At 38.7% G+C, this 63,899-nt stretch overlaps 1 protein-coding gene across 1 annotated transcript; it reads left to right on the plus strand.

Moving 5' to 3' along the window:
• The first annotated feature begins 28,243 nt into the window (after nucleotides 1–28,243).
• TMEM106B (transmembrane protein 106B) lies at nucleotides 28,244–40,725 on the plus strand. The gene is made up of 8 exons (XM_014878508.2): nucleotides 28,244–28,340; nucleotides 31,361–31,582; nucleotides 34,250–34,313; nucleotides 35,601–35,760; nucleotides 36,566–36,706; nucleotides 36,806–36,855; nucleotides 38,369–38,422; nucleotides 39,131–40,725. Exons 2-8 carry the CDS (start codon nucleotides 31,363–31,365, stop codon nucleotides 39,267–39,269), a joined length of 828 nt encoding a protein of 275 aa, XP_014733994.1. The 5' UTR covers nucleotides 28,244–28,340; nucleotides 31,361–31,362; the 3' UTR covers nucleotides 39,270–40,725.
• Nucleotides 40,726–63,899: the final 23,174 nt, after the last annotated feature.

The raw sequence follows: 63,899 nt of genomic DNA on the forward strand, positions 1-63,899 counted from the left end.
ATGAGGGTTCCTTATGTCATTATAAAGGTTTTATTATTTTCCCCTCCCAGAAGAAGTGGGAAGCATCTATTATATTTCATAATTTAAAAAGCATAATGGACATAGTATGCACATCTCTGGAACAAATTGATGTTTAAAGTAAATTTTGTTCATGAAGAGAGGGGAGGGGACAGATGCTATGTTAACTAGCATGAAACAGTAGTTTCCCATAACTTTAGGCAGTACCATGATTCACTCATTGTAATAATACAGACCTGATCAATTCTAATTCTGTGTTCTACAGAGAAGAATTTGCTGAATGTGTTTGATTCACCTGTGAAAAACTAAGAAAAATAAATTAGCTGGTAACATTACCTATTGAGGGACCTTCTGAGTTTCTAGAACTGCATTTTTTGGTGAAGCTTAATTTTGCCTTTATTTTTTGATTTGAAGAACTGCAAGTTGCCTGAAGCAATTTCCCAAAAAGCTATCCTTCAATAATGCTGCTTAAATTATCAGCTTTTAAAATATATATATATATATATCTAAAGACATAATCTGGTTTAGTTCTATGTGCTGCATTTGCTTAAAAGGTAAATTAAAATAACATCTGCAAACTAAGCACTCAAGATTCCTAGCATAAAAGGTTATTCTGTCCCTTAAAAACAAAACCAAAGGCATTCTATTGTATTTAAGAAACAGCCTTTAGGGGGCTATAAAACGTAGAAAGTGCCAAGAATCATTTTCACTAGAAAGTCACCCTTTGGCCATGAGCAAACATATTTTTAATGAGGACAACCTGCATTGCTTCTGCTAACAAGCAATAATGAAATTAGTAGCTTTAGTATATCAAAGATGCTGCTATTTATGCCCTCCATTCATATACACCTGTTAGCAAAAGCCTTTTCATAGCTTAGCAACCAGTTTTAGTTACTTCATCCCCTCTTTTCATTGCCAGGCTTGGCCACTCAATTTTTGCAAATTATAACAGTGTGCTCTTAAGTTCTGGAATCTTAATGGTGACCACATAATGCACAGCATGCCAGTGCACCAACTTTCATCTGGCTTTCTAAACTTTCCCTCCAGCTGCTATTCAGCTCAACCATTTTGTAGTTACATAAAACTAGAGTTTACCCAACAAACTGCAAGTTGAAAATTGTTGCTGGTGTAAAGCTTTGAAAGCCCATTAATTTACAAGGAAAAAAAAAGTGGTTTGATATAAGGTTTCGATGACCAAAATAATAAGTATGAAAATCTAATTCACCACTCTTAAGAATTTGAGTGCCTCTGAAATTTGTAGTCATTTCCCCTAATTGCCCATAAGACCGTGGGTTATTTCCATGTTGGGGTTCTCATAATTCCATCCCACTCTGCTGCTTTAATCAGAAATAATGTTTACTTGTGAAAAAATGAAAAAAAGGAAAAAAGATCCTGAAGATAGGCTCTTTTTTAAGATTAGTCCAAAACCCCCTTGCTAAAACATTGAAATCTGTAAGTTAGTTACACTGCAAAGGACAGTGCTCAACTCAAGTTCTGAAGTTGATGAGACATGGCTACTATATGCCTTAAATTATTTTTTTAAGTATTCACATTCACTTTTTCAGCAGGAAGATATAATAGCAGTTTTCTGAACATCCCTCCTATATTGTTTCCCACAACATGAGGAGAATATTTCCTTATCTGCACTGTTCTGGGCATTACACCATGCAATATGCTGCTCAAAAGACATTCTGTTTAGAAACTTTAGTCCCTGGAAGTCAGGAAAAGTCAGTACTATACAGTTTTCTCAGAACCCTAACCCTGCTGTGAGGCAACATTGAAATAATTTAAAATCACGCCTTCAGTTCCCCTACAACAGGTTCCTCCTTTTTAAGTCAAACCTGTGTTTAAAATGTTGCAGACGTGTGCTATTGTCATTGGAATTCCTACAATGGCTGATACAGGTTATTCTGAGACAATAGTGGTAAACCAGAAAAAAAAACAAAAAAAAAAATTCATTACTGTGAGTCTTTGCCTATGCTAGATCACCTTTCCTTTTAGTGTCAGCTGTAGCCTTCTAGACCCCTGAGAGTAACAACAGCAAAATGAAAATGTAGTTTAAATAAACCACAGAAAATTTATCCTCTCATGGTAACACTGTGATTAAAGTATGCAATTGAATTATAGAGGCTTAGATAGCATGAAATGAGAGAAGAAATACATCAAAAATCACTGTTTCATGCAGAAAAAAAAAATCATAAAAGTGTGTAATGGTACACAGGGTAATATTTACCTGGGAATAGATGACAGAAGACTTTATGAGACAGAGCTATAAGGCATGAAGGATATAAAGTTCAATAAAAAAAGAATAAACTCAGCAATGCTTATAAAGAATAGATATACAAATATTAACCCCTAAATAACTGACACACGTATCATTTGTTATTTCAAAAATAAAGATTTTTATCTTAAATATTGCAAACACCTAAGATGACTGAAAAACAGTCTGATTTTAAATTCCTTTTGAATACTAAAATTAAATTTAATTTCTCATCTCCAAAGCTGAATTCATTATCTGCACAATTTCTTCATCTTTCAATTCATCTTTTAAGAACACATTAATAGTTTTAATAAAACTCAAAAGGAAACACATTACCATAGATTTTACTTTTTTGTTGTAAGAAATTCACCTAGTGATAACTGTTGAGATCTTATTCTTGTTTATATTTCCATCTATAGAGGTAGGCATAATTACCAAATAATATCAAAAGAAAGCACCATCTCCATCTGTGGGCTATTGTATCTAAGTGCATCTCCAAACCATTCCAAACCCCTGAACTTTCTGCCATTTCTGAGAGATGGGCTACCTATTAATGACATCTAAAACTGGTCAAGATGAAAACAGGTCAAATCCTGTTAACAGTCTTGTTTAAAAATGTGTTTTTCCAAGTTTGATTGATTAGATGATGCTATTGAAATGCATAAAGTATGTTTATAACAATTTGTATCATTGAGGTCTGAGGTCAGTCAGCATACTATTTTGCAAAATGTTAAAAGTCTTTTTAATTTATCCTAATAGTCTATTTTTAAATCTTTGAGATGGAAAATTATATCATCCTTGTTACCACATGCCTTTAATATCTCTAAAAGATGCATCACTTATTTTTAGTCAAGATATTCAGCAATTATTTTTTCTTCTTGTTTTCCTTTTTGAACTATACTAAAAGATGTCTTGAATGCACATTGTCTGTTCAAGACTAGTTTTAGTTTCCTTGAATGGTCTTTGTAAGCTGAAAACTGGGCTTTAACTGTAGCTTTCAAAGGCATTTAATTGGAAGGTCGGTCATTACATACCATACATGTCTAGACAGGAAGGTGGCACTTGTTTATCCTCAGATGAGTCAGGCCCATTAGTTAGACTGCTGTTTACTGTGCAGTCAAGGAAAAAAGAATAATTGAGTCCCACAGAAATAAACTTCCATCTTTTTGAATCCCTAGTAACAAGAAGTAATGGTGTCTCATTTCACCAACAGCTCATTCCTGCACTTACTATATTAAATTATATATTCATTCATGTTACCCGCTCTGCAGCAGTGTTGTATTAAATTATCTCCATATTTTTATTTAGCTGGGTCATTCTGTGGTTGTAACATTTCTACCTTTAAGAGATGGGATAAACAAATCCCATGTTGCAGGCTGCAAAGGAATTGCCATGGGGAGTCCCTCCCATGGCTTGGGTCAGCATCACACACTGAGGTAGGCACATTCTGCCCTCTGCACCTCATCTGCCATTAGCTACAGCAGGTGACTAGACACATCATTTAGTAGGCATTTAAGCACTTGAGATGCAGCATAATGTCCCAGTAGAATATGGTTTTGGGATGACTCCTGGAGAAGCTGAAGGCTAACAAAAAAAACCCCCAAACAAACAAAAAGTAACACAACACCAAACACCAAAATCAAACAAAAAATTAAAAAGGAACAGATTCTTTTTGACACTGTATGAAAAGAGAAATGCTTGACTCAATCAAACACATTCACTTTGTCTCTACTCTGGCACTACATACATATGAACTGTGATGAAGAAAACCAAATGGACATTCTGTTTATGCTCATGCCACGTTAGCAGCATACAAAGATGAATTCACACTTCATATCTCTCCCAAATGAATTTGAGTTTTCATTTAAATTAAGTCAGTGAGCACTGAGCTAGAGGTTGGAAAAAATAAATCTAGTCCTATTGCTCTCAGAATTGTGGTCACCCCAAAGTCATGAAATGTTGTGACTACATCCCTTTCATAACCTCTTAACCACAGCAGCACTTTCTAATTCCTGTTTTATCCGTATGCAGAGCAGCTCCTTACTGCCAGTGGGAAGTACATCACTGTTTACAATATATTCACATTTGGATTACACTAAAGCATCTTTCAAGATACTTTTGTCTTTCTACATTTGTGCCATCATATCAGCATGCTAACTTGGGTTAATAAAGCATTATTTTTAATTTCTGCTGTTTCCTGCCTGTTTGGATTCCTAATCAGACACTGTAGCTCCTTTGTGGCTATCGTGATTCTAAAAAAAATTAATAGGTAGAGACAAGGACTTGCTGCCAAAGCAGTACTGGGTTGACTAGAAAAGAAATGAGAATTTTCCAGAACTATGCAAACGGTTCATTGAGGAGGGTCTTGACGCCCAGAAAATTTCTACTCTTCAGCTTTTGTAATACAGGATTTCTCTTGTTCAAGAGCTCTCTGGAGAGGCAGTTCTCCCCCATCCCCCCAGATTGCCTTGTTTTCAGAACCTATAAGCTGGCGAATGCCCTTTTAGGCTCTGTGAAGGCCTTGATTAGTTCACAAGCTGACATAGCTCACCCATATGTTTGATTTATGTTGTCAGGGGTTAACCTGACACTACTCAGATAATTTGCATAACTTGAATTATTTAGTTTGCTAAGACCAATAATTAAAATTCCTTCTATGTTTTGGGGCATTAGGTGACCCTTCTTTTTCAACAGGCTCTCATAAAACATAATGCCTGGAAGTGTGAACCCATCATTTTCCTCACTTCAAACCTGATGTCCCAGAAGTTGCCAAAATGTTTTGAAACTGCTGTGACTGATTACAATGAATTATAAAGAGATGTGGCAATGACTGAAAGAACTCAGGTTTTTATTATTATATAAATCACCACCACTGCCAAAGTTACACTGGAGTATCTAACATCTAAGAAAAACTTTAAACTTTCTAGCAGAAAGGCTTAAGATTTGCTACACATTGAATTATTAAGCCAAATTGTAGTGCTACAATCTCACTAGACTCATTCATTCAGTTACTATTCATTATGATGAAGTAGTGCACTTAAATGACTCTTCCCACATAATTACCCTTTCCAAAACACTCTCCTGAAAAACAGGTTCTTACTCTAGCAGCTAGATCCAAACAGCAGCCTCCTGCCATTTGACAAAACCCAGAATAGACAATTGCTCTGTGAATTTACAGGAGTGATATAATTCTATATACTGCATGATTGTCTGCAGTATTTACAGCAGCTCATTTGCAAAGTAGGCCTGTAGTTGGACTTAAATCTAGAAAATCTGATAATTCCATTATCTTCTTGTATGTAACCCAACAAAAAGGTAAAGAAATACATTAGCCAGAAAAGTACTCTGCAGAGCAAAGTTCCCCACGAAAAAAAAAAATAATGTTAATATCTTTAACACCAAGACCGTTTTAACTTTTTTGCTAACCTACACATATTTTTGAGAAAAATTTCCTCAGTCTCTGGCTAGTGACTGCGGTTGGTTTCTAGTAGTCTTATATCAGACCACTGAGGAAGAGGATCCTCTCCAATCCCTGTGCTAAAGGATTCCCCTCTGGAGAAGCTGAGAGATGCTGCAGACACAAGCTTGAGGAAGAGAACTGTGAGTGCTGAGCTGCATCTGCTCCTCTATCCTTCACCACTTCTCCACAAGAGAACCACAAGCCAGAACAGCACCTCTTGCGCCAGTTCCACTGGTTCTGGCTTCCTACCTCCTTCCAAGTGAGAAATCCTGAGGCAGTGGCTGCCTCTTGGCTTCCTCTCCCTGCTCAGGAAAGGAGTGTGCCCCAGCCCTCTCCCAGCTATGGGTGCCAATGTAGGAAGTCCCATTGAAAGGAGTTCCCAGGAACTCCCTTCCTGTTGTAAGGAACTGTGATCATAGCTATATTATTAAATTCAGTACTGTTGTGCTAGCAGGTCAAAAATGCAATGAAATCATCTAGGCCATTGTATTTGGCCAGGTCAAAAAGAAATGAGCTACATAAATAGTGCCAAGAAATTAGCAGGTTAATAATTTTTTTATTAATAACTTAAAATATTAACACAATGAGGGTAGAAGTAATATTTAAAAAAATTAAGTTTGGCAGCATCCTTTAAAACAGGATGTCATCACACAGTCCCTCTGCAGGCTGTCCTCCTGGAAAGTAGAGCAGCAGAAATATCCCTTGATGGAGAGCTGGTTTATGGGCTTGAGACAAGTGAAAAAAGCAAAAAGCTTGTTAGAGATCAAAAGGCAAGTTCAGAGGCTTTGATTATTTCATTTTGGATTTTGTGATTTTTAGATGCTTATTTATAACATAAGTGGCCCAAGGAGAATTTTAATTTTTTTTAAGGTAAGCAACCAGTAATGAATTAGTTTCCCACATGGCACTTTTGCAATACCATTTTCTTTCTTAACTGTTCCTTTTTCCTTTTGTTCACTTACAACCCTTTGCAGATGAAACTATATGCCTGTCTTCTGCAGTTTAAACCTTTGTTTGTGCACTAATGAATCTAACTAGGTGTCATAGCAGGCTCTAATGAGCATCACTCGCTTTCATTTAACTCTGCAGCTTGCCATTACACACTTTAGAAGATCTGTTGGTTTATTCATAGCAATCACTAGATATTCTTTTTCATTAGGTAGATACTAGTTTTCCCTGTTGTGCCTTTCATTATTAAGGAAACTATGAAATGTTAATACTGGCCTCAAAACCTAGGGCAAAAAAAATGCCCCCAATCCTATTTGAAATGCAATCGCTTGTATTGCAAATGATCTTACAGATCTGAGCACAAACAGCTTGAATTTTTCTTCATTTATTTATGAAAGAATGAAAGAAAGAAAAATCAAGAAGGTGGCTCTGTATGACCCACTTGTCAGATTTACCTTGTTAACCGAATTTCTTGTAGTTAATTTAAGCAGCAGGACTGCAATTATAAAGGCATCCATAAACAACTATTAAGAATTGTCATATTCCCACCCAGGTTCTTAGCTCAAATTTTAAACCCAGAAATGCTTATGCTTTTCAGTTTAACTCTGAATCAGTTTTGGGAAGGTTTTTCCCTACAATCTGTTTTTGTAAATGCTTGGCTCTGATAACAAGAATATTGCAGAGTAGCCCACAGCAACCACATTTTTGACAGTATGTCAAATAGCTTCTATTAGACTTGACATTCAACTTTAAAAAAATATTTAAAATATATACTATGCAGCTCTAGGTTTAGTAGAACTGTTTAGCTCTGTTCTGATCAAACATATAATTGGTATTTAAATAAGTATCCTTCAGACAAAAAGAAAAGGCAAACCGACCATTTTCCAGAGTTTACAGAACAAGTGTCATTTTTCAGACTATTTTATCTCATATCTGCACTTGATTTAGGGTGCAGATCCTAAATGAAGATAAATGAGGTCATTATTTGTATTTAAATTTCATCATTCTGTCACTTCGTACACTGGAGATGATTCATTTAATTTGCTTGACAGTCACATCATCCTTGTATAAAATCTGCCACAGATATTTTAACCCAAAACATGTCCTAGAGCACTAATGGACTTCAACTAATTTATGTTACTTTCTAAATCCTACCAATAAACATTTGGCTAAACAGTATTTTTGGTTCATTATGGTGCTTTAGTTCTACTACATAGCCATGGTCTGAGTGCAGAAAGAATCTTAAAAGCACAGGAAACTTTTTTTTCTTTCTGTAAGACTGGTGAATCCAAAGGGTAATAATGGAAATAATCTTCAGTCCTGTTTAAAAATTCCTTATGTGTCTGAGTAGTAAGAGATGCAATCTGTCATTTCCCTCCCACCACATAGCCTGACTGGTTTAGACAGCCACAGTTATTCCTGAAACTTTTTCCTCTTCTGTGCTTGCCTGGTTGAATGTGAACACAAAGCATACTGAGTATCAGTGCCTTTTAAATAACTATAAATAATAACTTTAAATAACTATAAATAAGTATAATAAATAACCCATGCCTTCTGCTCATTGGATCACACATAAGGATTCTGCTCCAGCAAGAAGACTTGCTTAAGGAGAAGATGTAATTCCTGAAGAAGGTGCAATTCTTAGTGAAGCATCTGTTGATATATTGGATAAACACAGATGTTAAGTATGCCACTGTTTTCTCACAGTGGAAATGAGCAATAGGAAAGGACAAAGTTGTTGAAGAATTCAGTTCACAACACTTCGAATATGAAATGCAAGAATTCGTCTCTATATCTATAAAACATTCAGAAATATTTTTCAAAACTTACTTCACAAACTTCATCTGTGCACGCATGCGCACTACAGAACTACAGATAGAATTTTCTAGAAGGCATTCCCCAGAAAATTCACACTCCAAGCAGGTTTAAAAAAAATATCAGCTGGTTTCCCAGGTAGGCTAAAGATTTGAAAAGACGATAAGAAAAACCTTCTTTCCAGGTTTAGTTGGACACAATGTTTTTTCCTAATTTTTTTACATCTAATCTAAGACTACCTTTCATTCAGACCAGAGTTTAGTTCTTAGAAGTTCATAAGTTCATTTTCCAAAAAGCCTCAAACCATAAAAGCACCTTCTAACATGAGGTTGGACTGGTCTTTTGCCAACACCAGGCAAAATAAAATCTTCCCTTTACAGCCTCCTTTCCATTTTCTCTTCCTCTTTTTAAGCATGTTTTGCTTGCTGTTCAGAAATTGCTAGCCTTTAAATTTAATATGTAATCAAAAATCCAATTTCAACTCAGAGCAACACGCACAAAAAAGGAGTAAATTTGTTACAGACTAGGGAGAAAGAGGAAGGAAAATACACTTCACTGGTGAAGCCTTTGTTATTTATATAACCTTGCACAATCAATCTGTGATAAGACTCAGATCGAGCTGTGACACATCCAAGGCTGAAAAACCTAAGCTGTCTCTCAGTGGTTTTTTTTCTTTTACTGAAAAACAATTGAGAATTAGAAGGCAAGTTAGTAATTTCTGTGGTTCCTTCCTGTTTACCACCACAGAGCAGGATCTTGTTTCTCTAATATAAAATTGCTGTCAGAAGAACCCATTAATTCATTGAGTTTTCTATTAACTCCATATTGCTCTGTCTGTATTTTCTTTCCCCTCTCCCATAATAGTAGTTACCCCAATTTTTTTTTTCCTGATAACATGGTTAAAAGTTCAGGCATTTTTTCAATTATACGAAAAAAAAAAAAAAATCCCTCAAGAGCTTTGTTTATATTGTCTGTGTATATGTTTTATTAGTAAAGCCACATGCCAACAGGGTGTTATAGATTCCTACAAATTGTTCTCGGGGTAGTTTACCTTTAAAGGGAGTAGGAGAATGATCACATCTTTACTGTGATCAGTTACAAAATAAAATTAGAAGACTTATAAAGAAGATTAAAGAACAAATACTAAAAGTAATTCTCACTGTGCCACCTTGCTGACAGTACAAGTAGTTTTTAAAAACTAGGCAGCATAATTTCAAATATTGAATAAAGCTGTAAATATTAAATAATTTTAACTATTCCAGAAATTAATTCATTTCTAATTCACATTAGCATGCAAACATATAAAGGGTTTTTTTTCCCCCCAGCAACCTTTTTCACGTGTTAATTACTACTTTGCTCTTGGGCTCTTTTGTCTTCAGAATGATTGGAGTTTTGCATTTTAGGTTAAATAAGAATACCAACACTGATGTATCCTGTCAGACAGACAGGAGAAATATTCCTTCTTATATGCAGAAAACAGCATTTTGCAAGAAAGTATTATAGAAAGTCTTCTGAACAACATAGAATTCTAAAATATTTTACAAAGATAATTTTATGACGTATTTCCTACTTCCTTTTACTATGCTTTTGTCCCCACCACACCTGCCTCCTCATCTACGTTCTGTTACTCTATTTCCTCTGCACTAATAGGTAAAAGATTATCCTGCACTAGAGGATAAGAGATTATCCATTGATAGTGGATCAATGAAGAATAGTAGAAATGTGCTCTTAACAAAGATAGCTATGCTATAAACATTCTTATTTTAAAGAGAATATTGCAAAATTTTGCTGTTCTCCCAAACTGGGTGCAGAAGTCTAACATAACTACAAAACTGCCAAATTATTGCATGTCTAAATTGGTGCCATTAAAAGAAAGAGCCCCTATAGATAGAATCACACGAGCACCAACAAACCAGCCTTTGTTCTCACACAGCTGCTTCAGTGTCACCCACCCTGCCACACAGAATCCATCACAGCTCAGGAGCTGGCAATCCATCAGCATTTAAAGGTAAAATAACAAGTCTGGTAAGGGAAGGGGTGGGAGGGGAGAGATAAATCACCCCCAGGCTTACACCTGAGATCTAAGCCTACTTCTGCAGGTGCTGGTGTACCCCAGGGGGCTGACAGCTCATTAGGCTCCCTGCTCATTTAGAGAGGGGGTTCTAATAAAATAAGATTTGTTAATTTAGCTGAATTATACATTAAGATTATTATGTTTTTCAAAGGAATAAACTGGAGACCAAAAGTCACTTACTGGGCCTTCAGGAAGGAAAGGCCATACACAAGTGAAAAATAGCCTTGTAGTCCTAACATAAGTTATACTCCACCTCTGAGGAAGGAGGAAGATTTGTGCAACATAGGAGAACCTGAAAACCTCTTTCAAAAATGTGAGAATAAACAAAACCACAAAAACCCCAAACCAAAACAAAACCAAAAAACTAAAACCCAAACTATGCTAACTCAGGCCAGAGGAAAACTACAGTGAATTAGACTATGAAAATATCCCAATATTCATTTAGTTCAATTATCCTTACTATAGGTATAATAAAAGGAATAGTAGCCAGAGCATGACTTTCAAATTAATTTCAAATAAGTCTATAAAAAATATAAAAAATAATGTATTAGCATTTCAAATTTATGGAAAGAGAAATGGGCCCATTAAGAGGTCAAATCGCATTTCACCATTTCCAGTTTAGTTCAGACCAGAAGTAAACTACAGCTGATATGAAATGTTACTCACTGACCAGTGTAAAATGAGTTGTTGGTCTCTGGCCAGGCCCTAACAGACAGTTATGTACCACACAAAACCATCTGTGCTAATTGCTCCCCTGAGCCTTGATCTTGCAGATGTTGGCACCATTCTGTGCACATGGACATTGCTGACTCAAAGCCTTTCAGGTGTGGGCCTTGTATTCACAGTAACATCTCACACAGATGCAGATCAGTACCAGTGTAAGCATTTCAGTGTCAGAATACAGGCTGAGAGCCTGGGCAGAACTGTCCAAAAGGGAAAGAAGATAAAAATTAAACTATAAATTCGCCTGTTTGTGTGGGACTTCTAATTTTTAATAGGGGAGCTCTGATGAGTCTGAATCTGGCTGCATGTCAGCAGGCTGCCACTGCACTGTCCCTGTTCTGTGGATAAAATATAGAGGACATATTTTTGCTTTGAAATCAGATTATGTAAATTCTTATTTTTACCAAAAAACCCACAAACAACAAAAACCCCCCAAAAACCAACCAAGCAAAATGTATAAAAATATATATAATTGCATTACTAGAAAGGTTTCATTAAACAAGAAAAGAAACCAAAGTGAATTGCTCAATGCAAGTTTAAATGTTTCATCTCACCTCGTTCTTTCCTTTTCAAAACATGTGACAGAAGCATTTACCACTTCATTAACTCATGAAGACTGTAATAATGATGCCAGTTATCAAAGTCAGATTGGCCAATAAATGAAAACTCCACACATATGTAGGAATAATGATTAATGTCCAATGCAACGAAAAGATTGCATTGCTCTGTGCAAACCACAGGAACAAAAAAAACATTTTGTCACTGTATCTGTAGGTACGTGGGCAGATAAAAGTCCACGTAAGTCATTCTCTGGAGACTACAGCATATTGTACTGCAACTGGTCTGCTTTTGTACCTTATAGAAAGTTAGCTAGATTACACCTACTACAATCTATTGGCAAATCAGTGATTGCTAGTGCCAAAGAAAGAACATTACTACCAGATCTTCTATTTCTTTCTTTCCCTGTGCATACAGGCATCTCTTACTCAAATTACAGCAATATACCAAACAAAGACAGAGTCCTAGCACAGGGCAGGTGAAGGGTGAGGCCCCTACCCAATTTGGTGCTGTTAGCTGGATGTCAGTCTGGGGCACCAGAACTGGCAGTCACCTCCTTAGCTTGAAAAACTGACGAGTCTACCTTATAAATGTATTTTTAAAATACAGCATTGAAAATGGTTGAGTGATTCAGTGTTTATGTAAATAAATGACTGGACTTCTTTTTCCATCAGGAAGATGCATTGGCCATTTAACAAAGGAGGAAAATCTTATCCACACATCTTAGCAGCATAATTGGAAAGAGCACTTCTAGTGTATGAATCAAAGTTCCCATCACACATTTTAACTTGGTCATAATGTCACAGAGATGGTACCTTCCTGTAATTATGTAATTGTCTAGAAGATTTTTTGAAATAGAGAAAAATCTTGAAATAACCACATTAATATAGACAAATGGATGCTGAGTTAGTCACTTATTAAGAATAACAATTTATACAAGCAATGCAGATACACCAGCAAATAATGAGTTCAGGTAGTATTGATTCCCCATTTGTTCCTAAAGGGGGATAGTGCTGCACTTGATAGCTCTCTATATTCAGTGTTCACTTGCAGTGTAGGATCACAGATAGGGCTGAAATCAAGCCACAGAAAACCTGGCCATGCAAATGGTAAAGGAAAAGAAAGAAGGAACCGTATCTTTCATATGGCTAAGAAAAACCACAGCTGAAAATTATTTTTAGTATTTTGAAGTGAAACTATCTTGTGTTTTCATTATGTGGTGTTTCTGAACTTTCTGAACTGTGGAGGCCACTGTGGCTAACCTTAATGTTCCCAGAAGCAGGGCTGTGGTACAGCTGTTGATAAGAATTGACTATTATTTAGATATTCTCAGGAGGAGAATACCATGATGTCCATTCTGTAAGAGTTTCAGTTGATATTTAGTTCATCTAAGTCCATTACCTAAATAACTTCTGTTTCAGTAGGTGCAGTCAATCTCTTTCAAGCAACCAATCTCTGACTCAGACAATAGGATCTTTACATTTGCATCATTCTTCTTTGTTAGCTTCATGCTGCTTGTACTTGATAAAAGGTGAAATAACTGGTAGCAGCCAAACTGTGTAAATAAATATAGAACAAATTTGATCTGGCAGCCACATGAACATTTAATTGACATATATTGATTTACAGTTGCTAGTAGGCTTTAAAGTGTTGTCAAAGCCATAATCCAAACTCTTATCTTTACACGTGTTACACAGCATACTTTAAGGGAGCTTTTTGTTACCCAAAACCAAACAAAATCAAGTTTAAACAATTTATGGCTAGAAAGTTACAGAACAAAATGTTTATTTAGCCTTAACAGCTTGAAGAAACAAACAAAAGAAAGATAAATTCACTCAGTACATTCAATCTGAGGTATCACTGATTTTAAGCCAGCAAAACACTGAGCTGGAAGAGGATTCACAAAGGCTAACTGGTACCACTGATGGCACTGATGGGATAGTCAGATAGGGCACTGCAGAAGGACTCTCCCTCTGTTAAAGTTACCCTAACTCCAGCCAGAAGAAGTATTCTGCTATTGCTCAGCCTGCACTTGTACAGGCAGACCGCAGAGTTAGTGAATGCAAAGGGGAAGGATTGTTGTAAAGACATAAACCTGTAGACTCTTTATTATTAAAAGTTACACAAGACAGAAGAAAAAACAAAAAGAAACAAAGAAAAAAGAAAAGCAGACTTGGTCTTGCATCCTGCATGAATATCTCTAAGTTTAAAAATCACGTTTCAGATTGTGATTTCAATCTCCTTCTGCTTGCTTGGCTTCCCCTGAGATCTTCAAAGCAAACTTAAATTCTGAATTTAAAAAGTGCTTAGAATACCATCCATATCCAAAAGAAGACTTAGAGCTGTAGCAGGTGATGCTCAGGGGGCCTTCCTGGCTCTGGACATAATGTGCATTATGAAGCCTGAGTGATGCCTGGTGCTCACCAAACATCACGTGTTTGGAGCAAACTCCAAACTACTCTTCTTGGGAGTTCTTACTTATAATCCTTAGTAAGACCTAGAAATGTAATAAAATAACTTAAGCCTAAGAACAGTGTGTGCTCAGCACAGCTGGCACTCAGCTGCAGTACTGAACCTTCCACAAAATACTTTAGTAGGAACTTTACTTTAAAAATACGATTGTAAATTAGTATTTTTCACTACTGAATTATAAACGTCAGAGAGATTGATGCCATCCCAATGGGATCATAAAACATCTGTTTCCTGACCTGGACTCTAGTGAGCCAAACAATCTGGCTTCTCTTTAGTAGGTCAAAATGGAAAATAGCTGTCCTACTGAATGGAAGCAAGCTTTTTCCTGGCTGTGGTTGTTTTTGATCCCTGTTTAAACATTCTTAAATTAAACAAAACATTCAGGGTGTATTTATGTCTCTTTCTACTGAAACCTGTTTATTGATCTGTTCTGGGGAGAAATGGCACGTTTTCCCTCTGATCCCTGATGCATGAGGCACCTAATTACCAGAAGTGAGGCTAATGCCCAGACAGAGACTGGTGACAAGTGCTGTCCCTCAGGAGTCCATACTGGGACTAACACTGTTGTGTTCATCAGCAGCATGGACAGTGGGATTGAGAGCACCCTTGGCAAGCTGGCAGACAGCACAGGGCAGAGTGGTGCCATTGACATGTCTGAGGGATGGGATGGGATGGGATCCAGAGGAAGCCATCCTGGACAAGCTTGAGAAGTGGGCCCATGTGAGCCTAATGAGTTCTGCACGTGGGCCAGCACAATACCGAGGTATCAATATCAAGGATGAAGAGACTGGGAGAAGCCTTGCAGAGAAAGACTTGGGGATGCTGGTGGATGAAAAGTGGACATGACCCAGCCATATGCACTCACAGCCCAGAAAGCCAAACATGTCCTAGGCTGCACCAAAAGCAGTGTGGGCAGCAGGGCAAGGGAGAGATTCTGTCCCTCTGCTCTGCTCTGCTCCGCTCTGCTCTGCTCTGCTCTGCTCTGCTCTGCTCTGCTCTGGTGAGACCTCCCCGGCAGTGCTGCATCCAGCTCTGGGGTCCCAGCACAGGAGGAACATGGACCTGTTGGAGAGAGTCCAGAGGAGGACCAACTAAGTTGATCAGAGGGATGCAGCACCTCTCCTCCGAAGACAGGCTGAGACAGCTAGAGTCATTCAACCTGGAGAAGGCTCCAGTGAGACCTTTCAATATGTAAAGGGGCCTGTAAGAAAGATGGGGACAAATTTTTAGAAGGGCTTGTTGCAATACAACAGGGACTAATGATTTTAAACTAAATGGGAGTAGATTTAAACTAGATATAAGGAAGAAATTTGTTATTATGAGGGTGGTGAGACTGACAAAGGTTGCCTTGAGAGATGGTGGATGCCCTATCCCTAGAAATATTCGAAGTCAGGCTGGACTGGGCTCTGAGCAACCTGATGGAGTTGAAGATGTCCCTTCTTACTGCTGGGGGGGTTGCACTACAGGACCTTTAAAGGTCCATTCTATGCTAAACTATTCTATGATTCTATTATTATGAGCCTAAAATTCTATGAAGCTTGGCTTCTTTGAAAGGCCTTCTGACTTTCTGACAAAATAATCCTTTCAGTGTCAGGGAATTGTTTTCATGCATTTTTGCATATTTCCCAGTTCAAGGAAGTTGAAATAACCTTTCCCATGCATTCAGGTTTCACTCTCCAAGTTGTGACTGTAACTATTCTCAAAACAGCTGATCATATATTGAGACCTGAAATCATGTATTTGTCTTTTCTTCTAACTCTCTTACCTATCTGTAAATTTTTAGTGGTCATCAGTTACATTTTACCTACAAAATCTGTTCCATCATTTGTTTTCTTGGAGGAAAGAAGCCATTCTCACCTAAACTCCAATCAGATCAATACTAAGGTGCTAAAAACATCATCTATATATGATCACACTTAGCAGTGGAATTAGATATTTCCAAACCTTCAAAGTAAGCTACTAGATTTTTATGGGTACAAAACATGTTTCTTCCCATGAGGAAAATACAGCTTCACAGCAAACTGATTTTAAACAGATATAAAAGTTTGGTATAGTAACTCAGGGTGTAGCAACTTCAGTTTTTCTTTCCAGGTAAAAAAGCCTGATAAATTCTGCCTTCATTTCAACTATCTTTTTCCAGGCAAATACAGAAAACAAAGTCTGTCTTTGTAGTTTAGTTGTCACTTCTTCTAGCGCAGCACTGAAAAACCAAGAAACCTGCTGGGAAAGACTTTGACCCTTCCCTTCCCTTCCCTTCCCTTCCCTTCCCTTCCCTTCCCTTCCCTTCCCTTCCCTTCCCTTCCCTTCCCTTCCCTTCCCCATATGAGTGGATTTGAAATACAGGAATAAAATTTTTATTACTATATCCTTGAAAAGAAAAAGAAGGGGATGAAAATATATATACCAGGCAGTTTAAAAGTGTAACATTCTCTAAGGCAAAACTCCAGTAATTTTCTACTTAACTTTAGTATTTTTTCTATATGACACTATTCACAAGCTGATGATTTTCACACTCGATGTCAGAGAGTATTGTATGTTTGAGAGATTATAGCTAGCTCATTCTGTCTGGCCCTGTGCTGCTTAACTCTTGAGCCATATATAAGCTTTGGGGTGTCAGCTGTCACAAATCAAGTGACAAAAGTGTACATTTGGGAATACAAATGGAGACAGAAAAACAACTTTTCAGCCTGATCATATTGATGGCAAAAGCTATGTCATTCCCAGAGATCCACAAGGTGGACATGAAATAGGACATTAAATCAATGCGCTACCATAATATATGAATAGGGTTCCTATAAACACACCTGCATTTCAGGCAGACATTTCTGACTTCCCTGCTGCACTTCAAATAACTTCAGTTAACTCCAGAAAGTTTTCAAATTCTGGCGCAAATGTATGTTTATAAAATCATTATCACCACCTCTGAGAATGAGCTAAAAAGCTCAAATTACAAATTACTGATATACTGACGTCTCCATATAGACAAGTGCATCTGCCAACATGCAGCCCTTATGTCTGTGCACAGCCAAGACATGGTGTAGTTACACAGATATGAGGACATGGAGCTGGCTGTTAAGGTAAGCTAAGTCTGGTGGGCTGTAAGACCCCAGGGCTTTTTCACGTTGCTGAGTATGCTGCTTGGCCTTTCCCAGGTCCAGAAGTTTGGCTAGGCAGGTATCCCAAATGTGCACAGGCATACATCTGGCAGCATAGAGCAACCCAAGGAGACAGCAGTGGCTTCACTGGCCCCTGCACACCCGCAAGGTTACACCAAAAGCACACATAAATATGAACAAAAGTGGTGGCCTGATCATGCCTTACTTGCCAGCTAACCAGGCCCAGTACTTGCTAGCACACACACACGAGGCTTGCTGCCAGCTGGTCCAGGTCTATGGTCCCTTCAGTCACCAATTATGACCCCAGCCCCTCCAGTGCCAAGCTCACATCTTCTTACTCAACTCACTGGCTACTCCAGCTGTGCTGCTCACACACACACACACAAACATGGATGGTCCCTCTGCCAGCTGACCCCTCTCTCTCTCTCTCCAGTCACTGTCCCCTGGAACTATGGGCCCCTTCCACCTGTGGCTTCAGTGTACATGTGTCAGCACCCTGAATGCTCATCCCAGACACCAGCTAGTCTGTTGTAAAGCACACTGTTGAACAGACACATCCACATGAGAACAATAGTTTAACTGCATGATAAGCTACATTGAGGTAATCAAGCACAAAGGTTTAGCCAGGAGACTGTACTGGCCAGCAGCTTGTTTCACTCATGGCTGATTCATTTTATTCTCTCTCCTTTTTCCCACTCATTCCTCTCTGGTTCTTCACCATCTCTTCCTTTCTTTGCATTTGGCCTCCATTCTATATTTGATATAATAAATTTTGTTAATGCCCTCAATCCACCTTAGTAAGTTTTACAGAACTTCTGAAGTCTCTTCAAGTGTTCCATTAGAACACCATTAGAAGCTTGCACCTTCCCATGAGCTCTATGATATTCTTGTTTCTTGCTTTCTTTTTTCTTTCAGCAACAAATTTCTGGTTGAACCTGTTCAAGGCCATGCTTCAGGGCTTCCTTCAGTGGCCATCAGTCAGTGTCTAAACAATGTCTAAACAATCCTGTATTTCTTATTGTCTTGCTATCTCCTCTTCCTCAGTGTTGCTGTACCAATGTTTAATGCTCATCTTGCTTCTTGTTTTATAAAGTGACTAGCTGTTAGCTAGGTATCCTTGCCCACCAGAGCCCACCTATCCTCATACTGGCATGTGCTCCCTGAAGAACATTATTCTTCTCATAGGGCATGAAATTACATGAAAGAAAATCAAATCAGCAGACTGCAAAAATGTAAGCCAAGTTTTTCCATATGTTTAAATTAAATTGAGAGATAAAATTTTCTTGCTCTTCACGCTTGCTAACAGAAATGTCCAAACACTCTGCTTTGCACATAAACATTCTCAGTGACTGTGCTACATCAGTGAAATCTTCACACTTCCAAAATAAGCTGTGAACTCCTCAATTCATAAAATCTGTCCCTCAGGCATTTCGTTTTCCCCTATTTTCCAAACAACCCAATCAGTAATTATATATGGTTTTAAATATGTTCACCTCTAAGTTTTATTTTCTCATGGTCTAATTGAGGCCAATTCATGTCATCCACTCTGCTGTTTTCCTTATGCACAAGCATAAATATACATATTTCTTTGAATGTTCAGGCTACCTGTATTAAAATTCTGGTTCTAATTTCAAACAATTATCTCTTAATTGAATTATTTGTAATTAGTCAAAGGGCTATTTTTACCACTGGTAAAACCTTCCTCAGACTTCATATAAATGTCGTACGGATGTTTTTCCATTCACAACTGGCATAAAATTATTTCTGATTATTTTAGATTATTTCGCAGTTATGGTGACACTATTTAGGATATGTATACACAAGGGAAACTGGTTGTTAAAAGATTATAGGACACACAACATACTAAACATCTAGAAATGAAGTACAGAGTTAGATATTCTTAATGAATTTTGCTTTATCTGAGGCTCCAAACCTTTAACTGCAGGTTTACAATCCTGTTACTGGATCGTTTGCTAAGACACTTAAGGTCAACCAAAGTTCTGTGAAGCTCATAGCTGCAAGATAAAATGGAAATTCTCTATTTAGCACCAAATTCACATTCAAATTCATATTATTTGTGGTACCCACCACTCAAAAGAAGAAGGAAAATGTAGAGGTAAATTTTTGAAATCTAAAGCTATAGCAACAGAGAAGCAATCAATTACGAATGAATAACACTCTATCTAGAATCAGAGATCTGTGAGCACTATATAGATATTGAAATAAGCATGATTCATTGGGGAAAAAAGGAAAGAGAAAACTTGAATCTTTTAGAAACTAAAGTCAGTATTCTTCAAATCTCTACTGTGCCATTCAACAACTAAAGCTCTCTCTCCTGTATTACAGAACAAAAAATACATGGATTGTTTTATGGGGTATTATTATGTTTAGAAATGACATTGCTCTTTGTTGGAATGGAATTCTCTGCTTCCTTTAAAAATAATTAAATTAATTTGGGTATTACAGGAATGAATACATTGTCATTGTGTACTGACTTCAGACACTATTCTGTAGGAATGTATGCTTTGTAAAAAGTTCATCTAGGCTGTATTGGGTTAGTGTGGCAAGGTTTTGGTAGTGGGGGAGGCTACAGGGGTGGCTTCTGTGAGAAGCTGACAAATTTTTCCTTATGTTTGCCAGAGCCAGTGCCAGGCAGCTCCAGTACAACCTGCTGTTGGACAGGTCAAACCAATCAGTAATGATAGTATTGCTTCTGCGATAAGCAAAAGAAGTTATTGTGCAGCTGTAATTGCCACCACGGAAGAAAGGAGTGAGAATATGTGAGAAGAAAGAGCTCTGCAGACACCAAGACCAGTGCAGAAGGAGGGGCAGGCACTCCAGGTGCCAGACCTGAGATTCCTCTGCAGGACATGGTGCACACAATGCTGAAGCAGCTGTGTCCATGCAGCCCATGGAGGATCACAGGGATGCAGAGATCCACCTACAACCCAGGGAGGAGCCCCTGGAGCAGGTGGAAGCCTGAGGGGTGAACCCATGGGAGACCCATGCTGGAGCAGCCTCCTGCCAGGGACCTGCAGACCTTTGGGGAGAGGAGCCCATGCTGGAACAGTTCTCCTGGTGGGATGTGGGACCCTGTGGGGGATCCATCCTGGAGCAGGCTTCACCCCATGGAAGAAAGAGTGACCCATATGGGATGGACTCACACTGGAGAAGTTAATGGAAACTTCCTGTTGGAAGGACCCCATGGTGGGGCAGAGGAAGGACCCCTTTCCCTGAGCAGTGGCAGGAACAACATGTGATGCACTGACTATAACCTTCATTCCGTGTTTCCTTTCACTGCTAGGTGGTAGGAGGTAAAGCTTGAGAGGAGGTATAGCTGGGAAGGAGGGGGGGGGGTGGGAGGAAAGTGTTTTTAGAATTTATTTCTCATAATCCTGCTCTTGTTTTGTTAGCAATAAATTCAGTTAACATCCCCAAGTTCCATTTGTTTTGCCTGTGATGGTAATTGCTGAGAGAACTCTCCCTCTCCTTATCTCAACTCACGAACCTTCTGCTGTATTTTCTCTCCCCGGTCCAGTTGTGGAGGGGACTGATAGAATGGCTCTGGTGGGTACCTGGCATCCAGCCAGAGTCAACCCCCCCAGACAGGCTGAACTGCTTTTGCAGTCTTGATTAAATTATCAATAAAATATTTAAATGCAGTTCTCATGACAGTAATGAAAAACATTTTAATAGGATCCTATTGTGAAGAAGTGCAGAAGTGGACAAAAAATCAGACATAACAAATTATACTTATGAAGATAATCACAATGTAATTATATGATCATCTTTTCCATGACAAATTATTTTGATGGTTATGATATGTTAGAATATTAATTTCTACTTCCATCTCTTCTGTATGTATTCCACTGAAATACTGCAGAGCATATTACAACAGAAACATGAACACTGTCTCTGATAGCACTTTGGCACAATAAATATCCCAACTAAGAATTATTATCAAAGTATTTTTCTAAAGAAATAAAATGAACTTTGGAGTATAAACTTTAGCTGAACAGTTGCTTAAAACAGATTTATTTTTATTTGCCTTCACAAATTATGATGCAGGTTTTTTTTAAATAAAAAATGTTTTCTAATATAAAATCTATAAGAGATGGACAGAGGAGGAAAAAGAGCTTTTGTTTATTAAATGAAATATTAAAGCTGAAGACCACTTGAGTGTGCAAGAATGAAAAATTGTCATCGCCATTATGTGGAAGACCCCGTTAAGAAGTAAGGGAATTCAGGGTGTTCAATTTCCAAGACACAAATTTCTAAATCCCTTAGCTTCTGATTCTGGTCCAGTCGGTAATAAGTAAAAATTGTAATTGCTAGAAAGCTAAACCTCTAGAAGCATAATTAACCTCTGTGAACTGGTTGCCTCTATCTATTTTCCAATAGATAAAAATTCACATCTTTTGGCACCTTCACCTGGCAAACTTGCAGAAGAGGCTGCATGGGGCTAGACATGACTACAATGACAAAACCATTAATTACACTGGTAGTGTTTTGAACAGCACTCCCAAAATACCTGTGTTTGCAGGTTGGTTAGCTGGCAGGCTAACACAATGTGATTTTAACAGTTGACCAAACAGTCTATCATTTTGCTACAATAGGCAGGCTATCAAAGATGTCTTGACAAATGCTACCGATAAACATGATATTTACTGCTGCAATGCATACAATAAAGAACACTTAAGCTAAAATGCCAGGAACAGGCTTTAGGTTGTATGTGAAATATTTTCCTCAATGTTACTGTTCACATTTTTGCTCCTGATGCTGCACCTTCTGTTATCTCTTACTTATCTGTTGCAGGTATCATTTCTCATATTTTTTGGCTCAGAAAAGTCCTTCATGTAAGACTGATGCCATAATCAATATCTTTATATAAATAATGGAATAAAATGTGCACAGAAGGTTGCACAGATTGACTCTTGAGTCTTACACCATGTGGGAGAGTCCTAAATAAAAGATGGAGAACTCAATGCCAGATTTCTCCCAAGGTGTTTTAGAAGAACAATATGGGAAATTTTTAAGTAAAAGCAGATTTTCTTGGTGCTGATCAACTTAAATCATTGTTTAAAAAAGCAAAATCCATTTACTTATTGCATTGTGACATACTGATTTTGTTGTTAGTGTAATGAGAGACAGCCATCATCACTCATACAACTCTCCAAACACATGAAACTAGATCTTCTCAGAGGTTTATGTAACACATATATACGCCATTACTTTATACAAATATGTGTTAAAAAAATATTCATTTTAAAAGTTAAATACCTTTGAATGCTTAAAGGCCAAATATTCCATTGGTAGTTGAAGTCCTCCCCTGAGGAGCTACACAATTTAAAAAGCCTCTCAGTAATAGGTTTAGCTCTGCAGAAAGCCAATTTGAATAAAGCTAGACAAGCCATGAATTAGAAATAATAAAGATAGAATATCCTTGTTTGTACTTTCCTCCATCAGAAACTGCAGCACAGATCACATATAAATTAGATGAGCCTCAGATTAATGGGACTGTTCACAATAGTATTATTCTATGCCCACATGCCTGGCTGAAGGTGGCCACATCTGCCACCCAATGCCACTCCTCCAAGGTAAAGACAAATGGTTCTGCATGTAATTTACAAAACCCTTTTTCTGAAAGAAGCTATTACAAAGCATTAAAAGTATAATCATAAGGACATTCACCCAGTCAATCCAAAGATTTATTCTTTGTCTAGATCTATGGATGGTTGTCAGTTTTAGTTTTTCCTCATCAATATTCAGCTAATGCTTTTTCAAAAAGAAAGGTGAGAATATATAAACAGGAGAAATAGGGGCCATTTTCCCCAGAAGGCATAGGAAGCATGTCTTGCAGCAAGTGCAACAGTTCCTATACAGTTCCAGCATCAGAGTTGTGGAGGAATGGGCAAAACCCATCTTCTTACAGAATATAATCATCTCATTCGTCAACTAATGCAGAATTTAAGGTTTGTGCACATGTGATGAACAGAGCAACTGTAAAGTATTCACAGCAGAAGACCGTGGAGTGTTGCAACAATGACAGCTACTTGTAGATGTGCAATATATCAGAAACATCAGTTTATAACATCAGTTATAAAATACTGCCTATGTTTTATTCATGCTAAATAACTCAGGGCCCAGGCTGCACCATCAGAAATTACAGAGCATCAAAACTATCTGTGACAAATTACATTCAAGTATTGTGTCCAAAATATTTAGCATAGAATGCTATTAAAAGCAGCAATTCTCAAGTACAGATAATACTTTAGGAGGGAAAAAAAGGATGCTTCAAAACTGAACTTTTAAAAGTCTGAAATAAGACAGTGGAATTTGGTTTTAATACATATTAGTATAATATGTAATGTACAATAATATTAGGGGTTTGTGTTTTTTTGGTTTTGCCTGAGTGTGACTTTACCTTCAATGATGAATCTTGGCATATTTTGCAAAACTGTAATTAAGTCATTGTTGCAAACCCTTACAAATCAGTCTAGTGTATCCTGGGACTAGGGTGACATGCAAAAAAAAAAAAGTAAAAAAGCATAAATTCACTAATAATTCATGGCAGCATAAGTATTCCCTGGACTGCTTAAGGTGGAGGAGAACCCCAATCCACATAAGCAACTGTTATAGTTCTGCAAAGCCTGCTTTTCCATATATACAAAACTCCCAGTGAAGTAATGATGAACTTAAAGTAATTACAGGAAATTGTTTCTTCTTTACCACCAGCAACAGTGAAATGGACACAATCTCCCATTCTTTATACTTTAGTTGAGATGAGGATTACAGTTTTCACATTCTTTTGTTTGTTTTGTTGTTTGGGGTTTTGTTTGTTTGTTTGTTTGTTTCTCTGGACTTGGAGATTGCTTGCAGATAAAAAAGGGTTCTGTTCCCAGCTCAGCTTTCAGGTAGGATGCCATCCAATTATAGCCTGCTAGGCTATATGAAAACAAGGTTTATGCAATCTCTATCTCTGTCAGTCCCAAGTTCCAATAACCTTGAAAGCGTTATCCACCTTCAGTGGAGTTTGACAGATAATATCGTTCACAGAAATTTCATAGGAATAGATAGCCAGGCAGGAGACCAAGGAACTGAACATTTAGGAGCTAACATTAAAAAACTTTCTATCCAGTCAGCAAATTTCTGCAAATTTCCACTTCTGAGCATGGCAGTCTGCTTGTTGCTGTCAAAATGCTCTGCAGTAGATACTAGGTATATGCAGTCATAACAGAAAATATAATTCACGTAAATAATAGCCAACCCAGAAGAAACTCTGTAGAAAAACAGGCTTCATTACCTTCAATATTCACAGAATTAGTGGCTTATATTCCTAAAGGATGAAATAAATGTGGACAGCCTGAAGTTTTTTTCAGATAACCAACGTTACTGGATTGCTATTCATCTTAGGAGAAAATTAGAAGTAAATATAATTCTTCACTGGTACTTCAAGGGTCTCAGTCTCTTGCTCGCAGGAGCTGGGAGGCTGCACACTGGTGCAATCAGCTCCTTTATGGATTGCTCACTCCAGACCTTTCAAGGCCTTGACTCACTTATCATATCCCAGCCACAAAACTCAACTTGAAAGCAGATTCATTGCTTGGATTTCTTTACTGATGTACTATCAGAAGTATAAACTGCACTCCTTTAGTGATCTATGAGAACTAAGAGCTCATATTACTTGCAGCTGTCCCATAACTCAGTCCAAAGGTGATGATTTCAGCTTCTCTCCTTCTGCTATCTGAGTATTTCTGCTTCATACCCCACCTACTAGCACTAGTATTGCATACCACCCCTCTACCATATATTTTTTAACTGATTAATTTCTGTGTCTCTGCTTAAGAATGCAACCCTCATCTAGACATAATCTATTCAGTTCATGTAATATTGGATGTTGTGCATTCTGCACCTCTTTACTGCAAAATACTCTTTCACAATCACAGGAACTCTATCTTGATTATCCCAAACTCAGTGTCTCATTTCAGTAACATTTTAAGTACATATTTAAGCACTGCTTCTAAGTTTTACATCTTCTTGCCACATATTTTTATTTTTTTCCAAGACTATACAGTTGGTGTTACACTTTATATTATTGTTTATTCTGTTTTCCTTGAATTATTTTAGCTTATACCAAATAAATTATATTTAAAGTGACCTTGAGGATTTATGGCTGAGCTTGATCCTTACAGTGTTTCCATTTCTCTTTCTACAATGCTATCTTTAACATGCACTTTCAAAGTGAAAATAACACAAAGCAAACAGATAGTCAGAAATATGTCCCCTTTCATTATGACAGCTGTAAAGAGATAAAAGCCCAAAACCATTCTGTTTGTGTGAAAGCTATGGAGGAAGGGCTCTGTCAAGTAGTAAGTCTTAACCAGAAACATGTCTATTTACTGCAGTAATGGAAAACAATCTCTAAACCTTTACTGATTTCAACTGTTGCTTCTATCATGGAAGGGGAAAAAATTCTGTTCAGCAGTTCTATAATATTCTTGCCTGCATGGGGCCTTATAAGTTAGTTTGAGGGCTGGAAGTATCATATAAAAAATGCTGTAGTTTCAGGTGCAAAATTCTGATTTGATAAAAATCTCCATGCTAATTACAATATACTAGTAATATTTCTTTCCAAAAAAATTGTATTGAGAGAATTTAATTGCCAGAACTCAGTGGGATTTCCCAAAGCTACTCCAAAGCCCTTTTTTCTTGACCATTTCTGGCACATCCCCTGTTGTGTGATGATTCAGTTCAGTGTGACTGGCTGCCACTATTATTTAAAACAACGTGAAAGGCAAAGACTCAGTGTTCTGTTTGTACAGCTGAAAGCTGTGAGTATTTTTCACAGTGCATTTTGTGCTCCCTGGATCAATGTAAAGTTGAGCCAGACCCAAAAGCTAATAGCCAGTGAAATTACTAGTTAGACCTCGGCCTTCCAAATTTGGGGTTTGCTGATGTTTTAAAGTGAGATAGAAACTCCATACTAATCCTGAGCATGCCAGGCACCTGTTTAAGTTATCTGACACATACCATTTTTAGTTAAGAACTCACAAAACACCAGAGTCAATCTTGCTGTAGAGAAAGTTTTGTATGGGTACCTCAGGAACCTCGAACAGTGATAGGCAAAAGATTCAGGTGGAGATCTACCAGAAGGACATGGAACATGCCAGCTTTTGCCAATACTGCCAGGAGCTTGACCATGTCTGGCTGGATAAGTAGAGTCACGCCAGCTGTGATGCAGGACTCACCATGACTTGAACTGGATGATGAAAGCTAGAGACTACTGCAAGCCAAGACTCCTTGAACTCCCAGAAAACACCAGGAAGTTCCAAGGATAAAGAGAATAAATGGGCTGGCATTGGCCTGGTTAAAGATAAATGACGATTTTTTTTTCTTCTCTAAGCACATGCTCGGTTGGGAAAAAGTTCTTTTCTGTGCTGATCATATGCTGTTCCCACTAGCAGGTGCCGAGCACACTACAGAATGGCTGTACTGCAGATGGGCTCAGAGCTGCACCTGCTCTGGGTGGCTGCTGGAGGCAGCCTGTGTCCTCCCAGCCTCTGGAGCAGCCTGGCACCCTGCCCCAGCCTCGTGATGACTCCGAATAGTCATGAGCACCTCTCTTCCTCATTCTCTCTCTTGAACCCCGACCCTATGCTTGTCCTTGCACTGCAATACATGGTGTGAATCACAGAATTACCTCCAGCCTGATTCATTCCTGCAGCTGGGTCAAGGTTCCCAAAGCAGGCAGAGCTTCTTTATGCCTTCTTTCTGAGCTGCGTCCCCCCTGCACAGATCTCATCCCTTTGGTGCTCACGCATCCCCACAGAGTCATATCGAGCATTTCCAAAGACAGCGAGTAATGGCTTCCGTGAACTTTCCCTGAACAAGAGGCAGACTGACGAAGAGAAGCCATCAACTAACTTCTAACGCCCTTTATCTTGCTCTGGCAAATCGCTGGCAGAATTTCTCATGCCCATGCCCTGGATAAACATCCGCTGTACAGGCAACATTGTATCGTGTGCTGCGAGTGATGAAAACGCACTGCACTCGTTCCTGGCACCTCTTTTTGCTGCCACAGCTTTGCTCTCATGGGGATCTCCTTTCCCCCGGCGCACAAGGGGGCGAGGAACTCCCACCAGGGCTACCGAGGAGGGCACAGAAAACAGCGATGGTGCCTCACCACGAAAGTGAGGACAGAAGGAGAGGGCGCTCATTAGCTGCGGGCAGCAAGGCAAACCAGCAATAGGACCAGAGGACACGGGTTTAACCTGCACCGGGGGGAAGTTAGGTTGGACATTAGGAAGAATTTCTTCACAGAACGGGTGATTAGACATTGGAATGGACTGCCCTGGGAGGTGGTGGAGTCACTGTCCTTGAAGGTGTTTAAGGAAAGCCTGAACGCGGCCCCTGCTGCCTTGGTCTAGCTGACATGGTGGTTCGGTCATGAGTTGGACTCGACGATCTTAGAGGTCTTTTCCAACCTAGATGATTCTGTCAACAGGATTCTAAACCACAGCTGTCAGGGAAATCCCGAATGGAATCCCGCTGTGTCCCCTTTAGTCCCTCTGCCGCAAAGCGGAGCTGCGCGACCTCCCTATTCCCCTTTCCACTACCCTTGATTCCACTCCCGGACACGGGACCGCCCCGCACCCCTCGGGACAGCGGCTTATGTGCCAGTCCCGAGCCTTGGGCCACCGCGGCTGTGGCACGGCCCGGGCCGGGAGAACGGCGCGCAGCCGGCTCCGCCCGCGGCCGGGCGGGATGGGCCCGGCTCCGCCCCGCGGCTGCGCACACGCTCGATCCGGGGCTCAGCGCCGGCAGCTGCGTCGCTCCCGGAGCCTCCGGTTCTGCCCCTGTGCCGTGCCCGGCCCGGCCGCGGAGCCCGCGCCGCAGGTGGGGACGGAGGGGCGGTCCGGCGGTGGGCTGGGGCTGCGGGGCGCTGGCGGAGCTGCGCGCCGGGCGGGGGTCGCTGCGGCCCCCCTGGGCCTCGGCGGGGCCTGGGCAGGACGGCGGCGGGGCGGAGGGGCTGGCCTGGCCTTTCCTTGCCCTGGCTTGACCCGTCCCCTGGCCTGCCCCGGGACGGCTCCCGCGCCGAGACCACCCCAGGCCGAGCGGGGACCGGGGCCGGCCGGGCAGCCCAGCAGCAGCCAAGCTCGCCGGGCCTTGGTCCAAGCCTGCGGGCTGTAAACTTCGCCATGTTTGTGAGAGCAGCTGGCGCTGATGGACGAGAAAAGCCCTAAACCCCAGGATTTCTGATTCCTTTATTTTGGCAGCGCCTGCCTTAGTGCTCAGGCAGTGTCTGAGATGTGGGTCTGTAAAGGGCCGTGAAAAGCAGCGCTGGTCGTGCCCACCGGAGCCGGACAAGCCTGTGGCTACTAAGTCACTGTTTTACCCTGCTTTGGAGGAGCTTGTGGTGTTCGCTGTTGTGGGGCAGCTGGTGAGGCAGCAGTGGTTGCGATCCGAAATCTTTTGCTGTTTTGAAAAAGCAGTAGCTTTGTAATCTCAAGTTTTTATGTTTGCATATAAAGGGTAAGAACACCAGCCTGACTTGGTGGAGAAGTATAACAGTTTAGTTTGACTCTATGAAGTTTCACTGAGTTTATAAACAATTTTTTTTTCCCCTAGTCTTGCATGTAGCTCAGGATGTGGTGGTTCAGTCTGTCTTGTGACACTGTTTGGGTTTTGTCCATGTACCATTGTGCTGCAGTGCATAGCAAGTTGAAAGGTGCGGTTGTAAATAAAAGCCACTTGTCACAACATTTTTAATTTACCAAACTCTTTTTAACAAACTGAATTCACAGAAACCCCAGATAAGTCCAAGTGGAATGGAGTGTAACATCAGTTGCAAGGGAGACTGGAGCAAAGCACAGTATGAAATAGGATTTCTGACTTTAGTGACAATATAGAAGCTGTGATAACCAGAGTTGCTACTGTTTAGCCTATAAGTGCTGCATAAAAGATCAACGTGTTCTTGATTTGTGGTCAGCTGTAATAAGGGTCAGGCTTGGCTAGGAGAAAAAGCATATTGATAATCCAATTTTGCTTGAAAGTGATTCTGTGTTTTCCTTGTTTCTGAACTGAGATGTTTCTCCATCTGGCACCATTAAATTCAGTTATTGAAGCTCAGGTACAGTTGGCATTGAAGGATGCCTGCCTTAGTACTTGAATTCAAATAAAGGATGTGCTCTTGAAAGGAGTTCCCAGTCATCCTTGCCTGGTGCAGTTTGGTTCATGTCACAGTGTGACCAGGGAGTGTGTGAACTTTTCCTTCTGGAAAATGCTAAAACTAGAAGGTGCACTTCAGTTGTCAGTGGGTGTTGGATGTAGTCAGTTGGATGAAGTGGCAGAACAGCACGATCCCTATGCTTTCAGATCTGTAATTGTGACAGCTATTGCCTAAGCTGCAAGACTCAAGTTCCGTAGCTTGAAGGCTGTAGGTCACCTGCAAGGAGAAAAGTAAACAAAAACCCCATATGAAACAATTGTCAACAGTGTCAGCAGCTTTTTCAGGATTTTTTTTTCAATAGCTCAGTAGTTTTAATTTTAAATTCAACAATTTCATTATTGAATGGCTCCCAAACTTAGAATGTTTGAAAAGTGCTGTAGCACTTTTTAAAGAGAAGGGTAAATAGCTTTCCTGTTTGTAAGGGTTTAATGACATAAATGAAAAAAATAATCCTGCATATTTGCTGGGGCAGTAACTGGGACTAGTTGGCATTTCTTTACCTATTTTCTTTCTCCCACATTCACTTAGCCTTTGTGGAAATGTAGTGAATTAATGTTGTGTTTGCAGTGCCATCACTATATTTGAGATACTTCTGTCTTGAGTACTTGGTTTAAAATATTCTGACTTATTTTTCTCTTTTAAAAATCTTCCTTGTAGGGCTTCCTTTTAGAGAACCAGTGTAATTCCTAGGTGCCACTCTAAAAATACCTCCCTCTTAATGGAAAAAAAAAACATACCATGCAGTTCCTCAAAACACTGATTAATTGAGTGACTGCTGTCTCTATGTGTTAAATAACTAAAATGGGTTATGTAGATAAGCTGGACAACTAATTGCCATTGCTGTAGAGGTTTATTTTTTTTATCTTTGAGATTTTTTCCAACATGATGCAAACTGGGGAGGTTTCTGCTTACTGCATTTTTTTTTAGTTTTAAATGTCCTGTGTTTCAAGGTATTCTCAGTGTCATTGCTGAAAAGCTACAGTAATGAGAAAAAAATAAAATACATATAGATAACAAAATGCTTTTGTGAGTAATACTCTTCTTTTAAACAAGTGTTTATAAATGCTATATATTGGCAGCTGCTATGTTTAAGTAACTCTTATGTTTTACTTGACTTCCCTCTGAATTAGTCCTCATTTGAATTAAAGGGAATCATCAATTTAAATACCAGGCGATGTAAATTTCTAGCTTGGAGACTAATAGCCAATCCTATATTCTCAAAACAAGTGCAGGCTAAAAAATTTACTAAAATTGGGTCTGTCATGTGTGTAGAATTTACTCAAAGTTGCAAAATTGCTTTCTGTGTCCCAGTCTTGATTTTTTTTTTAATACCAAGATTAGTGTGTTGTGTTAAAGCCTGTACAGTAACAATACTTTGAAAAGCTGTTGCAATTTTTGCCAGCAGTTGTACTGTTCTAACTTTAAAGCCTCTCTCTGATCCCCTTTCAATCTGTGCATATTGGAGAATCTGAACAAAGTTTCCAGTTAATTCAGGTTGTTTACAGTTTGGGATTGACTCCAACTTGACAGGGCCTTAATGCTTTGCAGGTCTGAAGGGATTTGAACAAAGGAGAACTGGGTCTTGTCAGGCTGTGGCCACAGACCAACAGTTACCTGCTGCAGAGGAATAAATGTAAGCCATGTTTGAATTATTCTCCCTGAAATTTTCCTTCTGACTTTTTTTTAGACATGGGAAAATCACTTTCTCACCTGCCTATGCATACATGCAAGGAAGATGGCTATGATGGAAGCTCAGCGTCTGATAACGTGAGGAATGGTTTAGTTCACTCAGAAGTGCACAATGAAGACAGCAGATGTGGAGATGTGTCGCAGTTTCCCTATGTGGAATTTACAGGAAGAGACAGTGTCACTTGCCCAACCTGCCAGGGAACAGGAAGAATTCCACGAGGTAAGTTTCCTTTTTATTATTTTTATTTCTTTTTTTAACCTATAAATTTGCATAATAACCATATGCAGTTGTAATAATTCATGACAAATAGCTTTTCAAGTCAAGATGAAGTTTTCTCATATTTTTAATTATTTTTTTAGCACTAAGCATTTTGTTACACTAAATGAGTGTAACAAATAGGGTCAGCTGTTACACCTTGGCTGTTACAACTTGGATCTCCTCTTGTCTGTACAATGCAACTGTTTCTTCCTCCTCAGCCTTGAATCCATGCATAACCATAACCTTTATTTTCATTATATTTTATTGCATCTTTTTTTAACTACCTGTTTTAAACTATTTGAATCAATACATAATTGCAAAAATGGCAGCAAATACAGAGATAGAAAAGTAGATCTGGGCTGCAACATCTCTTCCCTGATTTATAGTGAATTTTTTTGCCCTCACTGCTGCCAGTGTCCTTTGTTTTCCTTTATCCTCCTTTTGTCCCACTGGTGCTTGCTAGGTGGATAACTCTAGCTTGAAATTGAAAATATATATGTTCTTTGGCTGCCTTGGGAGCGAGTAGGCTACACAGCATTAGTCTCCATACCTGTTTTGTTTGCTTTGCCCTCATCCTTTGCTTTTCCTCTTGGTAAAACATGCTACGTTGTTATGCTTCTGTCCTAAATTATAAGCTACCTGAATATTTATGAAGAGACTGTGAAAGAAGAATGTGGGATATCTGAAACCAGGCAGAAGGAGAGAGTGACAAATGCAGCGGGCCAAGGCACAGCCTTTTGCTTCAGCTGTGAGATTTTCCCTTTGACTGGGGAAGAGCTTATGAGGTGTTTTCATGTTTGAGTTTGCTTTTGTCAGACCCCTTATCCAAAATAGATTATTGAGTGTAAAAGCTCTTGGAACTGATTTTGACCAGCAACTCAGGAAACTTGAATGATGTCTGTGCCATGTTGTCCTTCTACATGTCCTTCAGTTACGATACAGTTCACAAACACTTGCATTTCACCTTTGTAGAAGGATCAGGGAGCATAGAATATTTTTGTGGTTGCAAATACCATAGGAGAGTTGTGTTTTAGCTGTTAAACTTTCTACTGCAATGTATTCTTGGAGTACCTCTGAATTCAGCAAATTTGACACCTAGAAAAGCTCTGAAACTAAAAATTACCTTAGCCAGAAAGGATAAAGAAGTTTGTTCTGTTAACTTGAAATACTTGTTAATACCAATAACATGTTTTATTCAAAATGCAGAAATAGCAGGATTTCTGTGTTCAAAAGCGTCTTATTTTCACTGTAGAATCCTTAGATACAATACTTACATTTATTTAACTATTTTATTAAAGATTTTGCAGTAACTATAAAACATGCATGTTGTCTATACATTCTAATGAAATAATGTGGTTAAACTTAGAACTTAAAATGAGTTATTAGAGCCAAGAGGATTGATTTCTTTCTAATTATTCCTTAGTATTTTATAGAAGAAAAAATATCACGTTTGGAGGTCATTTGAGGGGAGAGGGGAAAAATTAAGAATGACAGCATGACTAGTAAGACTATGATTAATATGTGATATGATGGCTAAACTATAATAAATCCATGAAATTATGTTTTGTTACTTGGACAGCTCAAGTTCTTAAGTGTGATGTATGACAGTGGGACTGTGCTAGTTTCTTCAGAGGTTGAAGGTGCTTCATTGAAGTAGAGATGAAAATGTGTTTTAAATTGGTAGAGGCTTTTTAGAAGGTTGATGGGTTTTTTGCATGCTGCTCTATACTTGGTTAGTGTATTTTGCTTAGCATAGTGATTCAGCATGGAATCATTGCCAAGTGTTTGATTAGCTGAGTGATGATTTGATCAAATTCTGCATTTGGCTTAAAAATTGCAGATATGATTTGGCCTTGAGGCCTCTGTTCTCACAGTCCCACAGCAAATAGCAAAAGCTCTAGTGGCGGATGTAGTACATGTATTTTCAACTACTTATCTGTGCATGTGTTCTTCTGCTGTTAAGATACCCCCTTTCAAAATGCTGTCTAGTGACATAACTTTCATGGAGAAATTCCAGTAGATACTTATTTTGACTTCTTGGGTGCTGCAGCTCAGCAGCACCATGATAAATATGGTTTTATATACTCCTGATTTCCAGAATGCTGTGTATGCATAGCTTGTGTTGCCCAGATCACCTGTATTGATAGCTTTGGTTGTTTCAGTTTGGGCTTGTTTGTTGGGGTTTTTTACCCAAACCTGACCTCTGCTTTTCAGAAGACTACATGGAGAATGCCTTCTGGATCAGTTCTTACTGCCCAAGCTTCTGGATGTTTTGTCCCATGAGTTCATGTGGTCTGGCATAGAGAGCTCAGAGCTGTTCTGCATCTCTTTTTCTCCAGGAAGTGGTGCCAGAGGCAGTATGTGTGCAGCACAGAGGCAGAATTTCTTACTGTTTTGGTCCTTATGGACTTGGTGTTTTTTCATCTTGATGTTGCATAAGCTGTGGTCTATTTCAGAAAGTGACATCACCTACAGTAGCCTGACCTGGGTCTTTATCTGCAATTTCAATGTTTATCTTTAGTGTTTATTCTTTAGTGCCAGTAAGTTGTAATGGGTACTCTTTGTTTAAAAGAGCTGCAACAACACTTATTCTTTGTTTAAATTCTGAAAGGGTGTTTTTGTTTCCAGGGCAGGAAAATCAGCTGGTAGCCTTAATTCCATACAGTGATCAAAGACTGAGGCCAAGAAGAACGTAAGTCAATAGCTGTTTGTAATACCTGAATCTACAGTTAATTATTCTTGTCTAGTTAAAATTCAACAATTCAAAGGAGATAGAAATAAGAAGAATCAAGCAAAAGTCACTGGAATGCTTTCTTGCATTCATTATTGGAAGAACTGGGCTTGTGGGTAATACCAGCCTTAACCTCTAACTCTTAGTTATTTATTAACAGGTGTACATACTTGCATCACAGTAAATATTAGCTAAGTACAAGGCTAAGGAATACTGTATTACCTATTCATCTACATGTTTACAGTAATGAAGTGAATGTATTTCAATTTCTGTAGCATCTCCTAATTGATCTGAGCAGACACATCTTCACTGCTAGAGTTTGACTTAATAGGTAGTATCTTTGAGCCACTGCTACAAAATAAGTCACCTAAAATTAATTTGTAACATTCCTATTTTTGTAGCTAGAAGAATCAACAATTTATGATACAGCATATTTGATTTTTTTTCTAGGATCTACTTAGGGGGTTCACTACAATATTCAGGGTTTTTGTTCTGACATGTTTTGGTTTTTACTTCATTTTTTTTAATGTTTTGATATTTTTGTAGCAAACAAAAATGAGTGTCAGGAAAAATAAATATATTAGCTTCACATAATACTATTCTGGATAATATATCTGATGTAATGGTAGTAAAAATTTGAAACATATTACTCTAGTGTTCAAATCTTGATAAAATTGGAACTCAAGTAGATCTTTTTATTTGTGGAGGGTTTTTTTTATTATCTCTCGCACCACTACTACCACCCCACCCTCCTGTGCACAGAGCCACACCCACACAAACACACCCTTTTGTATTAGCCGGATTGTGAATTTCCTGCTCCTTAGTTGAAGTCCTAACTTTCCCTGGAAGTCGGGATTCTCTGTCATAAGAGCTTTATTTTGTGTTTGGAGTGTTTTTGAGAGACTTCCACAAAATAACGGAAGTTGTGCTATAAATAAATGTTAAGAGGAAGTGGATTTGTTTAAAAGCACATAAATATTTTCCTTTGCAAGTTACAAATGTTAGGGTAACCACATGATTTGAAATGTGGTTTCTGATGTATATGCAAGAGTAAGAACTGCTTAAGACATAGCTGTGAAGTGCAGCACAGGTTTTTTTCCCTTTGTAGAAGCTAATGGAAGCTAGAAATAGACTGAATTAGTTGTATTTAGTCCTGCTCCTTATCACTTAAAAGAAAAGAGCACATCACTGTTTTTTAATGTGCTTTTGACTCTAAAATGTGGGTTGTTTTTTTTTTTTTTTCTCCAGAAAGCTCTATGTGACTGCATCTGTAACTGTGTGTTTACTACTTTCTGGGCTGGCTGTATTTTTCTTGTTTCCTCGCTCGATTGACGTTCAGTACGTTGGTGTGAAGTCAGTGTATGTCACTTACGAACAGGACAGGCGGATAATCTATCTAAATATTACGGTAAGTCTGACTGGTTGGCTGTTTGTAATGCAGAAATGCACCAGGAGATACTGCTTTGAGAGTTTAATGTGCATAGAAACTGTGGTCTGGCTGAAGAGTTTAGTTGGTGCCTTAAGAACTAGAATCAGTAACCAGTTTGAAAAATGTAACTGAGCCTGCTGTGGCTGGTTCTTGTAGCTGTAGCTAATAGAGGTGTAGTTGCAAGCTGACACTGGGTCTTCTGGTTTCAAGGGAACAGTAACTTTGGAGTTCTCAGTGTTACTTTTGGAATACGTCTGAAATTTAGTGTGTGTATGTAGAATGCTGTTTGATACTGCCCTGGTATTATGCCTCTGTCAAAATCGGTGTTGAGTCAAAATACTTCCTTATCCACCTTAAAACTTAAAGGAGCTCTTCCCACATAGTTCTTGATTTCTTCGTAATCAGCTTGATACAGGATTGCTTAAAGACTTTTGATAGAGTTCTTCATTTTAAATAAAGCAAAGCTGCCATGGAAGAAAGATGTCCTTTGACAGCTAAATTTCCTGGAAGGAGTAATTGAGGATAGGAAGAAATGCAGTATTTGAAGTAGAGGGTTGTTACCAGGAACATTGTGCAGAAGTTTGTGTCATTCAATATATTCACTAAACAAACTCAGAAAGGAGTTAAGTGATGGTCCATGACCCCACTCCTCTCTGCAATCCTCACAGGCAGGAAAATTTACTTGCAGAATCTGATATTACTGTCTCATGCACAAAATTCAAAATGCTTGCTCATCAAGATACACAGAATGGATAGCTGTTACTGTTTTGTGTTTGTTTTTCAGAACACACTTAATATAACGAATAACAACTATTACTCTGTTGAAGTGGCAAATATCACAGCCCAGGTTCAGTTTTCAAAAACGGTTATTGGCAAAGCACGGTTAAACAACATCACCAACATTGGCCCCCTCGATATGAAACAGGTTAGTAGCTTAGGCTTTCGAAGTTAAATGTGTGTTAATCTTCATATATAAATCTACTTATTTGTGTTTTCATTGCTTTTTTATTGTGGTTTTTTTTAGATTGATTATATGGTGCCCACAGTCATACAAGATGAAATGAGCTACATGTAGTAAGTGTACTCACCTGTAAATGTCATATGGATCTTACTAAAAGTTGCAGTGGTGTTGAAAAACGTTTTTCAAAATTAGCAGGAATCTGTTTGAAAAGTTGCTGGGGCATTTTCTTGAAGTTTAATAGTACTGAAAGATAAGTAAACCACAATTGCTTGTTTAGTTTTGTATAGTAGCTTGCTGTACCTGGCTTTAAATGGTATCTCTGTTACAGTATTTTAGGCCTTGGCACTAGTAAGGACTGCTGCTTTAGGGGGTGAAAGTACAGGTATGTTCCCCAAGCTCTTTAGTAACTTGCCGCAACTTTCTCTGCAGTAGAAAGAAATTTGTATTTACTGGTATACAAATTACAGAGTTGTTGTGTATACAATGGTAAGCAGTGTTTACAGCCTACCCTTTGAGTGATTTTATTTATAGCTTCTGAAAGTTCATTGGTCCAACGCTGTTACCTCATTATATCTTGGTCACAAGCCCCAGTTTTAGTTCTCTTACACTGAAATCCAGACTGAACAGAAGGAGTTAACTATTGAGACTTCAGATCTGTGTGCAGTTCTAGTGGACGTAGCCTCTTTGGGGTCGAGAAAACCTTATTGCTTTGAAGTGTTGAAATAAAATGAAATAGGTGTGAAATGCCAAGAGAGGCGCCAATTTCAAATCAGCAGAAAATGTTGAACCTCTGTCACCTTTGAAAAGTATGTAAGTTAGTTTTATGTAAACACTGAATCTTGTGAATCTGCTCACTCTTTGGATGCACGAGGAATAAATAAACTTCATAAATAGCCTCCATAGAACTTCTGAAAATTGTATTTTTTTGCAATTTGGATGAGCTGAATTCACTGATTGTTTACATTTTAAATTTGTTGGTGCAGGTGGAAAGAATGACAAAGGCATGCAAATACTGTAGGTGGTTGCCAAGCAATCTTACTGCACTGATCACATGCTTTTCATTCTAGAGCTGATAAATTTGTGACCAAGAGCAAGGATTTAAGAAGCAGGAGTTAAAAGTATGCACTTACATGGTGCTCTTTATGACTAGTATGTAGGTGTGTCAGAAAATGTAAGTCTGAAAAGGTTATCTTGCAAGAGAACAATAACCTTGACTTTGGAATCTCTGTATGTTGGTTAAAGGTTACTTTGCATAATATAGTAGTGGATGACTACAGAAAAAAAATGACAAAAGTGGTACTGACAGGCTTTAAATGTAGTGGCTCAGGTTAAGCTTGGTTAGCTTCTGGAAGATGGAATGAACGCTTTCTGAGGACACTTCTGTTGGCAAACATTTCATGAAAGCAAACGGATGTGAAGACAGTACCTGTGAAAGTAAGACTGTGTATGTAAAAGTGGGTCCAGGTGAGCATACAGTCACTGGCAACTGATTCTGTTGCCATTGCCAGCAACTGTAGTCTCCATATACACAGACAGCAGGATTTGCAGTTGAAGCCAGAAATTATTTTAGATACTTACCCTGGAAAAGTTTGATGTAAATCTAACAGTTGTTCTTCTTTTTTGCAGTGACTTCTGTACTTTACCGTCTATCAAAGTACATAACATAGTAGTGATGATGCAGTAAGTATGATACCTTCCTATGTGTGAGAAACAACTTCAGAAGCCATGTAATCCTCATTAAAATAATATTCAAATACTTAATCCTGGAGTCTTTGCATCATAGATAAAATGAAGTCGACTTGCTTTCTAGTGTAGTAGCTTTATAGTTACAGAAAATGAACTGTCTTTTGGCAGGTTCTGGTGGTGTAAAGACTGGATTGAGAATCGTTGTTTCTGTATCTGCTCTGCAGCTGGGCTGTGGCCATGGAGCTACTAATACCTCAAAAACTTAAAAATGACTGTGTATCACCCACTGTTCAAAACTTGTTGAGATCTTTGATCTTGAAGGAGTTCCTGGCTTTAGTACTCTTGTCAGAGACTGCTTTTTGTGACTTTGCATAAACTTCAGCATGGTGGGGTTTTTTCGTTGGTGAGGGACCAGATATAGCATGGCTTGTTGCTTGTTTAATCATTTGCTTTCTTGTTACAAACAAGAAATATTATTTGTAGGGGTAAATATTACAAGTAAACCTCAGCTTTAACATCTTTAGGAAAAGAAACTAGATGTCTCTCACGGAGAAAAATCTGTGGTGGTAAATCAGTAATGCTCTTATATTTACTTAAAATGTATTTTGTTCCAAAACTTTTTCCTTAATAATGATAGTAATATAAACATAGTGATTTTTAGAATAGGATACTCAAAATCTCTTCTTTTCTGTCTTTTTTAAGAGTGACAGTGACCACCTCTTACTTAGGCCACCCTGAGCAAATATCCCAGGAGAGATACCAGTATGTGGACTGTGGAGGAAACACGACCTACCAGCTGGGCCAGTCAGAATATTTAAATGTACTGCAGCCTCCACAGTAAAAGCACCTGTTGGCTGGTGTGGAATGACTGCTGTTGGTGCTTGCAGAGATCCTTTGGATAGAGCTGGTGTTAACGTGGAGTGGAGAGTACATGCCATGTACAGCATAGCAAACGTGGAGATCTGTACACTTTAGATGCAAGGAGGGAAAGGTGCAAATTGTAAATAGGTGCACTTGTTAAATGTTGTGTTTTCCCCTTCTGTTTGCTTTCTGTTACTGTAAGCACTTCTGTCAAGTTGTGTGGTGGGGGAGAGGGGGAGTATCAGATTCTTGAACAGAATTGGGACTTTACCTTACAGTGTGGTACATCAACTTAGAGTAACTGTGTGTATGTCTGTGTTTAGGTGAAATGTGTCACTAATGAGCATTTTTTAAAAATAATACTCATAAATTTATAAGTTTATACTTCAGTTCTTGATATTTGACTATTGAAAATGCAGTGTTAATACAAATAACAAGATTACTTTGAGGTGTCTGGGTATGAAATTTCTATTAGTAACCCAGTGGCAATAGTGCTTTATTTTGGGATTCTACACTTTATTTGCTATCTATGATTAGAGGTGACATGCAGTCTATGAAAGCCAGGGAAGCTCTCTTGGATGACACTATAGTTGAATGTGCAGTTTCTAGAATCTGGCATCTTTTCATTCATATTCCCTCTTGCTACCTCTGGGATGTTATAAAGAGAATATATATTGTTGGATTTAAAGCTGGGTTTAAAACTAAACAAGAAACAACCCCCACAACATTTAGTGACAAAGGAAAAATACAAGACTCTAGAAAATGAACAAGGCTTTACCAGTCTGTTTTTAGTAGGCTTTTTAGAACAGGTATTAAAATCAAGATTGTGCAGTTGGAACTAGGTGGGAAACTTTGATCGTGGTTTTGGAGAGCTTGGTGTAAATTTTCATGATTTTTTTTTTTTACTGTTTTAATATATTATGTACCTAAGCAACTTTTAAATGTTAATATGTTTGATTGTTTATTTCTTGTGCAGGCTCAGCAAGCAAATGCAGTAGTTATCTGTACTTCCAGAGCACTCAAAGGTCACATCAAAGTTATGTAAGGGAAGATGAAGCAATTCTTTCTGTAGGAGTAAATGCTGATGTAATTGTGAGATTACTGACTGACAGCACAAAATAGTTTCTGTAGCACAGTTTGCACATGCAAATTCTGGGGTAATTGTCAATCATGATGATTTTAAACTTTGGGTCCAAAGTTGTTTGTCTTCTGAAGGCTGACTGTTCCGAGGGTTAAATTTTAATTAGCTAGGTCACTATTGTTTTATTTCTGAATTGGTTGAGATGCAGCTGTAAGAAGGTACTATTAAGATGGTTGCATTATAATGAATAATGGGTTTTTTTTAAATAGATATTACTGGGTTTGTGCTGCCTATCTCCTGGAAATAAGCTACAAAATATGCATTGGCAATAAACATAATAGAAAAAAGCTTCTGAGTAACTTGCCACTAGCAATCTCTGATACTCCAGTACTTCAGTGAAGATACATGTCTGCATTATTCTTTTCTTTGCTGGCCTCTCTTAGATAGACCTAAGGGGGTGGGTGGGGAAAAATATGGGTGATGTAAGACTGATTTAAAAGACATTAAGTGACCGTAATAAACACCCCACCCTCCTCTATTTGAATTGCTATGAGCAATTACTCCAAAAGTCTGTGAAAACTTCTGGAACCTCAACTGTCAATATCATAAAAGTGTTGATAAGATGAAGACTCCATCGTTTGCCTTTAGAGAACTTCTGTAACTGGAGTAGTCAATTGAGATGATTTATGTGATTATATTCTGAAGATTGATTTTGGGCCCTTAAAATTAAACATTCTTTATTACAGCTCACAGTCATGAGGGAAGCTAATTCACAACTGACTCACCTTTCTAGAGTTTAGATGAGGTTCAGTCCTGTAGCTGCTAAATTGCATTCATAAGCTTGTCTGATAGCCTGAAAAGATACAGGTGATAACAAGACGAGGAGAGTGGGGAGCTGGCTAGAAGCAGAGAGGTGAACTCATGATACCTCTTGTAGAAAGATATGCTGATAAAGGAGAGTAGAGAGAGAGAGAGAATTCTGGTTTAGACCATATCAGAACTGAAGTCTCCCAGCAAGTGACACAGGGTCTTTTCTTCTAGGCTTAAATACTTATACAGTAGAGTGTTGTTTTTGTTTGGGGGTTGTTGTTTATGGTTTTTTGAAATAGAAGAAGACAGCTGTAGGCAAATAGTTATATTGATTTAAAACAATTTTTTCTTCCAAGGATGAATAGTAATATAAAATAACTGGAATGGCACAATGATCAAATTATTTGGTGACAGTAGTGAATCCTGATTTTGAGCAAGCATGGCGGGGGGAAGTTACACTACATGCAACATTGAGACTCAAACTGGCTTTTGAAATTTTGGTGGACATGCTGAGAAAAATCAGTACTTAAATCTGTGGTTCTTAACCTTGCATGAAGTGCTTGGAATTTCCTGATTTAAATTAAAGGATTGAGTGGAGTTATTCTTTCCATGTATGTGCCGGAAGGGAGAAGATAAAGCTCCATTTTTTTCATCTAGGATAGCTAAACATCAATTTGTGATAGACTTACTGAATGATGAAGAGTTCTTATCTTAAAAAACAAATTGTGGGTTAAAGATCCTACTGAATTCTCAAATTAAATCAGTAATGGGAGAATAAAAGGCTTACAGTTCCAAGTGCTAGTATTCCCTTGCACAACTGCCAGCATATTACTAACCAAATAAGGCAGGTATTTAAATTTATGTACTGATTTTACTATAACATTTCATCAGATAAGCTGGTAAACATCTGTGTGAATATTTAACTTGTACTTGCTTTATGTGACCAAGCTTGGAAACATGCTAAGGGAGCAAGAGAACTCGCTATTAACTTGTATAACTTTGTCAACAAGGTATCAGTATAGATCCAAGTGCCAGACCTTTCATTTTTCATATTCATTTTATCTTGATCTTAAAATAAAAAAGACAAGCCTTTCAGTTCAGTTGTAAATCAATTAATACAATTCTCTCCAGAAAGTCGGCTTGAAAAATTACAATATTTTTCCTGGTTTATCTTATGTGTGTCTTCTGAAGTGTTTCATATTTCACTTGTAACTTCCTCTAGTCTTCAAACACTATCAAATACATTTATATGGTAATGCAGTGTGTTTATTTCTAGTAGAATTCTTTTTACTTGAATAGTCTGTAGCAATTTCTTTTTACCAAAACCTGTTGCACTTTAAAATGGAAGCTCTGTTAGTTATTTCTTAAAACAGTAAGAAGTACAGTCCAGATGTTGCACTGTAATGGCACTATTAAAAATCAGCTTAATGTATTCTGTTTAAAATAACTGTAAAATTTAAAAATTTTAACTTAAGTAAGTATGGAACACTTAAAATGCATAAGAATATTGACTATATGGCAGTTGGAGAACAAAGTTATTGTACATTTCAAATACACTGCTTTAAAAATAAAGGAATGAATAAATAACCATTCAAGATCTAACCATCAAATATCTATTTGGAGAGATATAAAAAGAAGCACTCTTACTAAAAGAATAACTTACTTACTGACATTCTTGAATTCCTGATATGGGAAAAAGCCTCTAGAAATTCATTCATAATTTCTTTACTCATCTCAATGTTATAGAGATGGTTGCTTAATTCCTAATCTTTTGTGAAGACAAACTATAAGTATCTTTTTCCTCTGTGGTATAACTTTGAAGTTCTTAATGCACTTCTGATGTGTGCATGACCTTGATATTAACATTGTAGTGTTTATATTTTGCAGCCTGATATTCGCAGATTTGAGTACCTGTTTTAGTTGACTTTGCTTCAAATTGTCCTTGAAGTTCTGCAAGTGAATATATTTTTTCATAGTAGTGCATTGCAGACATGCCTGGGATTTTTAGCATGTGGTTTATAAAGGGAACCGTTTAAACACTGAAACTAAGTGCTTGGACTGAACCATGAGGGTCTTTAACCTGACTGAAGTGTTGTGTCCTCATGATGGAAAGGATGGTGCTTGGAGTGGTATGAGAGAAATTTCTGTATTCAGAAAATGTTAAAAGAGAAATTGTGTTGTTTCTTATTCAGCATTTGAGGTTTTCTTTTTTTCCTCCCTTTTTTTGAGGGGTGGTAGTTGTGGTTTTGTTTTTCTTCGCACTCCCTAATCTATAGCAAGACATCTGTCTGTTCCCAGACAGCACCTTCTAAAATGGGTGACTTGTTCTAGAGTTGGGGATCTGCAGGAAGCTTTATGTCAGCTGAACTGCACTTGTAGAGTTAAGAGATGAGAAAAACTAGCAGTGGTACTTCTAAGAACTAAATTTTTTACCTGCCTGTCTAGCAAAATGCCACAAATCCTAGTAATGCTTCCAGGCTTTCCACTACTGAAAGGGAAGAATAAATAATGCAAGTGCAACCAATATGCTTCAGCAATGGACTACATGCAACCAGCAAAATACTTGTTAGTGATGGTCCTGGTCATGCCAAAAAGTCTCATTTTTTTTCTTTTGGCTCAGGGAAGGAGAAATACTTCCCAGCCAAAAGATGTTGAGAACAATTATTTGGCTGTGGCAAGTACCCAATATTTGTTCCACTTCAGAAGTCATCTTCCTATTTTATGTTTAGCTTGGGAATTCTGATCATGACCAGAGGGATATTTTGGGGTAGTTCTACCACCTACAGCTTTTGCCATGTAAATCTACTTTTCCATGGGTAGGTTGGCCTGTTGGGCAGGAAAAACAGGTCTGCATGGGATCTGCACACTTCATGTGGAGAGCCCTGCAGTCCAGTGGGAGACTGTTCAGTGGGAGTAACATCCTGATCCTCATACTCTCCTCCTCCAGCCATCACAGGGGTCCTACAACTTGGACGCATGTGTTTCCTGGGTACCAAAACTGCTTTTGCTTTGCATGGGCAGGAATTTTAGTACCACACATGTAAGTGTATTATGGTGCCTGAGTACTTTGGGTCTGACTGACTGTGATTTAGTTGTTTTGTTTTAAGGAAGCAAATTTAACTGCTGTTAACATCCACTGTACAGAGTGTGCATATAATAGCTTGAGATATGTATAGAAATACTAATGAGTGATAACTATTTTTGTAACTTAAGATGTTCTTGTAACTGTGTAACAAACAATCTATCCAGTAAAGCATGATAAACACTCTAGAAGTCAAAGAGTATTTTGGAGTGACTTGTTGGACACAGAAGCTATGTTAATGGAAGCTAACTGGGGCACAAGGAATCTTGTTATTCAGTGGTTCAAAATCTGGACCTAACTTCGTTATTAATATGTTTCTAGACAGGATTGTTTGACTCAAAGAATGATATTAAATTTTCTATTTAAAAAGCTTGGATCACGTTGTTGTTTTTTTTTTTAACTGACAGTATTTCTCTCCCCTTCTTCCCTGTCTCCCACAAGTTTTCCCTTTATCCCACCATATTTTCCCACTAGCTTTCATGTATTTTCAAGGATATGACTTCAAATTTTGTATGGCATTCCATGATGTGAGGACTTTACAATCTACTTTTTTTATACTTTGTTTTATTGTGTTAAGTCTGTAATAAACTTGAGTATCTGAAAGCTGAACACCTTATGTGAATGGATTAATGTTGTCTGACTGAACTAGTGAAGTAACTGAGTTCAAACTTGGGCTGTTGTGGTGGGTTGGCCCCTGCCACCAGGTGACCCCCATGCCATTGCTCACACACTCTTCCCCCGCAGTAGGATGGTGGAGAGAACTGGGGCAAAAGCAAGAAAACTTGGGTCAGGATGGAGACATTTGAATAAGAGAAGCAAAGCTGCATGCACAAGCAAAACAAGGTATGACATTTATTTCCTAGCAGCAGGCTGGTGTTTACAAAAGGAAGATATACCCCATTAACTGTGATTAGCCTTCCTTTCTCTTTTTCCTGAGCTTTTACTGCCAGGAATGATCCTATATGGAGTAGCACTTTTGTCAGCTGGGAGCATCTGTCCTGGCATTGTCCCCTCCCAGTTTCTTGACCACTGACAGCCTAGGCCCCACAGGTTTGGGCTGACACAAAGGGGGAAGAGGCAATGAAAAAGGAAAATCTCTGGTGCTGTGTGAACACTGCTCAGCATTAGCCAAAAAAAACCCCAAAGAACAGAGCTGTATGACTGGGATGCTGTAAGGAAAATTAACTCCATCCCAGACAGACAGTTCTACCTATATGCAAGTTACTTGAAGGAACCATTGTTGCTGAAAAACCTGAATCTTTAAAAACTGGGTACCAAAACCATGACTTTGGACCATTAGCACATTCTTAGTATTCAAATGTTACAAATAGCACAGATGTTTTGGAACAACTTAGTGGGATATTTTTAATGTTTGTCCTGGAGAAAACTTGTGTATTCATGAGTGCTACACCAGTTTTCTGGTTTGGATAACAAATGGGGGTCTTTGTGTGTAGAGGGTTTTTGTTTCAGCTTGTCAATCTCTTTAGAAAGGCTGTTTTTTTTTAAACTAAATTTGGATGGAAAAATAACTAGAGTCATGCTTGCTATTTTCTTTTTCATAGAGTCATTTTTCCATCCCAGTGTTGTCATAACTCTTGTTAGAGTTGTCCAAGCCCTGTATGGGACACTGTAAATGGGAGAGCAATAACCTCTAAGCACTACTTTCCCTTGTTATAAGAGCTTGAAGAGATGGGAAGATCTGCTTCTGTCTTGTTATACTAATCTGGAGATGGATCAACAGAAATATATCTTTAATGGTAAACAGTTTTATTTGATCCAAAAACTTCGATCTACATTATTTGGATTCCTTTCCTGGTTTTTTCCTGTTCAAAGCAGGTAGGAGACAACAAAGGTGAAATTCTACCAGGTAAATTTCAAATGCCACTTTGCCTGTCTGGAAAGTATAAAGAGCATTAAAAGTGAATAAATGCACTGACAGGTGAAAATACATAATCAAATATGAATTTGGACAAATTTAAAGACCCAGAAATTGTTATTCTGGAACACCCAAAGCAGATGATTTTGAGATCTAACTAGTGAAAGATCTGGGATCTTGAAATAGACTAGTTTCAAAGACTTAATTGACAGAAGCTTCTGAAAGATTTTGTAGTTTCTCTGGCTGTCTGTACATTGCTTTCCTTTTACTTCTCAAAATTTCATACAGATCTCAGTATAACTGTGCAACTGAGTGCCTGCTTGGGATGTGGTTTTGGGACATATTCACCTGAGGGTACTCTGGGTACACTGATTATGAATGACACTAATTGCCTTCCACTGTAAAGGTGATGTCTATCTGGCAACTTAAGGAATACCAAATCACACATTTAATCTTGCTATAAATCTCTTGATGTCAGATGAAGTAAAGATCCTGCTACATTTCTGTTGTTTTGGGTTTTTTTTCTTTTTGTTTTTCTTCAGGAATCCTTGCTTCTTAAGCCTCAGAGCTGAGGTGTTTTTCCTATGGATGGGTAGCAGATGCCACACAGTTTAATGAGCTGTCATAGGCACAGTGGGACTGACCTTGCTCCATAATGGAGCTGCTTTTTCATGAACCAGTGAATCACCTAATGCAGGAAAAGTAGAACTTGATTAGGGAGCTTTGGCATCACGGTAATGTAACATTTCACTGACTGCAGTTATGGATACCTGGAAGATAATGATGTGTGTCATACTTGAGAGGTTTTTAGGAAGTAATGCTTCTAGTAGCCCTATCAATATAGTTGAGAAATGAATGTAATTTGCCTCAGTCTGTCTTTTCTCATGACAATTATACCACAAGGCTCTTGTTCTGGTACTAGTCAGAGAAGTGATATTAGTGTTACCTATACAGATGATAATATATAAAAAAGCAGGTAAAGACCTACTACGTTTTTCACGAGTTTTGGAGGCTTATATCCTACTAATATATATTATTTCTTAATTATGAAGTCTATCTCAAATCATTTATGTTTGTGGAACGTTAGTGGCTGTCCACATTGAGATCCATACCCTCAATAAACCTGTGACCAGAGTTTACATTTAGTGTGTTTAAACATGTTGAGACAATCAATGCAACTATTTCACTTTCCACGTTGACATTAAATTTGTGAGCTTCTTATCAAATATGTAACAAAATGTTAAAATAAGACTTAAAAACATAAAATATTGCTGCAGAATGTAGATTCTAAAACTCATACCGTCTACAATCACTTTTGCTTGCTCCCAATCCAGAGAGGGGGCAGAGTTGCTATTTCCATTTCCCTTTCAATATACTATGTGACCTGGCATGTCCCCTGAACAACTTATGATCAGGAGAGGATTCTGTCTTCTTTAACGTTTCTAACATCCTTTGTGGCATTCCAGGATCCAGCTCTTCAGTACTGGTAAATATTTTCAGGGGTCAGGGCTAAAATGTTGTTGCCTTATAGACCTCCAAAGGGCCAGCAGTGTTCATGGAGGACCCAGCAGATTAAAGCCACGCTTTGAGTCCTGAAAGCAAATTAAGCTCTTGTGTAAATATAACTGGTGTCTTGCTCCTGCAGATGGCTACCAAGCTTGCCTTTGGTTTGCTCTCACTAAAAATGCAAAATAGCAGGACAGAAGGAAGCTAAGACTTGGAAAAAATAAAATGTGCTAATCTTATGTTGCATGCTGTCAACTATACTGTTTGATATGCTAATACTTGAAAAATCCTATTTAAACTAAAAGCTAGGCTTCTCAAACATGGGAGGGATTTAATTTCCTTCTCAAAAGAACAGTAGAAAAGCTGAATACAACTCAAGGTTACCAAGTAACCTTGATGAGACCAGCTAAACCCAGGGGAAGGTGTGTGCAGGGTCCTTGATTTAAAAAACAGAAAGAAGCCCCCTGGCATCTAAGACATCCCCTAAAAAACCCTAACAAACAAATAACCCCCCACCACTATTATTAAAACTTTTTTGTCTATATAACTATACAACTATATATATAACTATATATATATATGTATAATTTATAGTGCAATCTGAGGCATCCTAGTTTTTATTGCAGGGGGAGGGGTGGGTTGTAGGGTTTTTTCCCTATGGAGAACTAATGTGCCAAGGTGATCGAGTGCTGCTGCCTTCCCTCCATCAGCGATGCCAGTAGCCTGCAGCATGTGCCTGTGGCAGCAGCCTCCTTAGAGAGATAAGTGTAGTTCAGGTGATGCTTGAGGAGCCTAAAAGTGCTCACTGAAGAAGAAAAGAGGGTTAAAAGTGTATTTCTGCTTCCCAACCCTTCACTGCCCACTCCACTCCAGTATTTAAGTACAGCCAGAAGCAAAAATAACCTCTCAGAAAAGAGCAGGGCTGTGCTGGTTGAACTGTTCAGATGAAATGGACTTCCAATCTAATAAATCCAGTATATGACTTCCATTCTGAATGTATGAAATACTCCCACTCAGAAGTCTATTTCAGATATTAAAATGTAAGAGGTCTGAATATGTGTTAAGTGAGTAGTGGAAAGAATCATATTGATGCTGAGACGTTTAATTTGGTGAAAGACCTTGAGCAACCCCTGTTTGTGTCTGTGTAGCTGGATTTCCACAGACTAAAAAATGGCAGATTGGCCTTGCAAGGGCATCAGCTGCTTCTCCCAGTACCCCTCGATGCAGAATGGCAGGAGGTGAGTCCACAGCTCTGGAATGGCAGCGAGGGGCCCAGCACATGAAGAATGATGTGGTGGATTTAAGACTCCAGGCAGAAGGAAAGTTTTTGGAGAAGCTTTTCTACTACCGAGAAACATGTTTTAGTTATACAGTTATGAATTTCAAGATTACTCTAAATGAGAGTCATATTTTAATTTCCTGTAAATCAACAATTCTCTATATTCTACTGAAACTGTGACCCTTGGCTGACTCTGATTTCAGTTACTTTGAATTGTTCCTAAATCTAGACCTCTGCAAGGTCTCTATAAATCTATGGGAGAGGATGATACTGGCATAGCAATTGATACCATTATACCAACATGAATGTAGGTAGAATTGGATAAATGTGTGTTAGACACAGGGGTACTCTGAGAGATACTCTGTTCATCCTCTGGACTAGGAAAACACCATTAAGAGATGATCTTGGTTAAAAACTAAAGCTGTAGCTCTGTCCCAGGGGCACATATGCTGTTACTGAGGCAGCTCAATGACCTTACCCCTCTGAATGCTTCCCTCAGCACCGTCAGAGAGGTGGCTTTAAATACATATTTTATTAAAGAGTACTAATATGTAAATAATCTCTTTTTCATTTTGCAATGTACTTTCTTGGTGTAAATGTCTGATCCTGTTCTTCATGAGATTCTTAATCAGTTATTTAAAGTACATAAAATCGATATTTAACATCAAAATGTACTTTTTGCTGCTACCTAGGGAAGGAGAAACAATTGTACCTACTCAGACTGTTAGAGTTTTACCACATAATCATACTTAGTGAGTTGTTAACAGCACATTGAAAAACCTATCCCAAATTCAGTCTCTAACATATGCCTGGGAAAATCTTATTTCTCAGACATGAATTCCTGTGTCATTTTTAGCACACTCACAGAGTAGATTTGAATTTTGTATGTAGTAATTTATTAAAGTTAGTCATATCATATTGCTTAATGGCTTGGACGCAGCCTTCACAACTAAGAAATTCCTGAATTCATTCCCAGGCTCTTGAATTGCCACCTTTAGAAAGCAAACTGCCTTATTGTGGAAATGTGGATATTCTTACTCCTTCATTACAGAGACTGATTAGGATGCAATATTATCAAGATCTTTATGTTAATCATCATTATTAATGCAAATAAGAATATGAAAAGCAATTTTCCTATTGTGTGAACAAGACCATATTTGAGAGTTACATGTACCAGTGTATCTGAAGTGGCATCTATTTTCTGTAGACACTTAATTTTGTAAAAAATTGATATCTGCTCCAAAAAACAGCTGGAGTGAATGAGTTATCTCTTCATAGTTGAGGGAGGGAAAATTTACTGGAAGGATGTAGAAGTTTAATGTAAGAACAAATGCAGTGATCAGGTTTGTTAATGTGTCACATGTTCCTCCATAGTTTTTACATCTCTAAGGCACTGCAGAATATCTCTGCTGCTGCAGAATATATTTGCAGTGACCATGCAATAGACAAACCGGTCTGGGATTTTAGGTTGAGGAGAATAGCATTTTGTTTAATTTTATTTCTTTTCTTAGTCTCCCGGACTATTTGAATAATAAATTACCCTTACAGGGTAATCAGTGGAGCCTTCATCTGACAATGTAATACATTTAAGAATAGCTTCACTAAATACATTCCTGGCATTCCTGTTTTATTTTGGGAAAGTCTTCTGGAGAGCCTTTCTGTGCTACTGATGATGCGATACTGAAACATAAGTGGGTGGAATTTAATGCATTACTGCTTCTGGATAATTGTTCAACACAAATATTCTACGTATATATGGTTAACTACATCCAGCAATCTAGACTCCAATTCTTTGCCATTATATCTTCAGAAAATTTTGGATCTGGGTTGGAAGCTTCCATTGTGGGACTCCAGCAGATGTGGTGATGTTGCCAGACAGTGTGGCCATGACCTCTGGTGAATTGCTGTGATGCAGTGTGGGAAATAGAAAAGGTATAAAACTCTCAAAAAGCTGTGTGAAAGCAAATCTCAGGATGAAGAAATGCAAGAATTCTGAAGATACAAGGACAAGAAACAATAGAGCTGTGAGTTGTGTAAAGATAAGCCTCAGGACAACGTGTTAAACAAGATAGTAGAAATATGTAAGCTTAATAATGAAGTTTTTTCCATTGTTTTAAGCTATTACAAGCAAACATTGTTCAAAGGAAGATGTACATGCAACTTTAAGTGGCCTGAGCAAACGCTTGTCAGGTCTCAATATTATGCTATTGTCTAGAAAGTTGTTAAAAAACTTTGTAACAAAGAGAACTTCGTCTGCTGTTGTAAGCTGCTAAAGCAGTTTCCAACTCCCTTGCCTGGCTCTGTGAAATGAGGTTGATTGTGATGGAATAAAGGCTTTGAGACAGCTGCTCCAGCATTCCTGTCCCATTGTTTGTGTACATAGATATATGTAAATATAAGATAAAAGAAAAAAGATATTGTCCAAGAAACCAACAGTGCAGCACTGCAGGGTTTTTTGGTTGATTTCGTTTACCCAGGCCTGCCCATTTGAACTAACTACTGTAGAGATTTACAAGTGAATGTACCCAGGTTCCTGGGGTTTGAGCTCCTGTGGGAGAGCATCCTGCAAAGGGCTTGGCTGCTTTGCAGCAGGAGTGGTCACTCCCTGTGGTGATTGAATCAACTGAAATAGGAGACATAAACCTGAGACCCTGGCAAACCGGCCACTGTAGAGATGTTAATTAGCACATTCCAAAGTAAATTTAATTCCTAGCACTGATTCTTGCTGGTCTGAGACCTTTGTCATAAAAGGTCAAGGCCTTTGGGACTGCACCTTTACCCTCAGGTGCTCCCTGTGTATTGTGAACCCAATCCCGACCCTTGTCTTTGGTTCCTGCCAATCTTTGGACAACATTGCCTTTTGAAACTGCCTCACAGACCACGTGGATTAAAGGATATCCTGGCAAACCATGGCACCCGTCCCTTTACTATTACAGCCACACTATCACCCGGCTAAGCTGATGCCTTGGATTTGAGCTTCTATATTTTTCAGAATCTGTGCTGTTTAGTGTGTAACTCTGAAACTTCATATTAGGTGTTAGTAAGTTCTCTTCACAGGGCAGTTAGACAAAACAATCCCTTCCCAGCCAGAGAATCAAGGACAACTGGTACCCAAAAAGGACAAACAACAGTGAGGGAAAGGGGGCAAGCCAGGGGGCTGAAACTTCATACTCCGAGGCTGTGGTTGGATAATTGACCCAATAAGTAGATGAACCAAAACTTATAAAAATGTAAAAACTCGTGACCAGGATCCATCTGGGATTTGATTTGGCTGTAACCCTGGCCAGACTCTTGCACTGCCCAAAGTGTATCCTTTCAACAAATACCTGTTTTATCCCTTTTGCTCTGTCTAGTCTCTGTTCCAGATCAGCCTTTCCAGGCAACAAAGCCGGTAAAGTTGTCACTAGGGGAGAATCCGCAAGGAACACGACAGCTCCGTTCCAGGGGCTGATGGAGAGCACTGGATGTGCAGAGCACAGACATCTGCGAGGAGCTGTCAGGAGATGTGAGCTGGGGCTGCACAGAATCTGACCAAATCTCAAGTGCCAAGAAGAGCAACTGCTTTATTAGAGAGGTATATCAGATTTATATCAGGATTGAGCCTGCATGCCTATGTGCCTGTGCCACATGCACACTTTCCCATAAGGGCTTCTGATCCATCGGATTTGCAGCTTTCCCTTCATGTTTGTGAGTTCTATGCTGAAAACTCATGGTAATAAATTTTATCATTAGCATGAGACTGTTCACAAAAGGATGGTTTCAGGTCTTTAATTTGAAGATTAAACAATACTTTGTGTTTTCTCTGTGATTATCTTTTAGCTCAAGTATGCAAGTTCTGGTCTGAAAAACATTCATATTCCACAAATGCTAAATAGTGATGTCATCAGGGCAGTTTACAGCTGATTTTACAATTGGTTACATCACAGAAGATCTTTATTTCTGCTCATTACCACTAGTGTTGCAACTTTAGGTTGAGATAAGTGAGCACTTTCACCAAATAACATCATTGAGTGTCCCTGTGAAAAAAAGCATTAAAATGACAAATATTGAATCCTTGTGTAACTAGCAAAGCATAGTCATAATTATGAAGGATATGGACATATAAGTATGTGCAAAGTTATGGAAATGTTATGTTTTTATTAACAAAATCCTCTTAAATGACAAATTAACTTCCTTGGAGTTGATGTGATACATTGTATAATAAGTGTGTTGGTGGAAAACAAAATGTTAAAAAAGTGAATTATATATATAATAAATATACCATAAAATGTGTTATATATAACATAAAAATAATGTTCACATACTTTATATAATATATGTTTTTGGCAACACATGCAATATAAACACACTCAAAAAAAGCCAATATTTATGTATATATATAAATACGTGTGAGCACACGTGTGTGTGAGTGTATGTGTGTATATCCCAATAGAAATTACCAGGCAAGAAAAACAAATGTGTTACTTTTGCTAGTATTTACACTGAAATGCTGAATCTATATTTGATGCATCAATAAAGTGGATGGGTTTTTAAATATCCCCTGTACAGCTAATGAGATTTGGTGTTGTACCTTACAAAATGAAACTTTTTATGTCAAAGATGAATGAATACGCATTTCAGTGGACTTCTGGCTTTTATGTTTCGTTCTTGGGCAGAAATATTGTATTGCTTCTTATTTAATAGATTTAGATTCTGTACTTCTCCATTTGGCAGATAGTGACAGGAAACAGCAGAACCTGCAGAAATTAAATTGTTCAAAGAATCTCTGTCAATGAACTAAATAAAAAAATCCTCAAAAGGAAAATGAGCTCCCTCATAACAAAACTATCTGTATGTAGGTATCAGAGGGAGGAATGCTAAAGGAGATATAAAAAATCAACTTTACAGCACTGTTTAGCTGTTGTTTTCTCAGATTAAAAATAATATTTCCAATTTTTTTCCTTTTTTTTAATAGAAATAAGTATCATGTAGTAGGTTTTTTGTCACTGCCTTTTACAAATACACTGGTGTTTTCCTTTGTCAACTTAATAATTAAATCAAAAGTATAAAACATAATTTTAAGTTATTTTAAAATTAAATGTCCTTCAATGAAATATTAAATGGGCCATGTGTAAGGAAAGCAGTCATTCAAATGCAGTAAGAAGTAAGGTGTAATTAAGATAATGTTAGCAGAATTCCAAGTAGTTCGATAGAAAGGTACACTGCTCTTAAAATATTATTTACCCCTGCACACTTAATTCTATTAAAAAGTAACACAAAACAATCAAGAAGGAAGAGCTGTTTCATTTATGTAGTACAACACTCAAAGTCCAAAGCAATTTTCCAAAGACACATTTGGCTTTTGTAATTTTAATATATCAATCTTTCTTTTTATAGATAGTATTATCTATAGATGTTTGCAAATTGCTACTTAAACGCCTAAGTCTTAGCACTAAACTACCAGTACTGACTGAAATTTGGTATCCATGGGAAAAAAATGTATTTTATTATGAATCAGAAGAAAAATCAGGAGTTTTCCAAGAAGCCTGGAAAATGCTGATTTAAATATATTTTGGAAACACAAACTATAAGGATGTTATCAGGTGATGCATTTTACTCTGCTGTAGGAGCAGGGTCCCACATTCAGCTTCAGTCCCTGTTGTGGTTTTTGAGTTTGGGATTGGGTTACAGAAAAACACTGGAGATTCTATGGAATCTCTTAGGTATTGAAGACCTAAAATTGGTTAAATCGGGAACAGAGACATTTGAATTTGGTAAAAACTTCAATATGAGACCAGTGATTGGTGAATGGTTTGTCTACTAGAAAACAATTAAAAACGATGAAGTAGACATTAGCAGTACCAGTACCACTGCTGTTCTGACAGCCTTCACCCATCATGTTTTGTTTCCCTTCTGTGCATAAAAGTGCACTGTAATTTTCACCTCCAGCCCATGAAGAGGTGTGTGTATGTGTATGTATACACATATATGAATGAACATTTTAGTTAATGACTCTGAAGACCCATGATAGAGGACATAAACATTGATGGGGTCATCAAGTCAAGAGATTGTTCTGGTTTTTTGCTGATGAATAGGCTATCAGGGTTTAATATCACATTGTTTAAACTACATTTTTGAGTAAGAATTATTATATAATGACTATCTCTGCCATTTTTGTAATATACTGATGGTCTTGACAGATTTTCAGGATCCATTTGTTAACAGTCCCGGGAGGGGTGTCATGATGATAAATAATGACTGTATCATCCAGTGTTGTCTCTAGAGAGATGTTCCCTCCAGAACAGGGTGACTGGGGAAAAATGGCTAATGGCTCAAATGGAATTGACATACAGACAGAAGGTTTCATATTTCAAGCTGAAGACAGATTCTGTGTATTGGTATACATCACCTCTCCTCAGTGGGTATAATTTGTTACCCAAATAATTTCCTGGCATAGTGTACTCAACAGCCTTTCCTGCTTACCTCTGACCTAATTTCTGCCTTCAAATGGTGCAGCATCATTCATAACGTGTGTGATGGAAGTGTCTGGCTTGTAGGATGTATCTGAGAGCATATGAAGCAAAAACACAGTGGTGCCTGGAAGCCAAAAGCCTGGACATGTCAGGTGGATGGTGCTGGAAATACAGTTTCTAATTTAACTGTAATTTGAGATGCAATGAAAGTGAATAGTAAAGTTAATGTTTATAAAGGTAACCCAAGTGTGTTTGCCTGGGATATCCAGGCCAAAACTTTCCATCTGTTCATGTATAAAATGAGTCTTACAACCTCACAGTCCTTACACTCTCCTGTCTAGGTGCGATTTTTGTGCCGAGCTCACAAAGGTGAATCAGCTGATAGTAGATCTCCAATGGCTGCCCAGGCCAGCAGCTGGAGTGGGACTGTGAAGGAGGGAGGAGCAAACATTAAAACTGCCTATTTTCTGTCAGTGAAATACTTGATATCCACAAAACACATTCACAGATCTGAAGGAAGGAAATTAGAACACAAACCCCTTCCTCCTTACGGGTTTCTAACCTCCCATTTCCTCTCTGTGCTAGGGTGTTTTCCAACAAAGCCATCTCAAGATTAATTTTCTTACATTAAATTTTTGTTAATCCCAGCAAATTAATTGCAGCTTTTTACTGTCTGGAGACTGCTTAACACATGGTTTTGTATATTATCTGTTTCTATTTATTCTCATGAATACACATGCCTGTGCAAGTATCCAGAATTCATGACTTATACATCAGATTATAGTGGAATCTGCAGCAAGAAACATGAACAGTATGAAGCCAATAATATTCATTAAAAATTGCTAGCGAAACTTATTTCTACACCTCTGGCAAACCTAAAGCATTCAGTTGGAAATATCCTTTTGTGTCACATTCTGCATGTACCAAGGTAAACAGTCAATGCAATATAAAATGCTCATTGCTCTACTAGAAACTAGCTATGGACTAAGTGTAAGCCCTGATACAGCCAGCAGAAGACTCACTGGATTTTGGACCACAATTTAGCTGAATCAAGAAATGATTTTTTTCTAAATTTTGCTCATGTACTTGGTTACATATTTGAGGATAACTTTTATTAGGTATTGTGGTTACTGCACTGCAAAGAGAGAGAAAGGACAGCAACACACACGGATCTCTTTAGGGAAAAAAGGCCAACTTCATTGTACAGACAACCCCTATTTAAAGTGTGTTATGTGCAGCTAGGACAGGACAGTAGTTCATTGGACAATTGGGACAAACATCCATGGGACAGTACCTCAGGATGTATCCCACGGGAAAGACACCAGGTGTTAATCTTTATTATGAATTCCACTCTGTTTTTCACCATATTATCACCCTGGGAGATTTCCTCCCTAACTGAAGCTGTAGTCAGCTTGTCAGCCTGGGAACGGAGCTGAGAGTCAGGAGAAATCCAGGCCTGAAAAGAATTTCCAAGCTGAAATTCCCTAGCTCTCTAAATGTGTGTGTCCACAAGGTATCTGATTTTTAAAAATTTTTATTAAGAATTTGTTGAAATTTATGAAATTTTGTTGAGATCTTTGGTCAAACGTTACATTATGGTAACATTTTACCAAACTTTTAATATAATTTAAATAAGACAAGAAGCTGCCTTTTTTCTTTTAAAGCCAAGAAGAATGTTGTAGATTAGATAATGAGCTTATTTAAATTTTTAGTTTGGGCAATTATCACTCTGCCAAGGATTTTAATGTGATCTGAAAAGGCTGGCACCTCTAGAGCTATGCTAACATTTGCTTCCTGCTCAGAATCAGCATGGAGCTGGAACTGAGGAGGAGTTAAACAGGAGAGTCTGCTGGATCCTAATAATATCCAGAGGTTGCAATGTAATGTGAAGTACTGTCTGGACACTCTGACCCATTCCATTTGCTCGTGCACTGGATGTGACATTCCTGTTGGACAGCTGGAAAACAGCCCCTAGCTTTGTGCTTGTTCGATGTACCTTCAAGCTGCCCCTCTGGTGAACTGGTCAGTCACATTCCCATGGAAATGCAGGGACAGAAGGACAGGGTGGCAGTGCTGGGGAGGCAGTGTCCTTACAGTTTCAGGTGCAGACACAGTGAGCAGGGTGCTCTGACACATCTTACACCACTTCATGCCTTCTGCCCGAGTCCCTGTGGCTTTCCACACTCTTCTGCCTTTTCCCAGCAGGTGCTCTGCAGGTGCCTGCAGGTGCTCCATGGACATGGGGTGGCAGGAGAGATGTGCTCTCTTACACATCTTGTGTGCATCCTGCAGAAAAGTCCCTTGAGCCTTTCCTCAGGAAACCTCCATACCCAATGTGACAAACCCTGCTTGTCAAACCCCATCAGTGTGAAGATTTCATGTCCATAGACAGAAGTGGTTTGTTTATTTAATCTTGATTTCATGCCTGCATTCAAGGCAATGGCTCTGTGCAGGTGTTTACTCCCTCAAATATGCACGCTCACATTCTTGCACCCTTGGGTCATTGTACATTTAGCTGGAAAAAACACATGTATGGCTAATACACTGTTAATATTTAATCAAACTCCATTGAGATTTCCACCAAACTAATGTTCAGAAAACTGAACAGATTGTAAAAAAAGGGCCACCATCATTATTTTTTAAAGTCTCAGGTGAACTAGGTTTATATAATATTATATATGATGGATAAAATACCATACAGAAGATAATCTTTGCCATGTATCTACATTTTCAGAAATGACAAATGAAAGAGCTGTGGGGGCTTCATACTGCTGATATGGTTCCCATGCTGTTTTATATTGTTAAACAACATGTGCTTGGATGAGTTAGTGTCCCATCATAAATTCAAGCCTTCAAGCAAATTCTGACAAATCCTACACGGAATTTAATTACATTAGGAGAAAGAAACAAAATTATTTCTTAGACTAAGAGTTTTCAGACAAATGTAAATTCCATCACTCCTTGGGCTAGCTTGATGGAATGTACTGACTGCAACCAGCTTGAACCAAACCCTAGAATTGTCAATAAGCATTTTATCCCAGGTTCTCTTGCTGAAAAAGCTACTTTTTTTGCAGTTATGATTGAACTGTGAATTAATATTGCAAAAGACTGTCTATAGTATCTGGTTCCTGACTGTACAGCTCCTGTTTGCACAAAGTCTCCTCTGAACTGTGGAAGAGCATGTTGAATCGATCCCACACTTGAAAAAAAAAATGCTATTTTAATTTTGTGTGAGCAAGCACTTTAGAGTACTTTATTACAGTTGATAAAAATGAAAGGAGATTTTCTCGTGTAGATGAGTTTATATGTCACATGAGTGACCACTTTAACAGAACTTAAGATTTCCACTTTCTTAGCTTCATCTTAAGTCTCTCAGGCTACAGATCTCTTCAGACCTGTCTCAGCCATGGAGCTGAGCTCAATGCCAAGTTAATCTTCTGCACTTGTCAATGCTCTCTGGAGAGAGGTGAGTTTGTTCAGTCTCCAGTTTCCCAGGAACTGGGGTGGTTTCTGTAGGGGTAGCACCACTGGTCCTGCTGTCAGCCTGCTGCTTGGCTCACAGGCTCTGCACAGAGCATCCTTTTCCTGAAAAAGGTCTGGCAGAGAGATGAGTCCATCCCTGGTGCATCTTCAGGGCACCCAACACTGCTTGAGTGTCAACAACCGGGGGGGGCTGTGCCCGAGCATCTCCTGATGGGAAAGTGCCTAGACAAGCACATTTATCCTTTCACAGAAAGATATTTACCATATAGTTCCTCTGCACCCTAATGACCATACTTCCTTCATATTCCCTGCTGCTATGCCCCTGAATACTCTGTGCTCTAATGGTTAAAACAGATCATTGCAATGCTGGTCTTGGTGTGTTTGTACTTCAGATTAAAGGATGTGGTTTTGACAAGACATCTGCTGAGCAAACCACTTTTTCCTTAATCAGCATGCTCTGCCCCTATCTGCTTAATCTCTTCTAAATCTCATGACAAAAATAATTGAGCCCACAATCTCAGAAGCATGGGCTCTTAGGGGATTATTTATGGCACTGACTAATTTGGGATTTATTTCTTAGAGGGATGCTGTGTCTGGAAATCTAGGCACCCCTAATTTTCCTGCCTTTAAAACTTTTATTACACTGTCAGGAACTTTCTCTTTCCCATTTTTTAACAGAAATTACTCTGTCAGATAAATCAGTAAATCCTTTAGATTAGATATTTTGCAACTGGACTGCTTCTATGTGGAGTTTTCTGTGGTCCATAAAATGTGGATTTTCCTGCAATGGAAATACTTTTGACATCTCTTTTTTACTTGACTATCAATTTTTGCAGCAATTGCAAAGGCCTGATATCTCAGTTGTCTTCAATTCTGTATTTGGTTGGTGGTGTTGAACAGACAATAGGCAAGCTGGAGTCAGGCAGATAGACTGTGTGTATGCTTATTTGGTTCTCTAGCACCCAGCTAAAATCTTATCATCCCTGTTCCATTATGACTGTACTTGTTAGCTACTTCACCCACAGATTTGATTCATGTGATTTTGATATGCCTTGCAAAGCTCCTTACGTAAATGGAACTCTGCATGATGCAGGAGTCAGATGACTGAGTGCCAGGTGAATGTGAAAAACCTGACAATCTCTCTGCACCACGCCCTGCAGGTGAGGGACATGGTCATGAAGGGAGCAAGAATAAACAAGCTTATTCATGAGATACACAGACATCTTTCATCAGTTCATGTGACTTTAAAGATTTGGAGCTAGTTTCTGAAACTGGTTTCACTGCTGAGTCACTGTGAGTTGGTGGCAGAGGATTGCATAAATAAGCTCCAGCTCCTGTGTCCTGCTCCACAGGTGACTGACCTCAGTGTAGTTATTTTCTCTCTCAATGTTGTAGTTTTCCCACATCTGAAAAAGGAGGGGTGAAAATGACCCCACCTTTTCTGGTGCCTGGACACTAAGGAAGAGCCCTGTGTAAATGCAAGTTATGAATAATTTTTCTTCCCTAATGTCCTGATCAGCCTGCCTCTTATGGGAAAACTTTATATTCTCTTGGTGATTCTTTCGAGCTACAAATCCCAGGGGTTGTTAATGACATCATACAGGCAAGCAGATAGTCAAAATTAAAGCTAAGTTTTCATGGTTTTCAATGCTGTGAATAAATATTCACATGCTGAACTAACTTTAGCTCTGAGATGAGGAGGAGGTAGCTGGTATTTCTTGAATCTCTGAGAGGAGAGTGGAAGCTGGAGGGTCAAAAACCAGCAGGAATTGAAATCTCTGCCTTTAATACATGTTATCAGTTGTGGAGAGCAGATAGAAACTGCAATAGTGCCGGAAGCATGGTTGCTGTCTTTAAAGACATATTTCTTTGGGGATTGCTGCATTCCTGGTTTATTTCAGAAACGTGTGGCTCTCTGGTCTGCTGTGCACACCCTCTGAGTCAGGGGCAGCAGCTGGGGCAGAGCACACCCAGCTCACAGCTCGTGGTACCAGGTTTCTCACAAGACCCTCGTGATGCCCTCTGCTTCTCCTTTCTTCTTCCCAGCAGTTTCCATTAAGCATATTTCACCTCTGGGCAATGTTGCACTGGATAAAGCCTGCTCTTCATCTTGGCCATGCAAAGGTGAAGTTATGCTGGTCCTGGCATGCTCACCTGTGCCTTTGTGACTGCTCAGTTTGTGGTGTAAGTCTGTACAGGTGAATCCGTGCTGCAGGAACCATGGCAGCATTTGGCTTCACCTCTTTTCCTGGCTATCACCTTCTTCAGAGTGGGAAGGGAAATCATGCTCCTTGCCACTTTCTGTGCTCTATAGAAGAATTATTTCGTGTGAAAGAGAGGGAAAAAATGTTTCTCAGCTTCTGAAGTGCTCTTACCTCTTAGAAATATGCTCATGAAATGCTCCAAATGAAAAGCTTTTGTCTACATATTTTATCATTTAGCCAGAAGTGCCACTGTTGTGGAGAGGCTTCATTTATTACTTTGCTTAAGTGTCAAGTCCTCATTTCTGGTTTAATCTGAAGACTATTTCAGACTTGAGCTCTTTGGGAAAAGGAAATGAAAGTGGGCTCAAGAGTCCTTTGTTTCTGAGCCCCTGGTTACCACTCAGGAAAATGCTTTTATGCTACAAATGGATAAAAACTACAAGGCTTCATTCAGGAATGTAACATCCATTTAATTGATCCATTCACAATCGTAAAATTAAAGACAGGATTTATTAGGCTTTGACATATGGGTTGAGTATGCTCCTTTTATTCTAGATGACGTTTTCCTCCTCTCAAATTTAGCTAAAAATGTAATAGCCCCTCAGTTCAACAGATTCACAAACCTCCTTTGTCTCTTCTTGGTCAACCATTGACTCTTTGTAAAGTCCAACAAGGAATCACAGTCCCAATGGACAGTCCCACTATGCTGTGGAGTAAGAAAACCAAAAAGGACTATCATGAATTACTTATAAAGTTCACTGAGATACAGCCACTGACAAGAAGAGTAATGACTAGCTTCTAGGCTTAGCTCTTCTAGGCTTTTCTTTTTCCTTCACAAAAGACTTTCATTACTGAGCCACAAAGGTATAAATGGGCTGAAAGTGCTTCCTGCATTCACGGAGTGATGGAAAATCTAACAACGAGTACTGTGGGGCATGGACATTTTTCATGGCATCGTGTTTTATTTTTGAGTTCAGACATACCAGCTTCAGATAAACATACAGTGTCCCTCAAACGTGAAAGATACTTCCTGTCTTCTTCTTGGCTGTGCAAGTCACAGCTGCTGGGCCTGCTTTGAATCCACCAGGAGCAGGTTAATCAGATCCCATCACATTTTCAGTATTAAGAGGAGAAGCACTAACTAGATTGCTTGGAATGTGTGTGAGATTGAAGGAAATGTGGGCTAAAGTGGGTTTGGGGCATAGCCATACTTTTCCAATCTGTGCTGTGCTAGAGGCTGAAGCAGTGAGCAGCCCTGAGTAGAGCTAGGTTTCTGAAATACACTGCTCACTGTCACCTCTGTCACTTGGACCCTGCTATAGAGTCACAAGGACTGTTTCTGCAATATCATGAGCCGCTGACAGCCATAAACTACATCAGTCAGACCATGCAACACAAACAAAAACATTATTCATTTATTTAAATTCAGCCAGACACAAAAAATCCCAGCGTTTCACCACCTTACATGTGTTGGATTTTCTTGCACATCTTTCAAGATAGCTGAGTCTTCTCAGACTAAATTGCTTATGTGGGTTAGGTTAAAGTCCAGACCTCTGGGCTATGATGCTGATGAACTCTGATAAACATCCTTCCACTCTACCCAAGAGCTCTTGGAAAGGGCTTGAGGTGTTTCTCACCAGTTCTGCCCTCACCCCACGGCAACTCCAGCTCCCCTAGCAGGTTTCCCTCACCTCACAGTGAGACAGTCCCACATAACTACACCAAAGTCTCATCAAAGCTGCAGGGGCAGTAAGTGCCAGTGGTGGGCAATATAACTCCTTTTGCAGTCAGAACTGGAAAACTCATTTCCTAATCCCACTTTGATGTTTGCATGGCCCTTTCATTGTTTTGTGCCCCAGAGCATTGATAAGGACAGGTGCATTTTGTGAACAGCACTTTGTCAATTGCAATTATTATGTAATTGCTGTGACGTGCTGGGTTTCAAGAGCCTCTGCTCCACAGGTGAGAAGCTGTAGCCATTTCACAGGCATGCTGATTCCCAAAGTTACCATCTCCGTTTCTGCTGGTCTCCTAGACAGCCGAGAAGTGCTTTACTCATCAGTCACGGGCAGCTCTCAGCCTCCTTCCCATCACCTGTCCCTCTTGCCCTGGGTACCATGTACCAAATTTCTGCATTCTCTGGCTGAAACCTTTCTGTTTTGAAAGCTGTTTACAGCAGAGCTACACCAGGGGGTTTCTACTTCTTGCTTTATTTAACGCCCAGCCCAGTTTTGTTTAATTAACAGTGTATCTTTTAGAAACAGGAGTAATTCTTGTGGGCAGACACCCTGATTTCAAAGGCTACATATATGTCACCTGGTTAATTGAGAAGGGGCTTTGCCTCGGACAGCTGAAATAATTTGCCAAGAGTAAACCAGATTTCTCCATTCCTTGCAGCATTACAGATAGCAACATTTAATGAAATGGGCAAACTTTCCATTGTAGCTTTAAAGCTATTTAACTTCTCCCCACTTTGCCATCTGATTCTCTTAATTTAATACAGCTTGCAATTAGCTTCTGCAGGCTTCATTCAGAGGAACTTGTTTAAAATCACTTACCAAAACCGAACTTTTGGCACCATTACAGGGAAATGCTTGAAGGTCTGCAAACCCCCCATATACAGATAAGGAGGGTGAATTTTTTTCTACAGTGTGAGCTTGTTTCTTGTGCTAAAAATGAAGCCAATTTTTGCTACATTTACTTCAGAGGAGATAAATAGCCTTATCCTAGAACAAATAAGGTAAGTGTGGTGGATGTGAGGTTTCCTTTTGATGACTTTTTTAAAGCTGTGTCTCAGGTGACGCCAGGATTTCTTTCTTAGTACTTTGCAGGACTGA

The sequence above is a fragment of the Sturnus vulgaris genome, chromosome 1 (genome assembly GCF_052056855.1).
Source record: "Sturnus vulgaris isolate bStuVul1 chromosome 1, bStuVul1.hap1, whole genome shotgun sequence".
Taxonomy (NCBI): domain Eukaryota; kingdom Metazoa; phylum Chordata; class Aves; order Passeriformes; family Sturnidae; genus Sturnus; species Sturnus vulgaris.

What these genes read in the sequence shown, in the direction of transcription:
- TMEM106B (XM_014878508.2), top strand. Translation starts at nt 31,363, where the DNA reads ATGGGAAAATCACTTTCTCACCTGCCTATGCATACATGCAAGGAAGAT. An exon ending in GCCCCCTCGATATGAAACAG is followed by an intron (nt 36,707 to 36,805) that starts GTTAGTAGCTTA and finishes GGTTTTTTTTAG; the next exon opens with ATTGATTATATGGTGCCCAC. An exon ending in GATGAAATGAGCTACATGTA is followed by an intron (nt 36,856 to 38,368) that starts GTAAGTGTACTC and finishes TCTTTTTTGCAG; the next exon opens with TGACTTCTGTACTTTACCGT.